Raw genomic sequence first — 72,089 nt, 5'->3', positions numbered from 1 at the left:
TTCATCACTTGGAGTAGTGCTACCTATCTCATAATCATCCTGATACACTAGGTTAGCACTTAGGGTTTCATCAATTAACCAAAACCAAACTAGAGCTTTCAATCTCTCCCCTTTTTGGTAATTGATGACAACCCTTATACAAAGATATGAATTAAAGTACATTTGAATCCATGTTGTTTGCCCAAGCATATTTACCATGTGTAAAGGATATGGACAAGTTTCATGAACTCCATATGATAGTAATTGCTTCCCCCTACATATGTGCTAAGAGTTTGGATTGAAGCTTTGCACATAGGATTAGATAGGAAATATATGAGACAATTTCTACCAAATGATGCTAAGGTATAAGAGATGGACCTTTGAAGCGTGATACCAATCAGAGTGCACCAATATACCATCCTTAGCACCATTAGTAACTAGACATACACAAAAACTAGAATACCCCGTGAGATCAACATTACATGCAAGGGTCTAGTTTCCATAGAACGAACATAAGTCTAGTTACTTTAGCCTATACATGCTAGTTTTTCATTTCATCATGCAAACCTATAACTAGCATACACCACACAAGCATGTATATTTGAAATTAAAACTTATGCCATGCAAGCAAACATATGGAATGCATATACAAATTTACCATACAAGTTCATGAGCTTGCTCCCCCCTATTTGTATGCTCCAAATTTTAATTGATCCCCTTCCTTTGTCATATATTATTTCTCCCCCTTTGTTTCACTATCTTTGTACACTATTTCTCCCCCTTTGTCATCAATGACCACAAAGGCTTAAAGTATAAATAGGGTAGGATTATTAATGTCAACAATTTGCCCAAAAGGTGGCCTCAAATTATGGATATGTTGGGGTGAAACCATGTGAAATGAGGATCATTTTCCCAATTTGGTTCAATCTAGATTACTTGCAAAAGATATTTAACTCGATTTGATCCAAGGACAAGCTTCTTCACACCTCCAAATAAGGGTTATCTTGTACCATGTTGAGTTAAACACTTATAGCTCATTTTCTAAATCAAACACTAGGTTTACAAGCTCACAAATATGTCATATGCTACCACTAGATCATTTCAAACATTCAAGCAATAGTGGTACCATACAAGCATCAAATTTATTTGATTTTCATGAATGAGCCTATTCAAATGTGAAATATGTCTAGATGCACTAATCGTGTCCTTAGCGATGGATGGATGACATGTCAATCAACTTTACCTTGCTTGGCTCGAAGGAGAGGCATGTCCATATAGTGGGGGTGCATCAACACATATTGGAGAAGTCAAGTATGTCCAATTCATTCCTTAGCTTGCAAAATCTCTTCTCATCAAGTGGTTTGGTGAAAATGTCAGCAAGTTGATCTTTGGTGCCTACACTCTCTATGCAAATGTCCCCTTTTTGTTGGTGATCTCTTATGAAATGATATAGGACATCAATATGTTTTGTTCTTGAGTGTTGAACCGGGTTGTTGGTGAGCTTTACTGGCACTTTCATTGTCACATAGCAATGGCACTTGCTTGAATCTAATTCCAAAGTCACTCAAGGTAGCCTTCATCCAAAGTAATTGAGCACAACAACTATCGGCCGAAATGTACTCCAGCTTCGGCGGTTGATAGTGCTACACTATTTTGCTTCTTTGATGACCAAGATACAAGTGATCTTCCCAATAGTTGACATGTGCCCTGATGTGCTCTTTCTCTCAACTTTGCATCCCGTATAATCGGAATCCGAATATCCAACCAACTCAAATCTTGCTCCTTTGGGATACCATAATCCAACATGTTGTGTATACTTCAAGTACCTCAATATTCTCTTTATTGCCTTCAAATGACTTCCTCTTGGTGAGGCTTGAAATCTAGCACACATGCATACACTAAACATCACATCCGGTCTTGATGCGGTCACATAGAGTAGGCTTCCAATCATAGACCGATACATCTTTTGATCCACCATATTGCCACTAGCATCACTATCTAAGCTTCCACTTGTCCTCATTGGTGTACTAATAGCTTTACTCTCATCCATTTCAAACTTCTTGAGCATGTCCTTGATATACTTGCGTTGACTCACAAATGTGCCATTCTTCATTTGCTTGATTTGAAGACCAAGGAAGTAACTAAGCTTTCCAATCATAGACATCTCAAACTCACTTGCCATCATCTTGCCAAAGTCCTCACAAAATTCTTGATTTGTTGATCCAAAGATGATATCATCAACATAGATTTGCATTACAAACAAGTCATTTCCAAGCTTCTTGGTGAAGAGAGTGGTGTTAACCTTTCCCATCTTGAATGCCTTAGAGAGTAGGAAATCCCTCAATCTCTCATACAATGCTCTAGGTGCTTGCTTCAATCCATACAAAGCCTTTCTCAACTTGTAAACATGGTTGGGTTTCTTTTCATCTTCAAAACCTGAGAGGTTGCTCAACATACACAAGCTCATTGATGTACTCATTGAGAAATGCACTTTCACATCCATTTGGTACAACTTGATGTTGTGGGCACAAGCATAGGCTAACAAGTTCCTAATTGCTTCCAATCTTGCAACCGGGGCATATGTTTCTCCAAAGTCAAGACCTTCAACTTGAGTGTAACCTTGAGCCACTAATCTTGCTTTGTTCCTTATTACTATCCCTTCTTGATCTTGCTTGTTCCGAAAGACCCATTTAGTTCCAATCACATTATGATCCTTAGGCCTCTCAACTAAATCTCATACTTGGTTTCTTGTGAAGTTGTTTAGCTCTTCATGCATAGCATTTATCCAATCAATATCCCTCAAAGCTTCATCTATCTTCTTAGGTTCAATGGATGACACAAATGAGAAATACTCACAAAATGAGGCTAATCTTGATCTTGTTTGCACACCTCTTGAGATATCACCAATGATAGTGTCCAATGGATGATCTCTTGAAACATTGGTTGGTTGAAGCACTTGCACTTGATTGCTAGCATTTGATTGATCACTTGGTTGAGATGATGAACTAGCCATTTGTTGATCTTGCACATTGCCATCACTAGTGATTGCTTGGATTTGATCATGAGAACCACTAGCTTGCACATTTTAGAGAGCACTTGATTCTTGTCATCTTCAACATCAATCACCTCTCTAGGCCTTAACTCATCAATGTCCATGTTCTTCATTGCATTGAATCAATTGAGTACCTCTTACATCATCTAGATTCTCATCTTCCTCTTGGGAAACCATTTGTTTCATCAAACTCCATATCATGAACCTCCTCAAGAGTACCACTAGCCAAATTCTAAACTCGATAAGCTTTGCTAGTAGTGGAGTAACCAAGCAAGAAACCTTCATCACATTTCTTTTCAAACTTGCTCAATCTAGTGCATTTCTTCAATATATAGCATTTACAACCAAAGACCCGAAAGTATGCTATGTTAGGCTTTCTTCCATTCAATAGTTCATAAGGTGTCTTTTCCATCATGGGGAGACAATAGAGTCGGTTGCTATAGTAGCAAGCCGTGTTGATTGCTTCGGCCCAAAATGAATCACTCACATTGTACTCACTCAACATTGATCTTGCCATATCAATCAAGGTTCTATTCTTTCTTTCAACTAGCCTATTTGATTAAGGAGTATACTTAGCCGAGAATTGATGTCTAATTCCAAATTCATCACATAACTCATCAATTCTAGTGTTCTTGAATTCACTACCATTGTCACTTCTAACTTTCTTGATGGTTGTTTCAAACTCATTATGAATGCCCTTGACAAATGATTTGAATATTGCAAACATATCACTCTTGTCAATAAGAAAGAATACCCATGTGTATCTAGTGAAATCATCCACAATCACAAATCCATATTTGTTTCCACCAATGCTAGTGTATGTGGTTGGTCCAAACAAGTCCATGTGTATCAACTCAAATGCCTTAGATGTGCTCATCATGCTCTTCTTAGGATGTGTATTACCAACTTGCTTTCCGGCTTGACATGCACTACATAGTTTGTCTTTCTCAAATATGACATCTTTCAAGCCTCTAACTAAGTCATGCTTAATCAACTTGTTCAATTGTTTCATTCCAACATGACCAAGCCTTCTATGCCATAACCAACCCATGCTAGACTTAGTGATCAAACATGTTGACAATTGAGCTTCTCTAGCATTGAAATCAACTAAGTATAGATTCTCAAATCTAAATCCTTTGAATATCAAGTTAGAGCCATCTACACTTATGATCTCTACATCATCCACACCAAATATGCACTTGAAACCAAGACCACACAATTGAGCTACCGACAATAGGTTAAAGTTCAAGCTCTCTACTAGTAGCACATTGGAAATGCTCAAATCATTGGATATTGCAATCTTACCAAGCCTTTTGACCTTACCTTTGCCATGTCACCAAATGTGATACTATCAATCTCATTGCTCTTGCTTTCATTGATTGAATTGAACATTCCTGAATCACCGGTCATGTGTTGTGTGCACCCACTATCAAGCACCCAATGCCTTCCTCCAGCTTTATAATTGACCTACAAAAGAAAATTAATTCTTTTTAGGTACCCAAACTTGCTAGGGTCCTTGTAGGTTAGTTACCAAGGTCTTTGGTACCCAAATGGCCTTCTTCTTTGAGCCCACAATTGGTGTACCAATGAACTTAGCCTTCACACCATTGGCACCCTTATAAAGCATGTAACAAGAATCAAATTTGATTGAGGATACATTAGGTAGCTTGTTCTTGTTAGTCTTGCAATTTTGCTCTATATGCCCAACTTGCTTGCATCTATTGCAAAACCGACCCTTACCCTTCACAAAGCTAGCTTTGGGAGTGACAAAGGCCGCCTTGCCCTTCTTGGGGGTATAGCCTAATCCCTCTTTATTGAGAGAAAAATCTTTGGCTACCCAAGCACTTTAGCAAGTGGGCTTCTCCACCATAGGCATTTCCTAAGGCACGAGTGAGCTCGTTCACCTCCTTCTTGAGGGTTTCATTTTCCACCATAAGTGAGGCATTACAAGTGAGGCCATCACTCAAGGGTGAAGTGGAAGTAGTAGTGCTACAAGAAGTGTTAGTGGGAGCAACAAAAATAGATTCATCAATAAGATCACATGTTAGTCCCACATCACATGATATGATCACTTGCTCCTTCTTGGCTTCCTCCACTTTGACTTGCTCAATGAGAGAGGAGTGAGCCTTTTCAAGCTTAGAGTGAGCTTTGCCAAGCTTCTCATGAGCTTTCATTAGCCTCTCATGAGTGGCATTGAGCTCATCAAGGGATTGCTCAAGAAATTTGACTTTCTTGTTCAATTCGTTGCACTCCTTTCTCTTCATCTCAAAGCAAGTATGCACTTGCTCACACATGTCCATGAGCTCCTCCTTGGAGTACTCCTCATCATCATAATCACTCCTACAAGCATCACTTTCACATTCATCATCATCACTCACATCGTATTTTACCTTGGTAGGTTTTGCCATGAGGCATGTCGATGGAGTGTCAAAGATGGAGGGCTTGTTGTTGATGGCGATGCTTGCTAGTGCTCTCTTGATAGATTTCTTGTCATCATCACTAGAGCTATCACTATCCAAAGAGCCATCACTATCCCATGTGACCACATAGCCTCCACCCTTCTTCTTATTTTGTAAGGTCATTCTCTTCTCCTTCTTCTCCTTCTTTTCTTTCTTATCCTCCTTGTGCTTCTTCTTCTCATCCTCATCATTGTCACTATTGTATGGACAATTTGCTACTACATGATCGGGGCTTTTGCAATTGTAGCATCTTCCCACATACTCTTTCTTCTTGGTGTGATCCCTTCTCTTTCTTGCACCATAGCCCTTCTTCTTGATGAATTTTCCCATCTTCTTCATGAATTTTCTCGGTCCCTTCCCATACTTGATCATTGATTGAACCAAGATACATCCTCATCTTTCTCTTCCAATAATCATAGCATGTGCCATCAAAGAATGGTGGTTTGCCCCCCACATGGCTGAACACAACTTGAGCCATAATTTGACACCGAGGTTGTTAAGCCTTCAATCAAACGGTGACCACGGCTCGAATACCACTTGAAAGGTCCTAATATGGCTAGAGGGGGGTGAATAGCCTATTTAAAAATCTACAAATCAACTAGAGCAATTTGATTAGTATGACAAATAGCGTAATGTAAACTTGCTCTAGCTCTACAAGGGTTGCAAGCCACCTATCCAACAATTCTAGTTGCAATGATTACTTAGGCACCCAAACTTGCTATGTAACTACTCACTAAGAGCTCTCAAACTCACTACTCTAAAGAGCTCAACTAGATGAATATAAATAATAAAGCAAGCTCTCAATTCTAATTACACTAAAGAGCTTGTATTAACTAGTTTGCAAGAATGTAAATAGGTGAGTAGGGTGATTATACCGCCGTGTAGGGGATGAGCCAATCATAAGATGAAGATTAAGCCAATCACCGGGAGAATGCAAATGATAAGAGACAACCGATTTTTCTCCCGAGGTTCACGTGCTTGCCAACACGCTAGTCCCCGTTGTGTTGACCAACACTTGGTGGTTCGGCGGCTAAGAGGTGTTTCACAAACCTCGTCCACATGATAGGACACCGCAAGAACTGACCCACAAGTGAGGTAACTCAATGACAAGGGCAATTTACTAGAGTTACCTTTTGGCACTCCGCCAGGGAAGGTACAAATCCCCTCACAATCATCGGAGATGGCCACGAACAATCATCAACTCATGCCAATCCTCCACCGCTGCTCCAACCGTCTAGGTGGTGGCAACCACCAATAGTAACAAGCAAAATCCATAGCGCAACACGAATACCAAGTGCCTCTAGATGCAATCACTCAAGCAATGCAATTGGATTCTCTCCCAATCTCACAAGATGATGAATCAATGATGGAGATGAGTGGGAGGGCTTTGGCTAAGCTCACAAGGTTGCTATGTCAATGAAAATGTGCAAGAGTTGGAGCTATAACCGGCCATGGGGCTTAAATAGAAGCCCCCATGGAATAGAGCCATTATACCCCTACACTGGGCAAAACATGCTCTGACCGGATGCTCCGGTCATACTGACCGGACCTTGGACACAGCATCCGGTCCACTGATTTATGCCACATGTCACTTTGAGATAAAACTGAACTGTCAGATCACAATGGCTAAGTGCTGACCGAACGCTTCGGCTAAACTGACCGGATGCTGGAGCCTCAGCGTCCGGTCGAGTACAGTAAGGGTCCAAATCCGTTTTTCCTCGATCGGACACGTCTAGTCCACCTCAACCGGACACAGCCCAGTGTCCGGTGGTATACCCTAGCTACTGTACCGCCAAGTCAATGTGACTGGACATAGGCAGACAATGTCCGATGCATTCAGATCCAGCGTCCAGTCACTTGATCGACGCTGGCATCTCCTCTGTCTTCTTCACCCTTGCTCAAATGTGCTAACCACCAAGTGTATCACCTTGTGCACATGTGTTAGCATATTTTCACAAATGTTTTACAAGGGTGTTAGCACTCCACTAGATTCTAAATGCATATGAAATGAATTAGAGCATCTAGTGGCACTTTGATAACCGCATTTCGATACGAGTTTCACTCCTCTTAATAGTACAGCTATCTATCTTAAATGTGATCACACTCACTAAGTGTCTTGATCACTAAAACAAAATGGATCCTACATTTTATACCTTTGCCTTGAGCCTTTTGTTTTTCTCATTCTTCTTTTCCAAGTTTAAGCATTTGACCATCACCATGCCATCACCATTGTCATGATCTTCACCATTGCTTCATCACTTAGAGTAGTGCTACCTATCTCATAATCATCTTGATACACTAGGTTAGCACTTAGGGTTTCATCAATTAACCAAAACCAAACTAGAGCTTTCACTCACCAAGGGACATGACGTACATTAGGTAGATGGGGAAGGAGACCCCCGGGAGCCATTGGCCGTGTTTTGCCTCGCCAGAGTGCGCGCCTCCCATGCTGCTGTCGTGATCTCTCCGATTCTGGCCGCCTCATGACACGAGGAAGGGCCGATGAGGTTTGTCATCACCCCACACACCTCACCATGTAGCTAGATGAACGAAAAGCTCCTGCCTTGCCCTAGTCCACCATAGCCATGAGCTCACTGGAGTTTCACCGTGAGCCTTTGTCGCAGTGCGGACTTCGCCGTGCTGTATGGTCACCGTCGTCGAGTCGATTGGCCTCCCCGTGATCCCAATTGAGGGAATAGGGCCACTTTTGGCCCCTATTGCCATCATCGAGTCAACCAGCCTCCCCATGATCCCTCGCCATCATCTACCACCATCACCGTGCCGCTTCCGCCATGGCTCATCTCGGTCAAGCCCCCGCCATCATGTTTAGAGCTGCTAACGTGTTCGCCAGAGCCCGGGGAAGCCAACAAAGCTCACTAGAGCTATCCCAACGCACTGTAGGACCACACCATCGAAGCCATGTTGTCGCCGTCCGCTGTCGAGCCTACGCCAGGCGCTAGAGCCAGCAAGGCACCGCCTTTGGCCCACCAGCAAGCTCACCATGAGCTCACAAAGCCATAGAGCCTCCTAGCGACCCTGTTGAGCCACCCTAGAGCGAGAATGGCCGAGCTCACCACCAATGAGAGCACCACCGTGAGAAATAGAGAAGAGGGGGAGGCAGCCATGCCCCTTCGCCTAGACCTACGTGCACCCGGCGCACCATGAGCCAAAGGGAGAAGAGGGAAAGGTTGACACGGTCCACCGCGGCCCGTGCCTATGGTCCATGGACATGCACAGTGCCGTCCACCATGGACTAGCCCCCATGGACCAAGCCTAGTAGCAGCCCGCTTGCGCCACGTGGCCGCCTGTGCGTCTGACACGTGTTCGGGCTGGCTCGGCCCAACCCGACCCATGACCCGACCCACTAAGCCCAGTCAAGGCCCAGTCAAACATTGATCGTTGACCTAGCCCCACCTGTCAGCGACTGGATCCACCTTGCCTAATCGGAAGCCGCCACGTGTCAGCACCAGGTTTTTTCATTTCTTTTTCTTTTTTCAGAAAATGATTTAAAGTTTGAAAATTCATAGAAAATTCATACAACCTCAAAAAAATATGAAACTAGTGCCCAAATTTTTCTAAAAATGAGCTCTACATCATAGGCTTATGTTTGAGTGCATTTGGATCTTTTGAATTTTTGTTGGTTCTTTGTGATCATCTATAGGAGTCGCTTATCGTGGATATATATCTTGTTTGACAGACCCGGAGGAGCCACAGACTGAGGAGCACGACCCCAACTACACTGAGGAGCTTGGAGATGACCTACCAGGTGCCACATCCCACCCAACCTTGTAGAATCCTATTAGACATGCTACAATGTAGATGCTAGTGCTTTACTTTTATGCAAATGATCTGTGATAGGTTGCATAGGTAGAATTGCTTGTGAGCCATTACCTTGTCGCAACCTATACACCTACACACCCGCTGTTAGGTTAGACGCTCACCTACTTACTTGCCACTACTTCTACTATGCATTATATCTATGATGTGATGCTTGGTGGAGGATTGTATGTGAGTGGTTAAGGCACTAGGTGCCGGTAATGTGGTAACAACCGAGGAGATCTTGGCGTGCGTTTTGGGTGTGTGGTGAGGGTAGAGTCGATTAGGCAGGATCTTATGACAAGTCGTTGGATGAGTCTTGCCAGGGGGTGTGACCTGGGCATCCCCTACGAGGGGTACCTATGGTAGGTGCATGTGAGATGAGGAGATCCTAGGGTGGAGTGTCTTTGTGGGATGAAGCCTCGGGATCAAGGTGTCGTCGAGGCATGGGGTGTTGGTTATCCCCTTTGAGAAGATATCTTGTCCGGTCTCCCTAAGGACTGGTATGTCGAGAGAACCGGATCATAGGACCCTACTTGCATGCCACTCGTCCCTGAATGGGTGGGGGATGGATGCTAACCAGTGAAGGATGGTGCCACTACTACTAGGTTGGAAGTGGATAGTGTAGGGAGATACGGGCAGTTTGGCCCACATCCTCCTAAGACAGCATAGTGACCTGCTAGGACCTGGTAGTACGTCTCATAGTCTCAACATTTCGGTGGACTCTAGGGTGGTCCAGGGCTGAGTGGTAGGGTGGCATCACACCGGTTGGAAGGTATCCCGGTATCAGCCTAGGTAGGGCACCGCCGACGATGGTGATCTTGTGGTTCTAGGAGTACACGCTCTACAGAGTTGATCAATCTATATGTATAGCTACGTCCTCAGATATGGACATTCCTATGACCTACACTTCCCTTGATTAGTGAATGGAGTCCTTTCTTCTCTCCCCCTAGGTTCTTGTGCTGGTTTTCGTCTTTGGCCGATGAGGCAAGATACGAGCGGGAGTCATCCATATCGCCTAGAGAGTGTGAGAGTGGTGAGATGTGTGTGATGGGATAGGATAACATGTGGATGAGACAGGTTAAAACTTGATAAATCATTATTATTAAAACTTGACATACTTGCATAGGAAACTACAGCCACAAATAGGTCTATTGCTCTACCCTTGCATTCCACTACTACAAAGTAAACGCAAAGCATAGGGTGGGAGCTAGTGGCCAGTATAAATCGTACTAATAATTGTTTGATAAGTTTTGAGCCCAAGTATGACTACCAGGGAGATGATTGGGAGGATTAGAGGTCTTGTTCCTGCGCTCAAGTTTGGTTGAGAAGATGGAGTCGATGTCCGCTGCCTTTTTACTTGATGCTATTCTAGATGCTGCATGCTCTGAGTGATTCCGTCAAGTGGCGAATGTAATAATGAGTAAGCCTTGCTATTTGTACTCTCTTTAAAATAGGTATTCGATGTATGACTGTGATATCAACTATTATTTGATAATGTGGTGGGATGATCACCTTGGACTATCACGTTATACTTTGAATATGTGGATTTCTCTTCGAGGAAATCAGGATCGTTTTAGGTCTCTAGCCCATCTCCCTCGATGCATCATCTATCATATTGCATGATAGTCCCTTTGTAAACTGATATGCTAGATTCTTAGATGTATGGACATAGTCCAACGCTATTACTCCGAAGTTTCTCAGTTTTCTGATAGATTTTAACTGCCTCTTCACATGCCTTGTAGACTTCATGTTATCCTTAGAACTGTTCACTTTGATTATCATAGTCTGATTATCACAGTTCATGGATATAGCTAGTATTGGTTTTTCAACCACCAGTAAATCCATAAGGAGTTCATGAAGCCACTCAGCTTCAACTGTGGCGGTATCTAATGCTGTGAGTTCCACGTCCATTGTTGACCTCGTTAAGATGGTCTGCTTACAAGACTTCCATGAAACAGCGCCACCTCCAAGTGAGAACACATATTGTCACAGAACCGACCAATTTATAAGAGTACAAGTACAATGGCAGCCCGCAAGCGGTCGCACTATCATACTTGAACCCCTATAAACCCGGTAGTCCGTCGAGTACGTACCACGACGGGTCTCGATAAACGATTTACAACAACCAAGATCATACAGGATTCAACATACAAGCCACATATTACATAAAGTTCATAGATATATTTCATCATCAGAGTACGAATAAAAGTTATTACAAACCGAGTTTGATAGATAAAGCGGAAGTAAATCAGTTCGAAAATAAAATTTCCAACATAGTTTAATACAGTGCCAAGGTAGGATCACGGTCCACAAAAGCAAGGATAGGGAATTAATAAAGAAGCCTGCCCAAGGCTTACTCCTCATCCACAGCGGGATAGAAGCAACTCTTGCAATAACCATGATACACAGTGCCATCTGCAACAATGGGAAAATAAACCCTGAGTACGAGAATGGTACTCAGCTAGACTTACCCATCATGAACCAGAAATAAATGACTCCAAGGATTATGCAAGGCTGTATAAGTGGACGTAACTTGAAAACATTTTGCATAAAGGCAATTACGTCAGTTGTATCATTATGATTCCTTTATCAAGTTAATTATAACTATCCATTTCTAGATTAGCAACTATCCTGTGCCAAACATGTGGTATATCATTTAGAAGCATACAATAGTAACCATAGCAGGTATTGTAATTCCATATTCATTCGAACCATCATGTTTCATAACACAGTTACTACGATGTTGGGACTAGCCAAGTTTCTCACTATCCGGGAGAGACGGCGATTCGAATCGATTTCAACCAGCTGGGAATTTATTCCTAACACAAACCCAGGTCTACCAGCCACAATAGCCTTAGGTCACCTTTGGTACAACTCAGGTACACATTTCATGGGTGCGTACCACTGCCACACAATCTGGAACACTAGATGCCTAGGATGCTTCAGGCCAAGCCTGCCCTTGGGCTCAGTCTGATCATTCCCCAGAAGGAGCGCACAACAGAACGGTTCCCGGCCTGAGTTGAATTACTCGGCTTCGCGGTCGGAACGAGTTATCCGGCCAGCTAAGTGAGAGGCATGCATTCAATCTTGTCAGAAGCGCCAACAACGGTACGGTCCTTAATCGACACAGACGGGGATAGATCCACACCCAAGACCTCCATGTCTTGTTGCTTCTCTATCGACTTCCCGTCCGGTCTCGATTTTCTTTTACCCCATGGTTCTGTTCCATGATAGCAAATATAGCCAACCGTGCTTCGGTATCCACCTATATCTCGCAGGTGACTAGGACATCACCCGACTTCTACCGGTCTAAGCATGGCTAAGCATATTATTCGATCCTGGACCTATACCGGTTAAAGGTTTAATATCTGGACAAGGAATTTATATGCATCAAGTGGTTCCATTCAACTCATATAACCTAATGCATCAATCATAAGTACTTAAGTAAACATTTGTAAATTACTAGGAGACTTAGAATGCTCCGGGGCTTGCCTCATAGAAAGGAAGTAGGGCGGTGGTCAGGACACTCGGAAGCTCTTTAGGGTTCTGCTCCACGCCTTCGGGAGCTGCGGCTTGCGGATTCTCCTGCTGGTCCCCTTCCTCTGCTTCTTCGAATTCCAGCAACGTGATCTCTTCCTCCGATCCTAGATGCATGAATATGGCATAAGTATTACGAATGCATATATGTTAACAAGTGCATCATGTTTATTGAGTAGGTGCATATCTCTTCTCGATTATTTAATTAACTACTTCCACAATGCATCGACTATACCACAAAACAACAGCTACTTGTTTCGCTCATAACTGGAGTTCTACTAATCCAAATATAGTGATCCTAGACTTTCTAGAAAGCTTATCAAATTCTCTACAACTTTGTTATTAACCATTTTTACAGTACACATCATTTTCAACATGCAACTCATCAAACTCCCGAATCTGTCCGGAAACTATTCAATATGCAATACAAAGTAACAATACTTCTACTTCATGTAATCAGTCAAAATTTGACAACATAAAATCTACCAACAGTTTAAGCATACCAAATACATTTAAGATAATATAATGGTGAAGCCCAAACTATTTATTTAAATGCCTTTATTATTTTACCTGAGATATTTAGGTTAAATAATAAACATATACCAGATGTACTTCATAAATTCTCAAAAATTTACTAGTGCCTTACTAATGCTATCAAAGGACTACTATAAAAATTTCATGTCATTTTGCCAAGTAGAACATCCTATACAAAAATGACAAGGCAGCAATGCTTGAAATAGCATAATTAGAAAACCCTATTGAAAAGTGTCAAGCAATAGATTTCCTATTTTTCTTAGCATCCATATACTACTAGTATACCCTCCAACAAATTTCATGAGTATTGGATTCCTAAATAATTTATAAAAATTTACACAAGGATCTCCTAATTATAAAAGAAAAATCTATAACTACAAATCTACACATGCACTCATCTTCAAATTTTTACCAGAGCTCATATATGCTAAGACTAGCTTACCACAAAAATTTCATAATTTTTGCAGCACAGGAACTCTAGATATAAAATAAACAAATTTGAATGCATTCAAAAGCACATTTCAAATCTCTATTTAAATATCCAAAAATTTCTACTGTAAATGTCAAGAACATATTTTTTCCTAAATACTACACTTCCTAAGGAACACTACACAATTTATTGCACAATTTTTGAAGCTACCAAACTGGAGATCTAAAATTCACAAAACAGTGCAAAACCTAGAATCAAATGAACTATCTTATTCTACTTCTGTCACTGACCGGTGGGACCTGCCTGACAGAGGACCCCACACGTCATTGAGACACAAATAGAGCCGGCGGCGCTACGCGACTGGCGCGGCCGAAGCTCGCCGACGACGAACTTGCCGGCGGTAACATCTTCACGGCGTGACCTACGTGACTTAGCGCATCTATTGCACCACTTAGCCGGCCTTATCATCGACGCTAGTGACGACGGCGGCGGCCATGGCGGCTCGGCGAGGTGGGACAACGGCGGTACGCTGGTGAGGGCTATGGTGGCTCGATCGAATGCTACGCCGAGCATCACCGAGCTGCGGCGGAGCTAGTGAGCGCCCTATTGCGGCCTAGGGTGGACGGTGACGACGTGGCCACGGAGACGGAACACGACAGCGAAGCTCCGGCAAGAGCGTGTGCGTTGCTGTGGCTTACCAAGCGCTCTCAGCGAGCTAGTGCGGGCGTGGTGAGTCGCTGAGATGAGGGTGGAGAGGTTGCGGTGGCGACCGAGTGGCTAGGCGCGGGTTTGTGCCATCGACGGTGACGGTGGCGCTGCGGAAGCTCGGCTGCTGCGGCTGCTACGGCTGGGTGAAGAAAGAGGCTGAGGAAAAACAAAATGAGGCGCGAGATGGCTTGGGCAGTCGCTGGTGGTGAAGTAGTGCGCGTTGTCCTGGCTTGGCCGCACGGGGCAGGGCGCTGGCGACGCGTGGCCGTCGCGGTCACCACGCGGCATGCAGGGTTCTGCCGATGTCGGCCACTGAATCGGCCAGTTCAGTTCGTTCGGCGCAGTAACAGACCGACTGACGATGCGATTTCAACACAATCAAACTGCTAAACTGGTTGCTCTATCGTGCCAACAATCTAAATGGAACTTGTAGACCTATGTACCATCTTCATTTCTTATTAAAGAATCATGTGATAATTCGCAACCATTACTGAGAAAAATCAATCAAAAGTTGAGCTGACAGCACTGTCAGGGCATGACTTAGAACAAAAAATGGCTAAGTGTTGAAAACAGTTATTTGGTGATTTTTGTGAGCTCCAAAAGACTAACCTATGCACCTTATTACCTCATGACCCAAACATAACAGTTGTTCCCTATTACAAATACTACAACTTTGTTTTAGTGATCACATACATGCATAGTCTCTAGCATATGATTCAAACTTGGTCAAACATGTTACATTTAAATGAAGACTTGTTCATGAACTATGACTTAGTGATCTATTTAGCCCTAGCCATGAATACCATAGTTGTTCATAATGATACTCTAAACATGTTTAGGCTAATTGCAAGGTCATACAATCATTTCATGTATGAGGCACTCATAGAGCTATTTAGTGTAATCACAGGAAACATGACTTAAGGCTTGATCATGGGAAGTAACATTCATGAACCATGTTCCATTGGCTAACCTAAGTATTGCCAATATATTTTTGTGACTTATACCAACCATCTACATGTATACTCTTATGATCATATGCATATACACATGGAGACATGAAATAATGAGAAAAGTTGCATACGTTCAAGGAAACATGCGATAACAAGCAAATGTTGCAGATGTTTCAATCCAATGTTTCAATTGTAAATGCTTGTTTATGAATGATTGATGCTCATGCTCATGTTATGCAAGTCAAGTTATGCAAGGCTAACACCCGAGGTGTTACAGCCCCTCCCCCTTATAAAAATCTCGTCCCGAGATTTGCAAGACCTACCATTCTTGGAAAAAGGCGGGATAAACTTCTCGTAGATAATCTTCTCTTTCCCACGATAGCATCTTGTTCACTATGATTGTTCCACACCACCTTATAGAACTTAATAATCTTACTCCGTGTTACCCTCTCCATCTCCTCTAATACTCGAATTGGCTTTTCTTCATAGGTCAAATCCGATTGAAGCTGCACGTTGGTGGGTGCAATTGCTTCTTCAGGTACTCGAAGACATTTCTTCAACTGAGAAACATGGAACACATCAAATATTGTACTCATTTCTGGTGGAAGTTGTAACTTATACGCAACATTTCCTTTTCGTTCCAAAATTTTGTATGGCCCTACATATCTTGGTGAAAGCTTCTTTTTCATCCCAAACTCTTTCACACCTTTCATGGGTGATACTCTCAAGTATACATAGTCACCCACTTCAAAAGTCAGTGGTCTTCTTCTTTGTCGATGTAACTCTTTTGTCTTGATTGAGCTGCCTTCATATGTTGTTGGATGATACGTACTTGCTCTTTGGCTTCATTAACAAAGTCAATACCAAAGTATCTCCTTTCACCGGGCTCAATCCAATTCAATGGAGTCCTGCATTTTCTGCCATACAAGGCTTCAAATGGAGCCATCTTGATACTGGCTTGATAACTATTGTTATAGGAGAACTCAGCTAAAGGTAACCATTTCTCCCATGACCCTTTTGAAGATATAACACAAGCTCTAAGTAAATCTTCTAGGATTTGGTTCACTCGCTCTGTCTGTCCTGAAGTTTGCGGATGATATGCTAAACTTCTGATTAGCTTGGTTCCCAAAGCCTAGTGTAAGTGCTCCTAGAAACGAGCTATGAATTGTGGTCCTCAATCTGAGATTATAGTCCTAGGTACTCCATGCAGTCTCACGATTTGGGAAACATATATCTCAGCGTATTTTCCAACTATATACCGTGTGTTCACAGGTATAAAGTGTGCTGACTTGGTGAGACGATCAACAATAACCCATATTGAATCATGACCTTGTGGCATCATTGGAAGGCCTGTGATAAAGTCCATGCTGATTTCCTCCCATTTCCATCCTAGAATAGGCAATGGCTCAAGTAATCCAGTAGTTTTCATATGGACAGCTTTTACTCTACTGCAGTTATCACACCTAGCAACATAGGCTGCGATCTCTTTCTTCATCTTAGTCCACCAAAAACGGGTTTTTAAATCTTGATACATCTTACTACTACCGGATGGATAGACAATTTGGACGAGTGAGCTTCATCTAAAATTTGATTCCTCAGCTCACGGTCTTTTGGTACCACAAGTCGGTCCTCAAACCATAATACACCTCTTTCGTCCAATCTAAAATGTTTGGTTTCTTGCTCTCGCATTTTTCTCTTGATGTGACTTATCCCTACATCGGTCTGCTGTAGTTCTATGATTTTGCTCTCAAGTGAACAACTGATCGTGATATTGTGTAGTACAGCAGGATGTAACAAGTTGAATCCATCTTCCAACAATGCTTCCACAGTGTTGCAATGGGACTTTCGACTAAGTGCATCTGCTACTACATTAGCTTTACCCGGATGGTAATGCACTTCTAAATTATAGTCCTTAATCAATTCTAACCACCTTCGTTGTCTCATGTTCAGCTCTGGCTGGGTAAAGATATACTTGAGACTCTTGTGGTCAGTATAGATATGACATACATTGCCCAACAAGTAATGTCTCCATATCTTTAATGCATGAACAACGGCTGCAAGTTCCAAATCATGTGTAGGGTAGTTGACTTCATGTTTTCTCAATTGCCGAGAAGCATATGCAATAACTCTCCCTTCTTGCATAAGCACACATCCCAAACCTATTCCCGATGCATCACAAAATACATCAAAAGGCTTTTCAATGTCTGGTTGTGCTAGCACAGGTGCTGTAGTCAACAAAGTTCTAAGGGTGTGAAAAGCTGCTTCACATTCTGGTGTCCAATTGTACTTCTCATCTTTCTGAAGTAGTCTGGTCATAGGCTTAGCTATCTTTGAGAAATCTAGAATGAAACGATGATAATATCCTGCTAACCCTAGAAAACTCTAACTTCATGAACCGAAGTTGGGGCTTTCCAATCCATTACCTCTTGTACTTTTGATGGGTCTACAGAGATTCCATCTCTTGATAAATGTGACCTAAGAAAGGTACTTTGCTCAACCAAAATTCACATTTGCTAAACTTGGCATATAGCTTATGCTCCCTCAATCTGGATAGGACAATCCTCAGATGCTCTTCATGATCTGACTCATTTTCTGAATAAATCAATATATCATCGATAAACACGACCACGAACTTGTCGAGTTCAGGCATGAATACCGAGTTCATCAGGTACATGAAGTAGGCTGGAGCATTTGTTAGTCCGAAAGACATAACCAAATACTCGTATAAGCCGTACCTAGTAGAGAAAGTAGTTTTAGGTATATCCTCCGGTCTGATCTTTATCTGATGGTAACCTGATCTCAAGTCAATTTTGGAGAATACCTTTGCCTTCGCTAGCTGATCGAACAAGATGTCGATGCGGGGCAACGGATATTTGTTCTTGATGGTCACAGCATTGAGTGGTCTAGTAATCTACACACATTCTCAGTGACTTGTCCTTCTTTTTCACAAACAAGGCTGGACATCCCCATGGAGATGAGCTAGGTTGGATAAGACCCTTGTCCAATAGATCTTGCAATTGAACCTTAAGTTCCGCTAACTCATTGGGTGACATTCTATAGGGTCTTCTTGATATGGGTGCCGTACCTGGCACTAACTCGATCTTAAATTCCACGTCCCTATCCGGTGGTAGACTTGGTAACTCCTCATGAAATACATCCGGAAACTCACAAACCACTAGGATATCACATAGTGTGGTGGTTTGGATAGCACAAGCTAAATGTTGGGGTTCGAAATCGCAGGAGAGTGGTACTAGAAAAGCATTCCCTCCCGTGGGTTCTCTCAACATAATAGTATGGGTGCTAGTGTCAATAAGAACACCATGATCCTTCATCCAATTCATGCCTAAGATTACACTTATCGATAACCCGGGCAATATTATCAAATCCGTTGTGTACTCCCTCCCTTGTATAGAGATGAGTACATTTTTTACTATCTTTTTGGTAGTAACAGTACCCCCTGCTGAACTTATGTTATAACCCCCTTTGCTTACTTCAATTATTTCTTGATCATGTCTAGATGCAAATGCTTGACTCATAAATGAATGAGAAGCTCCTGAATCAAATAAAACAACAGCGGGATGCTTGTTGACGAGAAACATACCAGCCGTGACAACTTCTCCGGTGGGCACTTCTTCAACAGCGGTATAATGCACTGTGTCCCTGACGTGCCCTGGCATTCACCTGCCTCTGATTGTTCTGATTCTGGTTGCCATTCTTCTTGGGGTGGGGGCATTCCTTGGACCAATGACCCAGTTGGTTGCAGTTGAAACATGGTTGATTACTTCTGAATCCGATGGAGCTATCCTGACTGCCATTTCCTTTTGGTAAGGCAATAGTGAACGCCTTACGGAATGGTTTCTGTGGCCTATTATTCTGAGCTTTAGGTGGTGGAGGCCTAAACTTGGGTGCAGGTGGACGGAATTGTGGCCTAGCTAGTGATAGGCGCTTTTGACTGGGAAGATCCGGAGGCACCGGCCTCATATGCCCTCTTGCGACCCTTGGCAACTGCATGCATGTTGTTGTGGTTTTCTTGGGTCAAGGCATCACTAATAAACTCATTGTACGTGGCACACCTAGAATTTGCCATAGTCTTCATCAGTTTAGTACCCAGACCCTGTTTGAAACTCTCTATCTTTTTCTCTTCGGTATCCACAAAACCTGGAGCATATCTGGACAAGTTGTTGAATGCGTGCATATATTCTGTGAGAGTCTTTGTCCCTTGAGTGAGCCTCATAAATTCGGCCGCTTTCATGCGCATTAGGCCCGGGGGAATATGATGTCCCCTAAAAGCCAGCTTGAACTAGTTCCTAGGTAACTTGCGCATTAGCAGGCAAGGACGACAGGAAATGTGTCCACCAGATCCCTGCTGGTCCTTGCAATTGATGAGAAGCATATTCAGCCTTTAGATGCTCTGTGACCCTTAGCAGACGAAATTTCTGCTCAATGGTATTTAGCCACTCGTCAGCCTGCAGTGGTTCCTCAGCTACCTTGAAGATTGAAGGCTTTGTGTCCAGAAACTCCTTGAATATACTGTGCTAATTTGGCTCGGCCCCTGGTTGATGTGGGTGGCCACGAGTAGTGTTTTGTGCGATGAGGCGCAAGGCTTCCTCCATTGTCCTTTAGCTCCCTAGGAACTGGGTAAAGAACTCCTGAGCAGACAGGCGGCGGTGGGGGTGGCAAGTCATCATGGTTGCCATCCTGGCTGCCACCAGCTCCAGCACGGGTGCGCGTCATCTGCGAAGTTGCAACAATAAGTGATTATTGGTTGATGTCAAGAGATTGCAGATGAATTATGTACTCATGCCAAACTGAAATTACTGGAGAAAATTCTCAAAATCACAATAAAAATAGAGGCATAACAATTCATTCTCGCAACATGACATCCCCAATTTGACCACTTATCGCGCTCATAACGCATGCAAATTTAAATCGTGATTACCAACAAAGGACTGGAATTGCATTGATGTTCAACCAAACGTGCGATAGTCGTACGATTAACAACCTTACATGATAGTCGAATTACTATTACCAAATTCGAGCTACAGGTCCATTACATGAATAAAGGTGATACATTGGCCCTTCCACTAAGTACTAAGTGATCTAATCCTCATCATGATCACTATCGAGGTCAGACGTAGGATCATCTCCTTCCTCAGGCTCCACTTCTTCTTAAGGCTCCACTTCTTCTTCTTCCTCGTCCTCTTCTAGATCCATCTCTGTGGCTCTAGGTGGGACATAAGGGTGGAGCTAATTATTCAGCAGATGAACCTCCTCATGTAGGTTATCGTTGTATTCTTCCACATTGGCCAGCTGCTGCCCCAGCTCAAACTATCGGGCTCTCAGAACATCTTCCCTGGACTAGGCTGCATTCCTTTGGTGAGTTAACCGAGCCATCTCTATAGTGAGCCTCTCAATCTCGACGTCGTGCTCCCTCTGAAGCTGACGTCGGTCCTTGCGGGCATGACCAAGAGCACCAGACACACATCTGAGGCTACCTTCTACTCCAGTCTAACAGCTCTCATCACTGCGAACATGGCGCTCATGGCAGGGTTATCACTGTTCTGCCCTTCTGCTACACCAATCTCCAAGGGTCTTCCTCTTGCCTGCTGCCATGAGTCAGTGGAGGGGTTGCCCCTCGGAAAGACTCCAACCAAAGTGGCTACCAGCTCTTGAGGAAAATGATCCATGATATCCCTCAGGATCCCAAAGGCTGCCCTGCCAGCTGCTTCTTCCAGCAGTCCTGCCAGTTGACTCATAACACCAGCCTGTCCACTCAGAATCGTCACCTTGGGGATGAACAACGGCCTCCACAGTAACCAAGAGACCTTCCCCCAACTGCTCATTCGCCCAGAAGTAGCGGGGTTCCATTCCATCAGGATAGCCTACATAGCTGAGCACTCTCCACAAGAGTGTAGGCATCCCAAACTCTCCAAGAAACGTGTGACATTGACGGGTACATGGAGCAAGCTGACGGCTGGGAGCTCTGCCTCCGGTGGACTTGCGAGCGGTCTGCTTTGTGCGTGCCATCTGCACCATTAACATGTACCACTTGGTGAGACAATGCCATAATGGATAAGAGTTACTTAATCGAGTAAGAATTTTATAAGGGGAGGAACAATGTAGTTATGTGAATGGTAATTATCATGATGCATGCTCGTTCCGTACGTCCTCACAAACTTAGGAAAAATTTGTTTCTAACGGTAGACACGGTGGCATACATACGTTCTCTCATATATAGCGTAACTAGTCGAGCTACACGTTTCGTTGTTAGTGTACCTGCACAAAATTCCATTTCAGCCCTAAACCCATAATGAAATATGCAGAATGTAATTGTAAATACTTCCATATATGTATACCCATACATATACTTCCGTATCAATCTACCCGACAATAATTTAAACCCATAATTAAATACGTACCATATACACATGCAAGCATGCATACATAGCCATACCAAAGCTAACTCTTCCCGACCGCACGCTCACATCTTGCGGTCATACACTCATCATCTTACCTTGGCGTAGAGGCATTTGATCCATACATTACCACTCAAGTGAATGGCATCCATACTATAGCACGCCAGTATGGACAACGAAGTAAAAACCCCCATGTTAGTACTTAAATAGCCACCTAATAGTCCTTAATTTGGGCATAAGGAAAGTGATCATTGGCACACTTTAGATTTCAAATACCTATTATATAACTATTAGTTGCTAGAGAAGGGTTTTTGGAAAACAAAAACTTTTGTTTTAAATACACTTGTGACAATTAACGTTGAATCTTGCTCTGATGCCAGCTGTCGCAGAACTGACCAATTTATAAGAGTACAAGTACAATGGCAAGCCCGCAAGCGGTCACACTGTCATACTTAAACCCCTATAAACCCGGTAGTCCGTCGAGTACCACGACGGGTCTCGATAAATGATTTACAACAACCAAGATCGTACAGGATTCAACATACAGGCCACATATTACATAAAGTTCACAGATACATTTCATCATCAGAGTACGAATAAAAGTTATTACAAACAGAGTTTGATAGATAAAGCGGAAGCAAATCAAGTTCGAAAATAAAATTTCCAACATAGTTTAATACAGTACCAGGTAGGATCACGGTCCACAAAAGCAAGGATAGGGAATTAATAAAGAAGCCTGCCCAAGGCTTACTCCTCATCCACAGTGGGATAGAAGCAACTCTTGCAATAACCATGATACACAGTGCCATCTGCAACAATGGGAAAATAAACCCTGAGTACGAGAAGGTACTCAGCTAGACTTACCCGTCATGAACCAGAAATAAATGACTCCAAGGATTATGCAAGGCTGTATAAGTGGACGTAACTTGACAACATTTTGCATAAAAGCAATTAACGCAGTTGAACCATTACGATGCCTTTATCAAGTTAATTATAACTATCCATTTCTAGATTAGCAACTATCCTGTGCCAAACATGTGGTATATCATTTAGAAGCATACAATAGTAACCATAGCAGGTATTGTAATTCCATATTCATTCGAACCATCATGTTTCATAACACAGTTACTACGATGTTGGGACTAGCCAAGTTTCTCACTATCTGGGAGAGACGGCGATTCGAATCGATTTCAACCAGCTGGGAATTTATTCCTAACACAAACCCAGGTCTACCAGCCATGATAGCCTTAGGTCACCTTTGGTACAACTCAGGTACACATTTCACGGGTCCGTACCGTGCCGCATAATCTGGAACACCAGATGCCAGGATGCTCAGGCCAAGCCTGCCCTTGGGCTCAGTCTGATCGTTCCCCGAAGGAGCGCACAACAGAACGGTTCCCGGCCTGAGTTGAATTACTCGGCTTCACGGTCGGAACGAGTTATCCGGCCAGCTAAGTGAGAGGCATGCGTTCAATCTTGTCAGAAGCGCCAACAACGGTACGGTCCTTAATCGACATAGATGGGGATAGATCCACACCCAAGACCTCCATGTCTTGTTGCTTCTCTATCGACTTCCTGTCCGGTCTCGATTTTCTTTTACCCCATGGTTCTGTTCCACGATAGCAAATATAGCCAACCGTGCTCCGGTATCCACCTATATCTCACAGGTGACAGGACATCACCCGACTTCTACCGGTCTAAGCATGGCTAAGCATTTATTCGATCCTGGACCTATACCGGTTAAAGGTTTAATATCTGGACAAGGAATTTATATGCATCAAGTGGTTCCATTCAACTCATATAACCTAATGCATCAATCATAAGTACTTAAGTAAACATTTGTAAATTACTGGCAGACTTATAATGCTTCGGGGCTTGCCTCACAGAAAGGAAGTAGGGCGGTGGTCAGGACACTCCGGAAGCTCTTCAGGGTTCTGCTCCACGCCTTCGGGAGCTACGGCTTGTGGATTCTCCTGCTGGTCCCCTTCCTCTGCTTCTTCGAATTCCAGCAACGTGATCTCTTCCTCCGATCCTAGATGCATGAATATGGCATAAGTATTACGAATGCATATATGTTAACAAGTGCATCATGTTTATTGAGTAGGTGCATATCTCTTCTCGATTATTTAATTAACTACTTCCACAATGCATCGACTATACCATAAAACAACAGCTACTTGTTTCGCTCATAACTAGAGTTCTACTAATCCAAATATAGTGATCCTAGACTTTCTGGAAAGCTTATCAAATTCTCTACAACTTTGTTATTAACCATTTTTACAGTACACATCATTTTCAACATGCAACTCATCAAACTCCCAAATCTGTTCGGAAACTATTCAATATGCAATACAAAGTAACAATACTTCTACTTCATGTAATCAGCCAAAATTTGACAACATAAAATCTACCAACAGTTTAAGCATACCAAATACATTTAAGATAATATAATGGTGAAGCCCAAACTATTTATTTAAATGCCTTTATTATTTTACTGAGATATTTAGGTTAAATAATAAACATATACCAGATGTACTTCATAAATTCTCAAAAATTTACAGTGCCTTACTAATGCTATCAAAGGACTACTATAAAAATTTCATGTCATTTTTCCAAGTAGAACATCCTATACAAAATGACAAGGCAGCAATGCTTGAAATAGCATAATTAGAAAACCCTATTGAAAAGTGTCAAGCAACAGATTTCCTATTTTTCTTAGCATCCATATACTACTAGTATACCCTCCAACAAATTTCATGAGTATTGGATTCCTAAATAATTTATAAAAATTTACACAAGGATCTCCTAATTATAAAAGAAAAAATCTATAACTACAAATCTACACATTCACTCATCTTCAAATTTTTACCAGAGCTCATATATGCTAAGACTAGCTTACCACAAAAATTTCATAATTTTTGGAGCACAGGAACTCTAGATATAAAATAAACAAATTTGAATGCATTCAAAAGCACATTTCAAATCTCTATTTAAATATCCAAAATTTTCTACTGTAAATGTCAAGAACATATTTTTCCTAAATACTACACTTCCTAAGGAACACTACACAATTTATTGCACAATTTTTGAAGCTACCAAACTGGAGATCTAAAATTCACAAAATAGTGCAAAACCTGGAATCAAATGAACTATCCTATTCTACTTCTGTCACTGACCGGTGGGACCTGCCTGACAGAGGACCCCACACGTCATTGAGACACGAACAGAGCCAGCGACGCTACGCGACTGGCGCGGCCGAAGCTCACCGACGGTGAACTTGCTGGCGGTAACATCTTCACGGCGTGACCTACGTGACTTAGCGCATCTATTGCACTATTTGGCTGGCCTTATTGTTGATGCTAGTGACAACGGCGGCGGCCATGGCGGCTCGGTGAGGCGGGACAACGGTGGTATGCCGGTGGGGGCTACGGTGGCTCGATCGAACGCTACACCGAGCATCACCGAGCTTCGGCGAAGCTAGCGAGCGCTCTATTGCGGCCTGGGGTGGACGGTGGCGACGTGGCCACAGAGATGGAACACGGCGGCGAAGCTCCGGCGAGAGCGTGTGCGTTGCTGTGGCTTACCAAGCGCTCTCAGCGAGCTAGTGCGGGTGCGATGAGTCGCTGAGACGAGGGTGGAGAGGTTGCGGTGGCGACCGAGTGGCTAGGCGCGGGTTTGTGCCGTCGACGGTGACGATGGCGCTGCGGAAGCTCGGCTGCTACGGCTACTACGGCGGGTGAAGAAAGAGGCTAAGGAAAAATGAAATGAGGCGCGGGATGGCTTGGGCAGTCGCTGGCAGTGAAGTAGTGCGTGTTGGCCTGGCTTGGCCGCACGGGGCAAGGCGCTGGCGACGCGCGACCGTCGCGGCCACCACGCGGCGCACGGGTTCTGCCGATGTCGGCCACTGAACCGGCCAGTTCAATTTGTTCGGTGCAGTAACAGACCGACTGACGACGCGATTTCAACACAATCAAATTGCTAAACGGTTGCTCTATCGTGCCGACAATCTAAATGGAACTTGTAGACCTAGTACCATCTTCGTTTCTTATTAAAGAATCATGTGATAATTCGCAACCATTACTGAGAAAAATCAATCCAAAGTCAAGCTGACAGCACTGTCAGGGCATGACTTAGAACAAAAAATGGCTAAGTGTTGAAAACAGTTATTTGGTGATTTTCGTGAGCTCCAAAAGACTAACCTATGCACCTTATTACCTCATGACCCAAACATAACAGTTGTTCCCTATTACAATACTACAACTTTGTTTTAGTGATCACATACATGCATAGTCTCTAGCATATGATTCAAACTTGGTCAAACATGTTACATTTAAATGAAGACTTGTTCATGAACTATGACTTAGTGATCTATTTAGCCCTAGCCATGAATACCATAGTTGTTCATAATGATATTCTAAACATGTTTAGGCTAATTGTAAGGTCATACAATCATTTCATGTATGAGGCACTCATAGAGCTATTTAGTGTAATCACAGGAAACATGACTTAAGGCTTGATCATGGGAAGTAACATTCATGAACCATGTTCCATTGGCTAACCTAAGTATTGCCAATATATTTTTGTGACTTATACCAACCATCTACATGTATACTCTTATGATCATATGCATATACACATGGAGACATGAAATAATGAGAAAAGTTGCATACGTTCAAGGAAACATGCGATAACAAGCAAATGTTGCAGATGTTTCAATCCAATGTTTCAATTGTAAATGCTTGTTTATGAATGATTGATGCTCATGCTCATGTTATGCAAGGCTAACACCCGAGGTGTTACACATATCCACTTGTGGCGTAAATCTCATCAGCATCAAATATCTAATTTGCATCACAATAACTCTCTAGTACCCTTAGATGCCTGGTATAGTGTATGCCATAGCTCATGGTCCCTTTTAGATAGCGCAATACTCTCTCAAGAGCATGCCAATGATCACCTCCTGGATTTAAAACAAACTGGCTAAGTTTGCACACAGCAAATGAGATGTCAGACCTCGTTGTGCTAGCTAAATACATAAGCGATCCAATTATTTGAGAGTATCTCAATTGATCTCGTGCTATTCTTTGATTTTTCCTTAATAGCACACTTGGATCATAAGGAGTTAGAGCAAGCGTGCAATCACTATATCCAAAGCGATTCAGCACCTTTTCCACGTAGTGGGATTGCACAAGTGTTACCCCACCATTTCCTTCTCTCAGTAGCTTTACATTAAGAATAACATCAGTCTCACCCAAGTTTTTCATTTTAAAGTTACTAGACAAAAAGTCTTTCACTTCCTTGATCACATTAACATTATTTCCAAAAATTATTATATCATCCACATATAAGCATAAGATCACACCTTCTCCTCCAACATACTGATAATATACATATTTATCAGCTTCGTTCACAACAAAGCCTGCTGATGTAAAAGTTCTGTCGAACTTCTCATACCACTGCTTAGGTGCTTGTTTTAGACCATACAAAGATTTCAATAACTTACACACCTTTCCCTCTTGACTCTTTGCTACAAATCCATTCGGCTGATCCATATAGATCTCTTCCTCAAGCTCTCCATTCAAGAAAGCTGTCTTAAAGTCCATCTAATGAACAAGAAGACCATGTGAGGCATCCAAAGAAAGTAGCACTCGTATAGTCGTTAAACGGGCAACTGGTGAATAAGTATCAAAATAATCTTCACCTTCTTTCTGCATATAGCCCTTTGCTACAAGCCTCGCCTTGTACTTCTCAATAGTACCATCCGCCCTAAGCTTTTTTCTTGAACACCCATTTACATCCCACAGGTTTGCATCCATAAGGACGATCAACCACCTCCCAAGTTCTATTAGACATAATAGAGTCTACCTCACTCTGAACAGCTTCCTTCCATAAGTCAGCATCAAGAGATGAATATGCCTCTTCTATGGTCTTAAGAGTATCATCCACGAGGTATATAATATAGTCTTCACCTAAGGACTTTATAGTCCTCCTTCTCTTACTCTTTTGAGTGACTATATTATTATCCTCCTCTAGATTTTCTTCACGGGTTTCAACATCAGTATGTATTACTGATTCATGTGTCTCAGGTAATAAAATAGATTCATGACTAAAAGTGCCAGGTGTATTCTTCATAGAAAACTCATTCTAAAAAATATAACATCTCTAGATTCCATGATAGTACCAACATTCACATCAGGCACCCTAGAATTTATTATTAAAAATCTATAACCCACGCTATGAATGGCATAACTAAGAATGACACAATCAATAGTTTTTTGTCCAAGCTTTCGCTTCTTGTTAATTGACACATTTACCTTTGCCAAACAACCCCATTTTTGCAGGTAAGAGAGATTTATTCTCTTCTTCTCTCATTCCTCGAATGGTGTAATTTCTTTGTTTTTAGTGGGCACTCTATTCAGGACATGACAAGCTATTAATATCACCTCACCCCACCATTCCTTAGATAGTCCCGCTGTCTCTAACATGGCGTTAACCAACTCAGTTAGAGTGCGGTTCTTTCTCTCTACAATCCCATTGGATTGTGATGAGTAAGGCGGTGTCCTCTCATGAATAATCCCATGCTCCGCACAAAACTCAAAAAAATCATTTGAGAAATATTCTCCCTCGTGACCAGTTCATAACCGTTTGATGTTCTTCTCAAGTTGGTTTTCTACTTCAGCTTTATAGATCTTAAAATAATGCAACGCTTCATCTTTTGATTTTAGTAAATACACATGACAAAATCTAGTGCAATCGTCTATAAACGTTATAAAATACCTTTTACCACCTTTGGTCAACTCGTCATTCATTTCGCATAGATCGAAATAAATTAGTTCTAATGGAGCCAAGTCTCTTACCGCAGCAGCCTTGTGAGGCTTGCGAGGTTGTTATACATGGCATTTAGAACCTTTGACCAAATCAAATTTCAGGATTAAATTTAAACCAGCTAAGCGAGTCATACAACCAAAATTAATATGACATAAACACAAATGCCAAACATTTATCTCATTATCCTGGCTCACATGGTTCACAGAATTAACACATGCATCAGTTAAAAACAAGCGGAATAAGCCTCCGCTCTCATAGCCTTTTCCAACAAAAGTTCCATACTTAAAAAGTACACACTTATTCGACTCAAGCACAAGTTTATAACCATCACGACATAACAGAGAACCACTAATCAAATTGTTAATTATTGAGGGGACATGCTGCACATTCTTCAGTTGCATGGTCTTTTCCGAAGTAAGCTTTAGATCGACCATACCAACACCACATACAACAGCACGCACCTCGTTTCCCATCAACAAGGAGGAAGTCCGCCCAACCTGATAAGAAGAAAACAAAGAAATATCAGCACATACATGAATATTAGCCCTTGTATCCACCCACCAATCAGGTGAATGAAAAACTGAAAGAATTATATGTAATAAATTATCATACCCTGATGTTCCTCCATCAGCCTTAATCATGTTTGCAGATTTCTTCTTGGGCTTCCACTTGCCATCTGGGCAATCCTTAGCATAACGCCCAGGCTTGCCACAAGTGAAACAATTCTCCTTTTCCTTGTTCTTCTTCTTCTTCTTAAAAGGTTTAGTGTTCTTTTGTTTGAGTTCTTGCTGGAATTTCTTCTTATGGGAGTGTTGAGGATTTTTCTGCACCACATGGGCACTAGAACCTCCCTCAACGGTTTTCTTGCCACGGATGTCCTTTTATCTCGCCTTCTCTTCAACATCCAAAGAGCCAATGAGATCGGCAGTGTTAAACTTCTGTCTCTTATGTTTTGGAGAAGTAGCAAAATCTGTCCAAGCCTGTGGCAGCTTTGCAATAATACAGCCCGCCACAAACTTATCTGGCAATACACAACAAAAATTTTTGAGCTCTTTTGCCAGTGTTTATATCTTATGAGCTTGTTCTACTATAAAACGGTCATCAACCATCCTGTAGTCATGAAGCTGCTCCATGACATACAACTCACTACTAGAATCAGAAACCCCATATTTGGCCTTAAGTGCATCCCACATCTCTTTACCAATTTGTAGCGGCACATATGCATCCACTATGGTGTCTCCTAGCATGCTCAGAATTGCAGCATTGAACGTAGTATCAGCATGTTTGAACGCACGCTCCTCATCAGGAGTATGCGGTCCAACAGCCCTAGGTTCAGCGACAAAATAGCAGTGCATAGCAGTCAACCATACAATGCACCTCTGCCGCCATCTCTTGTAATGAGTGCCCTCAAAAACATTTGGTTTCAGCGTACCCGCAAAGCCGACTACCGAGAATTGTCTCTCACATTTTTGGATTGTTAGAATTTTAGGCAATTTCAGTAATAATTTAATCTAGAAAATAACAATAATCGAAAGGTTTGTGACATCATGTATGTGCTTGTGTGATCTAAGCATGAATAGCATGTAGATGATACTAACCAGCAAGATATTGATCCAAAACTTTACTGGATAGCGAACAACGGAAATATACCCAACGGCAGAGCCGGATGCACTAGTTGACATAGTGCTTGTCGGTGTAGTCAAGAGGGAAGCAGAGAGCCTTCGCCATGCGTCGGGAAGAAGACCAACAAGACACCCGGAAAGAAGAAGACGTAGCGAGTAGTCGTGCCGTCAGCGACACTCCCTAAAAACGTGATTGTCGTCTTCCATCCGAGCAGGCGAATTCGTAGACGGCAGACGTTTCGGAGGCCTACTCTCCCAGAACTCGTGCGCACAAGTACCGAGACAGGGAGAACCAGAGAGCAGCTGAATATGTGGTTGTCTCACGAAGCGAAGAAGAATGACTAACGGAGGAGATGGGATTATATGCTCGTGGCTGGAAACCAAAGAGGCTCGAGACAGGAGATAGAGACGAGAGAGCTCTCGTCATGAAGGTTCAGCGGCAGTAATAGAGGAAACTCCCATCATCAAATTGCCACTAATTAAAAATGGAAGTTCCATAACTATGTGACTTGATTGGCAAAACCCGGCCCCGTCCATCCACCTGCCTGCCACAACCTCGGCCCGGCCGCCGGCGGCGGCAGCGCGCGCACGTGTGGCATATCAGCGTCTTTTTCTCAGCTTCTCAACCATATAAATTGAGTCAACATTTACTCAAAATCTCGTATAGTATTAAACCATATATCGTGTATTAATACGGGTCATAGAGTTTATTTGATTTATTAAATATTATATAGGACAAGCCTATAATATATCCAACACACGAGATGTTCAAGGACCGCTAATGTACTCGTTTTCCCCACATGTCAGGCTGACATCATTGCACGCTCAGCGTTCCACATGGGTGGTTTAGCACAAATGTTGAAAAATTTTAGAGCACCAAGATCTGGATGATAAATGCGGGACAAGTTTAATAAGGACCGTCGATAAAATTTACTCTCCAAATTATATCGAGACCGATTGCACAGAAGGTAGAAATAATAAAAAAGATAAGTAGAAAAATATGCATGACAGCAATAGTGCAAATACAGGAAACTATTTGGTCTACAAACACCCAAGTTTTTTTTCCCCTTTTGTCGTGGCCTCCTCCCGTATACATCACCCTAGGGCTTCTCCAAGAGACCAAGACTCCAACACCACCTCCATAGCCCCCCTCCTTCCCATATGACGGTCTCATTGGCCGTGAGGAGGACCTAGGACACTTTGTCATCCAGTCTAGTCATAATAGTTTTTTTTTTTTTTTTGCGAATAAGTCTAGTCATAATAGTTAAGGTTTAGATTAAATAAATTGTGTGTTGTGGCCCCTAACCATTCTCTCCTTTTTTGCAATTGCATAATTGAATACCTGTTACTCATATATCTGCTCTAAGAAGTGCTGCCAAACAACCCCTCAATTCCCACCAGAATCATTTGTCACTTGCTTTCCACCCTGCCCTCTCATCAGGGTGTGGAGCTCTGTGGATCATACGGCAGGTATATTCTGCGTGCTTCAAAGCTAGCAAGAAGATTGACACTCCATGTATGTAGTACCCGTACCTGCAAAACTAACCTGTTTTACGTTGCGGTCTGAGAACTCAGAAGTCAGTGTAGGATGTAGCCCACCTCTCTTTGTTCTAATTTCTTCTAAATTATGCCATTTTGATTACAGGATTTTTGCATCGTTTCTGGACAACTACAGGGATCTTTTGAAGAGTTGCAAAGAGCTTGGGCATAGTTGATGGCACAGGTCGCTTCAAGGTTTTTGCATGAGATCAGGTTTTTTGTTCCTTGTGCCCAGTTTTAGAATTCTGTACAAAGAAACATTACCACATCTTTCAATCCTATTTGTAGCATGCTTTCAGACACCGTACTGCGAAAACGATGACCATAAATTACCAATTATAAGCTGGACTGAGTGATTTGATTCGACCGAGAATACATGATAGCCACTACTCTACCCTGGGAATTCAGTGAAGCTCTTGATTTTTATAGATGTCAATTGATTCGAGAGCGAAAAGAGCAGCAAGAAAGAAGACAGGTAGATCAATCTTTTCTCCACTAAGCTAACATCTATCTGATGGGAGTGGCACTCAATGGTGAGCTAAACTTAACTAGTGGCATTGGCATTAGAGGAAACTCTAAATTCTTGATGGAATACAAGGATTCGTATAATTTTCGATGACATACAAGGAATTCTCTCAAAACTCAACTCTGACCTTTATTCCGCAGATGTGCCTTTTTCACAATGTCATATTCAGTTTGATACACGGATCCATTCTGTATGGCACCCAAGATATATTTATTCTAATGAAAAAGACAAGTTTTCGTGCCAGTTTACAGCTTGGAGGGGGATTGGTACCATCCCCATGGCTCATCAGAGATGTACTCCGTGACTTGCTTGACGCTCAGGTAGTTATCAATGCCCCTACAGTTAAACAGACAGTGTCAGTCAGATCCCATAACAATATCTGTTAGACGTCTTAGAAATGTTGCCGTTCCATGTTACCCACCCTTCTCCAAGCTCACGTCCAAATCCACTGCGCTTGTTCCCGCCCCAGGGAGCTTGGCAGAAGCAGGGTTGCGAGCAGTTTACCCAGATAGATCCAGCGTTGATCTCCTGTTGCACAAGTTTTCATTAGAGATGTGCAGTAGAAATACCCAAAAACAGTTCTGAGAGCAATTGTACGAATTGCACGTTGCACAAGTGGAAATCGAATTAAGGGCCATGGTATCAAGAATATCAACTTCAACTCTTCAAATGACTGAATGAGTGATAACATGGACAGAGGTATATGATAAGCCAAAAAAAAAAAAAAAAACTCTGCGTATCAGTCTGATGCAATCATCAAAGTTGCCAGCCAAATACTGTGAACCTCTTCACTTATACATACCTCAGATAATCTCTGGCAGCGCTCACGATCACCAGAAATTACAGCACCAGCCAAACCATACCTATCAAAAAAAGGATAGTGGCGTTAATTCATAAGCTATAGACTACGCATGAGCTGCAAAGCCTGCAAAAGGATGTTGAAACTTGAAACTGTGCTAAAAAGAAGTAGCTCACTGTGTATCGTTGGCCAGTTCAATGGCTTCATCTTCAGTGCTAAATTCTTTAACACACAGGACTGGACCAAAGACTTCCTCCCTCCAAATTTCCATTGATGTGGTGATATCAGTAATAATTGTTGGTTCAATAAAGAACCCCTTCTCAAGATGCTGTAAAACATAAAAACATTAGTTCTATCTCACTATATCATGTGGACCCTTGTAAATCCAAATGCAAGCCTTACCGCCGGTCTAACACCTCCAGTCAGAATAGTAGCACCTTCGCTTTTGGCATTCGATATGAACTTCTTAATCTTCTCATACTGAGAATGCAAAAACATGAATACGACTCCTATGAACAACTATACAGCAACAAGTTAATCTGAAACTATGTATATGGTTGCCAAGATGGTGGTGATTTAGGGTATCATTTTCTCATAGTCCAGTGTCATATATGTGACCATAAACATTAATCAATGGCTCTTGCTGTAACAGAGTAAAACTAAAAAAGGTGGTGCCAATCAGTACATCTGAACACAGATCCTCTCAAAATCGGAGGAAGCTACATCCTGTAGAAACTAGCAAGAACAAGAGTGTACAGCAACTAAGTCGGAAGTACCAAACTGTCAAATCAGAAAGAAGCCACAAATCATAGCATTGTCAATGGTGAGTTGTTAAATTTAGACGAAGTTAACATGTAGTACCTGTCCTTCACTAACAACTGGCCCAAGCCTGCAACCCTCTTCAAGTGGATTCGAAACCTTAATATTTTTGGCCCATGCAACCATCCTCTCATTAAATTCTTTAGCAATTTTTGTCTGCAACAGTTTCATTGGAGGCAGAACTTGATTAGTATGTTACTGACAACAATACCAGAAGTACATAACTGAGATGTGATTTGAAAGAGGCACTATCGGTGCCGGTTCGTTCAAAAAAAGGTGTGATTTGAAAGAGTAATATAGAGTGGTAAATAGCCATTGTTAACCTACTCCTTCTGATCCCAATTGTAGGTCGTTTTTGGATTCATTCAAGTTGGTCAAACTTCTTTCTTGACTCATCAATATATGTCAAGTTACATAGATTAGCAAGACATGGTTGATGTTACTAGTTCATCATGACAAAATCTTTCATGATATATAGTTTTGTCCAATTTAAATAGTATATACTTTTTCAAAAAAAAAAAAAAAACTAAAGTCAAAGTGTCACATTGGAGACTGTGACAATGTCCTAAACAACTTACATTTGGTATCAGAGGGAGTAAAAAACAATCAAGTCATTGAGAATACACATTTGGTACCAGATCAAAGCACACAGTCCACAGAGAATTGAAGAGTTCAAACCTAGACCTTAAGCAATAGGACACATATATTGTTCAAAACAGGTGTAAAACACATACTATACTGTTATTTATTCAGTGGAGCGTTTTTGAAATTGTACAATTTTCTCGAATCAGAAGTTAACGGCAGGGCGAGGAAAAGTTAGCAACACCACTCAAGGAAATATATTATGGTTGACAGCTATTAAGTGTAAAAAGTATTCCAAGTCAGAGTACCAGCAACAACATGTGACACTTACATGGATAAGAAGACGAGATGTTGCACTGCAAATCTGACCATTGGTCCAAAAGCACCCAAACAGAGTCCACTCAACAGCTGTTTATATTTAAAAGGAAGGATCAATGATGGAAGTATAACAGAATCCATGATTCCACATTGAGCAGCATAACTAAGTCAGTCAGAGTCAGCGAATCTATAGAAGTTCCCTTTCTTGAAACTAAAGCTTATGTTCTCCACAGAAATTCAGCCCTATATTTCTCAAGATCAATGATGAAATATGAAATCATGTATCATATACATAGTGCGTCAAATACTTTTCATTTCATCTTTTTATTCAACTGGCATGCCACATCTCTAAATTTTGTGCCAGATACACAACCAATGCAAAGTCTGGTACTCTGGTCAAAACAATAGCAAGCATGTGGGGTTTTTTTCCCACAACTTTATGGACTGTATTTTACAAATCCTAAGCACCAATTTTCAGTACCAAAGTAACTCTTGTTGTAGTAGCCTGCTCAGCTGAGTATTTCTATCAAAATCCCAGATACCAATGAAGCGCTTTAAGGGGTTTAGGTGTTTAGCATTCTGATAAGTTAAATTCTTTGCAAACTGCAACAATCCACAAATACCAATGAAATTTAGGAATTTAGTAAGGCTTAGAATATACACGTACCTTTGTCGATGTCAACATCATCAAATACTACTATAGGACTTTTTCCACCAAGTTCCAGTGTAACAGGCTGTCAAGAAAATGCAATGTTAAGGAATGCAATAGAATTTCCTCTTAAAAATAGGGTATTCAAATCATACTTCTGATAATTTATAAAAGAGAGCAAAAACAACACGGCACAGCGCATTATTACTAGAAATAAAACATAAATTCACAGACGAACCTTGACCATAGGAGCAGCAGCCGCCATAATCTTCTTACCAGTTTCAAAACTCCCAGTAAAAGCGACCTAAATACACAGAAAACCGATGCTATGAGGAATAATGTTTTCATTTATGTGTCATGCTCATGCATGATTGTGTCATTATACGCAGAACAGTTTACCTTGTCAACATCTGGGTGCGCTGACAAAGGAGCACCAGCATCAGGACCTAATCCTGTCACAATGTTCAAGACACCGGAAGGAAGACCGACTTCTTTACAGATATCAGCAAGCTCTAAGCAAGTCCTGGTAATTCAAAAGGTAGGCATTTCAAATGCCGTTGCTTATAGCATGAACTCATCATAACATGCTAATACTTACACAGAAGCCAATTCAGATGGCTTTAGCACAGCTGTACAACCAGCAGCCAGAGCAGGAGCTACCTTCCATGTAGCCATCAGGAGAGGATAGTTCCTGCAACACAAATACAAGTACAAAGAATAATGCTTTAGAGTCAGAATCAGAATAAGTAAAGCAAGAACACATGAAGAAACATAAATATAAGTAAATCAGTTACTTAGTCAACATCTTATACATAGACAGTTAGACACAATAAACTGAAATGGCCCACCCAACAAATACATGAACAGGGATAGTAGCAGAATAATGGGCTATGGAGCAGAAGCAACACTTGTAGTAGGACAAAGCCCACTGTTTTATCAACATAGCAACAGTACTTATTGACATTGGCCAAACATTGACACAAGCAAACAATAAATTAGACATTAACTTGGATATATAGGTGAGGTTGTTCAACACTGGATAGGAATTACAAATATGAACACTGGAAATATTTCAGAACGATGATGAGGAAAGTTATCTAAAATTAGGTTTAAAAGACTGGTTAGAGAATATGCAGTTTTTTTGCTATATAACTCCGAGATCTTATGGGAAATGAAGTATTACTGAATACAGGCCACTCGCCTGTGTGTTTTGATCATAAATGCGAATAACAGCGAGGTGAGTGAGAAATGAAAATACCAAGGAGTTATCAGCCCAACTACCCCAATAGGCTCTCTTCGGAGATGGCATTTAAAAGTTTCCATTGGAAGAGAAACTGGGGAATTTTGCCTTTTGTCCAAGGCTTCTGCCTGATCCGCAAAGTACTCAAAGCACCCAGCAACATCATCCTGATAAATGGTATACCGCACATATTGTCATTGCAAACTAAGGAAAAAAAAATTGCACACTTCCATAAGGTGTGTCACATACCATGTCCCATGCGGCTTCATCATAAGGCTTCCCACAATCAAGTGTCTCTAGCTTAGCTAGCTCAGGTTTCCTCTCAATTACCTGAATAAAAAAGACATTTTACATGCAAAATGTGATATATGTGAATATATTTCGACGAAACTTTGATGACCCAACCAAATTTTACAAGGATTTCACAACGATCTTTTGAGATGCTTTGGAACTGGAGTTGATACTAAAGCTAACACACCCTGTATTGATGGAAAGCGCAATAGTTTGTTCACACCAAAAGCAGAACATAAGGATTTCCCCTGAATAGATTGGTTTAGAATTGGAGGAGTTTAATTTGTACTTTATCTGTCTATGTTCATGTAACTCAGGAACAGTGATCGAGTGTATGGAAACCAACATATATAGCACAAGTACTGAGAAGTTCACGCATACCATTAGTGTACAGATCCAGTCACCGTACCATACCCCATCAAAGCAAGTGAGTTGTCACACACTCAATCAAAGCACACAAATAACTTAGCTAGTAGGTACCAATGCTTGGAAGCAGTGACACAGCACTGGAGTGGTTTTTGGCCCAATTAAATTAGCGTAGAGCAAAGAGGACCAGCGTACCTTGGCGGCGATGGCGCGGAGGTACTTGGCCCGGACGGCCCCCGGCGCGCGCGCCCAGTCGCGGCCGCGGTTCCTCTTGAGCGCCGCCCGCGCCGCCGCCACCGCGGCGTCCACGTCCTCCGCTGTGCCCGCCGGGATCTCGCCTGCGGAGCGCGCGAAACCCAGAATCAGCGCCACGCCAAGCAACAAACTAGTACTACTACGGAGTACAATAGAAGAAAACAGAGAGGGGTGCGATGGGCGATGGGGGGGGGGGGGGGGGGCGGTCACTCACCGATGTGGGCCTCGGTGGTGGGATTGACGACGGGGAGGCGGCGGCCCTGCGCGGGCGGGCGCCACTCGCCGTCGACGAAGAGCTGCCGCAGCGGGACCATCGCTGGCGAGGCCATCGGTGAGGACTGGAACTGGACTCTGGAGAGTGGAGATGCGTCTCTGCGAGATTGCGAATTGCGAGGTGAGTCGGCAACTCGCGGCTTTGGTTGGTGGGATCGGCACGCTGCGGCCCTGCCAGGTGGAAAGCGACCCCGTGGGCCGTGCCGGTTTTGTTGTGACGTCCGTTTCCTACGTGTACGTCAAATTATAGGGCATGTGTGAACTGTGGTTCCCCTTAAAAAAATGTGTGGACTGTGGTTGTATAGAGCTAAAAAAATAATTAGTTCATTTTCTAACCCTAATTGATTTAAACAAGTTCTAAATTGTGGCCGAGGAAGCCAGGCCCATCATAAAGTATGATGTTTGTTTTCGTCAAGAATTATGAAGAGTGATCTACTAGTAGTAGTAATATAGGTTGGCAAAGCAAATCATCAGCTCCATGATACGATTGATGATGCTCCCTCCATTCTACGCTTCTAGGGCATCCACAATGTGAGGAAAAAAAGTTGCTTTAGGCCTTATTTGGATGCGTATGTATTTATCTCAATCCACATGTGTTGAAGTGGATTAAAGTGGAATTAAATTAAATTTTATTCCATTCCACTCCAACACATGTAGGTTGAAATAAATACACATGCATCCAAACAAGGCATCCAAATAAAAACCCTAGGTCTTGCCATCCCCCGCTCAAAGATGTTTGTGCATGGCCATGAACCCTAGCTCCTACCGCGAAGATAGACCCACCTCTCGTCGCCGGTCAGCCGAAACGGAGAGCCCCGCCGTGTGCGCTGGGCGCCGCCGTGCCGCCATGCACGTGGTCAGGCTCCCCCATTGCCCCACCGTAGCCAGTCTTGCTCTAGAACTGTGCTAGGTCACCGTAGAGGTAGGGCCGTCCTCGCGTGGAGCCTGTCGTGGCCGAAGACGGCTAGCGCGCCACCGCGCGACCACCGTCGTCCGCCATGCTCGCTAGTGAGCTTGCTCCGGTGAGCCACCGACCCAACCTGGGGTACCCCTGGGTGCGGGTTGACGAGAGGAACATGATGGTGCCTGCGGTTTCGTCGAAAGACCTCGCCGTCAAATGTCGTGCCTTGCGCTGGTCTCACTGACGAGCGGGCCCCGTTGACTACAGTCCCCATCTGTCGGTATGTGTGTTCTTTGATTTTTCTTATTTATTTCACAGATTCGAATACATATTTCAAAAATTCATATATGGAGATAGGGTTATCCAATTTGAGTGATTCCAATTTTGTTAGCTTCCTTAGGAAGTGTAGTATTTAGTAAAAATATAAAATACATAGTTTCTGGTATGTTTCTTGGGGAAATTAAATTGGGCAAATAAAGTGCTTTTCACTTAGTTTAAATCTTGTAAAATGCATATCTTGAGATTGGGAAGTGATAAAAATATGATTCTAATTTTATTGTGTTTATATTAACATGTTCTAGCTAGAAAAAATGATAAACCCATAGTAAATCTATTTTAAACAGGGTCTTTCCATTTAACCCTAAATAAATGGCGATTTTTGGTGAAATTCATTAGAATAAAACTATGTAACATATGGTCATGCAAAAAATTTTTGTACAGTGTTATTGTGCTAAGATGAGGTTAAGAAAAATATGAAATCTGTTGTTTGACACTTCTCACTAGGTCAAACCATTTTCACTAAAATAAGTCTATGTACCTTGTCATTTTTACAGAGGACGATATACTTGTTCAGTTGGCGTGAAATTTATATAGTAGTCTATTGAGAGCATATATGAGCTAATGCAATTTTCTCAGAATTTACTGTGCACTTTTGATATATGTTCCTTATTTTACCTTATTTTCCAAATAAATTAATAAATGCATTTAAATAATTTATTTGGGCTTCACCATTATGTTTTTAAAGTGTATATGATGTCTATGAACTGTTGGTACCATTGGATGTGCCCAGATTTGATTGTCTATATACAGTGAAATATTAATTGCTCTATGATTCAATTATAGTGACTGTTTTGGACAGTTTCTGTTGTTAAGTAAATTGTATGGGTAAAATGATGTTTGCTGTGAATCTTATCAATAGCAAAGTTTTGGATAACTTACTTATCTTGCTTGTGTCGAATTTCATGGCAATAGGCTAAATGGTTTGAGAGTTATAGCTGTTGGAAGTTGGTCTCCAGAAATTCTTATTCTCTGGAATTTCATGACAGATCTGGGAAAATTGCTTTGTTTGACCTTGATAGCCATTGAATAATCTTGAGATGACTGTAAGAAAGTTGTAGGCAGTTTTATAAGCTTTTCAGAAAGTCCAAGATCATAGTATTTGGTTGAGTATAACTCCAGATGTGGCCAAAATAAGTAGCTGTTGTTTACAGTCTAGGAAATGACTAAGTCAAATTATAATCGTTTGTCTTATGTGATGCTTGTGTAGATGCTTAGGCTAATTGAGATCAGTTGTTAGCTGTAGGTTCTAAGCCTCTTACTGATAATGAACAACTTTACCTTAGGTTACTAGAACTTGGTGAGTGTATGTTTCTTGTACTATAGAAGATATATGCACCTACTCAGTAAAGATCAACTAGAAGAAAGTTATACATCTACTTGGTCAATGAATGTTAAACTTACCATACATATTGCAGTTAACCATGCTCATGTGTATACACTTCATCATGTCATCTCATCTCTTATGCATTCATGATACTCATTTGTGCATATGCATGCAATAGGTTCTCTAGAAGGAGTGACACTACTCGAGTTCGAACCTGAGCATCAGGAGGAGCCACAGATAGCCCAAGAGTAGGAGGTTTAGGCGGAAGGAGGAGTCAACATGGAAGATCTTCCTAAGTGTCCTGATCACCAACCTTTCTTGTTTCTAAAAGACAAGCCCTAGAGCATTCTAAGCCTCCTATATTTTCTAAATATCAACTTGAGTCCTTTTATGTTGATGCATTAAGTACTAAGGGTTGATTGGAACCACTTACTACATATACTTTCCTTGTCCAGACAAATATATCTTGAATTCTATGTAGGTCCAGGATTGAATATATGCTTAGCCATGCTTAGTCCGGTTGAAGTCAGGTGATTTTCTGTCACCTGCAAGATATAGGTAGATATCTGGTCATGGTTGGCTATAATTGTTATCATGGAAATAACCATGTGTTGATGAATAAAAGAAGACCGGGCGAGATTGTGATAGAGAAGCAACAAGGCATAGAGATCTTGGTGCCTATTTATCTCCGTCTGTGTCGGTTAAGGACTGATTCATTGTACGTCCTCATGTCATGTTGAACACATGTCTAGCACTTAGTTGGTCGGATAAGCCGTTTCAACCGCGAAGCCGAATAGCTCAACTCAGGGCAGGACCTAGTAAGTGAAAGTGCGCACACTAGAGAGTAAGGGTCTATGGGGAGCTAGTGGCATGAGTCCAAGGGCAGGCTAGGCCTGAACTTCTTGGCAGACTAGTAGTATCCCTGAGGGTGCAGCATTGATCGACCCACGACTGTACCTGAGTTGTACCAAAGGTTACCCGATGGGAGAAGTATGGGTTTGTACTAAGAATAACTCCCTAGCTGGTTGGAATCAATTTGAGTGGCTGTCTCTCCTGGATAGTGAGAACTTGACTGAGTAGCGATAACATAGTATTAATTGATGGAAATTGATGGTTACGATGATGCTCCAATTAATACACCAGATATGGTTACTAATGCTTGTTAGCTTAATCAAGTGATTGCTCTAGTACATGTGCTAATCTAGAGATGCTTAATTGAATAGGTATTCAATTTGATGCTAAAGATATTAAATCTCCAAGTTATGTTACTTAAGCTTTTATGAAAAATATTGTCAAGCTAACTACACCGATAAAGTCTTGCATACTCCTTGGTGCCATATTATTCTAGTTTACGATGGGTAAGTCTAGCTGAGTATATTATCATACTTAGGGTTTATTCCCTCTTGTTACAGATGATATGATATATCATGGGTACTATAAGAACTGCCTTCATCCTGCCATGGATGAGGATTAAACCATGGGACATGGTACTCCTATGTTATCCTCTCTGTTATGCTTTTGCTGGAAATGACCGTGGTACTAGCACGTATTTGAACTAAGTGTGATATTGATGTCAAACTACTTTGCCTGTAATAACTATGTGAACTCCAATGTATGTGATATACTTTTGAACCATTTATGAACTGTGATGTAACATGTGACTTATTATGTTGAATCATGTATGATCTTGGCTTGTATATTGGTTGATCTGAGATCCTTCGTGATTTTATCGGACTACTGGGTTTATATGGGCTCAAGTATGATAGTTTGATCATTTTGGTGATTACTATTGTACTTGTGCTCTTATAAATTGAACGGTTCTATTACAGCTGGCATCGGAGCAAGGTTCAACACTAAACTTGTCATATGTGTATTTAAAATAAAGGTTTTGTTTTATAAAATTAGATTAACAACTTATAGCTATATATATAGGTGTGTTAAAATCTGAATTTTAAATTTAGAGTGTGCCAGTGGTCATATCCTTTATGCCCAGTTAAGGACTATCAGGTGGCTAAATAAGTACTAATATGGGGGGTTTTACTTTCGTCGTCTATATGGCGTGCTATTGTATGGATGTCATTCACTTGAGTGGTAATGTATAGATCAATTGCTTCTACGCCCAAGGTAACAGTGGCAAGACTGCAAGGGTGAGCGTGCGGTCTAAGGGGAGAGGTAGCTTTAGTACTGCAGTATATATATGTCCCATATATATATACTAAAGTATTTAATTATGGGTTAACTTTGATATGGCTGTAGATGCATATTTATATGTATGAATGGCACATATTTACTTTTGGGTAGCTTGGATATGGAAGTATATGTATGGGTATATATATGAAAGTATTTAGTTGCAACCTAGAGCCTAGATTTATATTTTGGCATATATAATTGTTGGGTTGGGCTAAAATGAAATTCTTATGCAGGTACACTAACAGCAAAATGTGTAGCCTGATTAGTTACGTATATTGAGAGAACGTATGTATGCCACCGTGTATGTCGTTAGAATTTTAAAATTTTCCTAAGATTCATGAGGACGTACGGAACATGCATGCATCATGTTCACTCATGCATTTATATTTTTGCATTCCTCCCTCCCTTATAATTGCTTACCACATTCATTAAATTTCTTCTCGTGTATGATATCCTCTCACAAGAGTTGCACACTTTACTACAGATGGTAACACCAGGAGCCCCGCCTCACAGTGACACGTTTCTAGCTATGTTTGGCACTCCTACGTTGTTGTGGAGGGTGCTAAACTTAGTTGGGTATGCTGAGCCACCCCGCTACTTCTGGAGGGAAGTGGCAGCTAAGGGGCAGCCATGGTATGATGTGCGGGTGACCATTCTAGCCCATGCAGACAATCCATAGTGGCAAGATTGGAGTATTGAGTCAGATGGGCAGTCTCCTTGGGAAGGTGCCCAAGTGGTAGCTTTGGAGGCACTAAGTGAGATCTGTCAAGAGTTTGGTGATGAGCTCATCAATGGTCCAGGCTGAACCTTTCCCTGGGTGGATCCGTCGGTGACTGCTTGGATGCAGTCGGGCGGCAATGCACTGGTGAGAGATCGTGATGAGCGAGTAGAGAGCTCTAGTGCTGCTTTAAGCGCTATGTTTGCCATCCTAAAGATGTTCTACTCCCGCCAAGACAGCTACGTCAGCTGCATGCTAGAGCTCCAGCAAGCACATGCCACGCAACACCAGCTACAAGGGCATGTGTGCAGGCATCGAAGGGTAGCTAGAGAGGCTCAGCGGGAAATCGATAATGCTATTACAGCTTTGGAAGCTCATCGGGTTTAGTTTGTGAATGCTATTGTAGAAAGAGATGTAGGTAGGGCAGAGATACAGTACGTCTGTGCTGAGAGGGACAAGGTCATTCACCTTGCTGAGGCTAGGGAGGCAGCTAGAATCCTGACTGTGTTTTAGACTGCTAGGCAGGCAATGGAGTTTGATCATAGAGACCAGGAACTCATATGCCAGATTGAGGAGCTTCAGTTGGATGTTCATTGTCTCAACAACATAGTGAACCCAATTCTTCCTCCAGCTCCAGCGGTGGAAGAAGATCCAAATGTGTTGATTGCTGAGGACGATGACATAGAGGTAGATGCCAAGGCTGAGCCTAAGGAGGAGGAGGAGGTCGAGCCTTTTGAGGACGACCATGGTGATGATGTGTCTGACATCGATAGCAACCACTCCAAGGTGTAGCTTAGCTATAGTACCTAGCTAGATGCGCTAGCTCTCTATCTTCGATCCTTTATGTAATGAACTTGTAATTTAGGTTTTGATCTCATGATGTACTCCTTTGATGTAATCTTAGAACCTTGAATGTTTAATCCATGTCATTGTTGAACCTTAATAAATGTCCAGTTTGTGTGCTGGCAAGTATTTGACATGTACGGGAATGCATTGTGTGATCGCTAAGTAATATAATTGGTGATGTTGTGTTGTGGAAATGAATTATTATGCCTCTATTTTATTGTATGAATGTAAATTCTCTCCACTAAATTTAGTTTGGCATAATTATATAATTCCTCTATAATTTTTTGACATCATAAATAATTACTTATGGTTGCAATTCTACAGATGATGCGCACTCGTAGGGGAGCTAGTGGAGATGATGTAGGTGGTAGTGGTTCCTGTGGCAATGATACTGAGGACCTCCCACCACCACCGCATCCCACGCCAGCGGAGATGATGGCCTAGCTCATGGAAACCCAACGTTCCATGGGAGAACCGCTGCGCGGTCTTGCATAGAATGCCGGCCATGGACGGGGAAGGGACCATTGCCAAGGGCCTGAACCTAACTAGTTTAGCGATTTTAAAGACTTTCTTGACACCAAACATCCTATCTTTAAGGAAGTAGAGGAGCCATTGCAGGTAGATGAATGGTTGAATACAATTGAATAGAAGTTTCATCTCTTAAGGGTCACATAGCACATGAAGGTAGAGTACGCATCACACTAGCTATAGGGCCTGCAGTCATGTGGTGGAGTCATCATCGATCCACTTTGCACAAGAATGCTCAAATTACCTAGAACCAGTTTAAGGCTACAGTTAGGGGACATTATATTCCCTCAGGTCTTATGAACATGAAGCATACATAATTCATGAAGCTGACATAGGGTACCAAGAGCCTAACTGAGTATCTACATGCCTTTAACAATCTATCAAGGTATGCCATAGAGTTTGTTGACACTAATGCAAAGAAGATTGCTAGTTTCAAGAGGGGGCTTAGTCTGAAGCTAATGAAGAGTCTAGCTAACAGCAAGTGTACCACTTTCAACGAGTTTGTTAGTAATGCTTTAACTCAGGAGAATCAGAACAACATCTATTCAACATCTAAGAGTCATAAGAGAGCTTATGAAGTAGGTGCATCTCAGTCAAAAGCTCCTATTGATGCGAGACCTCAATTTCACCCACCTGCTCCAAAGTATAGACCACCTCAGAAGAAGGTACAAACCAGTCAGATCCAAAAAGTGTATCGCAGGGACTTTTTCTTGCTCTACCAAAGGGCAGCACAGGACAAGGAAGCTCTAGCAATCCACCTAGCAACATGCCATGCTAGAACTGCAACAAGCCTGGCCATTGGGCAATAAAATGCCCCTATCTCAAGAAGAACAACAACCAAAAGTAGGGTAATCCAAATGCATGTCAGGGACACGTGCACTATACCACCCTAGAAGAGATCCCTTTAGGTGAAGTTGTTACTACGAGTACGTTTCTTGTGAACCAACACCCCGCAGTTGTTTTATTTGATTCTAGAGCTTCACAATCATTTATGAGTCAAACATTTGCATACACTCATGATTAGAGGGTAGTTATTGTAGATAAGGGTGGTTATTGCATAAGTGCAGCCAGAAATAATATCTCTACCAACCAAGTAGTCAGAGATGTGCGCATCTCAATAAGCAACTGAGAGTATACCTTAGATCTTGTAGTATTGCCAGGGTTGGGGATAGATGTAATCTTGGGTATGAAATGGATGAGTGGCCATGGAGTTCTCATTGACACTTCGACTAGAACCATCATGTTGAGAGAACCCTAGAGTAACAATGCTTTCCTAGTGCTATTCAGACCATGACCCTCCTTCCTATGAGTTTTGATCTCCAAAACTTAGCCTATGCTATTCAGACCATGACCCTCCTTGATATTCTGGTGGTATGTTAGTGTTCGGATGTGTTTCTAGATGAATTTCCCGGGTTGCCACCCGACAGGGATGTAGAGTTTAAGATTGAGTTATTATCGGGTACAGCACCCATCTCTCGGAGGCCGTATAGAATGCCACCAAATGAGCTAGCTAAGCTTTAGGTTCAATTGCAAGAGCTTTTAGAGAAAGGTCTCATTCAACCTCGCTCATCTCTGTGGGGTTGTCCTGCCTTATTTGTGAAGAAGAAAGACACATCCTTGCGGATGTGTGTGGACTACCGACCACTTAATACCATAACGGTCAAGAAAAGTATCCTTTGCCTCAAAATGATATCTTGTTTGATCAGCTGTCAAGGGCTAAGGTGTTCTCCAAGATTGATTTGAGATCTGGTTACCATTAGGTTAAAATCAGGCCAAAAGATATACCTAAGACTACTTTCTCTACTAGGTATGGCCTGTATGAGTATTTGGTAATGTCCTTTGGGCTGACAAATGCTTCTGCATATTTCATGTATCTGATGAATTCGATGTTCATGCCCGAGCTAGATAAGTTCATGGTTGTGTTCATTGATGACATTCTGGTCTATTTAGAAAATGAGGACGATCACGCAGAGCACCTAAGAGTTGTTCTAACCAGCCTAAGAGAACATAAGTTGTATGCTAAGTTTAGCAAGTGTGAGTTTTGGCTTTGGAAGGTACCTTTTCTAGGGCACGTGCTGTTAAAAAATAGGATCTCTGTAGACACCTTTAAGGTGCAAGAAGTTATGGATTGGAAGGCTCCGACTTTAGTTCATGAAGTTTAGAGTTTTCTTGGTTTAGTAGGTTACTACCGTCGGTTCATTCTGGACTTCTCCAAAATCACCAAGCCAATGACAAGATTGCTTCAGAAAGATGAGAAGTTTGTGTGGACTCTGAAGTGTGAAGCTGCTTTTCACACTTTACGAACTTTATTGATTTTAGCTCCTGTTTTGGCATAACCTGATATCGAGAAACCTTTTGATATGTTTTGTGATGCATCAGGTACCGATTTGGGATGTGTTCTTATGCAGGAAGGTCGGGTCATTGCTTATGCCTCACGTCAGCTGAGGAAGCATGAAGTCAATTACCCAACCCATGACTTAGAATTAGTAGCGGTTGTCCATGCATTGAAGATTGGGAGACACTATTTGCTTAGCAATGTGTGTCATATTTACACAGATCATAAGAGTCTTAAGCTATATCTTCACTCAACCCAAATTGAATATGAGATAGAGAAGATGGCTAGAATTGATCAAAGATTACAATTTAGAACTACATTATCATCCTGGCAAAGCGAATGTTGTTGCAAGACGCTTAGAGCAGAAAGTCTCATTGCAATTCTTTGCTAGAAGATGGCTTCAAGTTGTTACATCCTACTGTGCTGCTCAATATTATGATCAGTTGTTCTCTTGAGAGCAAGATCATCGAGCTTCAGAAGACCAATCTTGGTGTGTTTCCACATCAAAAGAAAGATGAAAGAGCAAGAGACTAAGCATTTCAGGATTGATGAGAACGATGTTCTATGGTTTAAAGATAGACTGGTAGTGTCGAAGGATAAGGAACTTAGAAACCAGATCTTAGGTGAGGCTCACTCTTCTAAACTGTCCATTCATCTAGGTAGTAGTAAAATATATCAGGGACTTGAAGTACCCATTTTTGGTGGACCAAAATGAAGAAGGAAAATTACAGCTTATGTTGCTAGATGTGATAATTGTTGCTGAGTCAAGGCTATTCATTTGAAACCTACTGGACTGCTTCAACCACTGTCTGTTCTAGGTAGGAAGTGGGAAGAAGTTAGCATGGATTTTATTGTTAGACTTCCACCTACTCATAAGAATTTTGATTCGATATGGGTGATTGTGGACCGCCTAACCAAGTCTGCACATTTCATTCCAGTCAGAACCTGACTACTGACCGCATGAGTATACTTGAGTTGTATTTCTCCCATATAGTACGTCTACATGATGTGCCAAGAACCATTATGTCTGACAGAGGGCCTTCAGTTCACTGCTCATTTTTAGGAACATTTAACAAGATGTTAGGCACCAACTTAGTTAAGAAGTTCTGCCTATCACCTCTCAGACCTCCGGGCAAACAGAACGTGTAAATCAAATATTGAAGACATGTTGAGAGCTTGTGTTATCTCTTCAAAGGGTTCATGAGAAAAGTGGCTACCTTTAGCTGAGTTTTCCTACAACAATAGTTATCAAGAGAGTATTAAGATGGCTCCTTTTGAAGCTTTGTATGACCATAAATGTAGAACTCCTTTGAATTGGGTTGAACCCAGAGAAAGAAGATACTATGGTATTGATTTTGTCAAAGAGGTTGAAGAGCAGGTGCATATCATTCAATAACATATTGAAGCTGCTCAATCAAGGCATAAGAGTTATGAGGACAAGAGAAGAAGACCGATTGAATTTGAAGTAGGTGATTATGTATACCTAAAAGTGTCACCAATGAAAAAGGTACAACGGTTTGGTGTGAAAAGAAAGCTTGCACCTAGATATGTAGGTCCATATCCAATCATTGAGAAAAGTGGAAGAGTAGCCTACAAGATCCATTTACCTCTAGAAATGAGGGCTATCTTCAATGTTTTTCATGTATCCCAATTAAAAAAATGCTTACGTGTTCCAGAAGAAAAAGTGGAGGTTAGAGATGTCAAGTTAAAATTGGATCTAGCCTATGAAGAGAAGCCAGTGCAAATTATAGATATGAGGGATAGAGTAACTCGAAAACATGTGATCAAGTTTCACAAAGTGATGTGTAATAATCATAGTGAGCAAGATGCTACGTGGAAACGGGGAGATTATCTATGTGAGGTCTATCCCGCTTTCTACGAAAAATGATAGGTCTTTCAAATCTTAGGACAAGATTCCTATAAGGGGGAGGCGCTGTAACACCCTAGTGTTAAGCATGCATTGGGCACTTGCATTCATGAGCATGAGCATCATTGAGCATCCATGAGCTTAAGCATATGAAGTGTTATCTCAATCACCTTACTTTTGTTATATATGATGGTAGCTATATGCATGTATATGCTTGCCATTGTGTGTGACCAATGCATGAAATGCTTGTGGGGCCATAGAAACACCTTAACATGTTTAGGATGGTACATGGAACAAGTTTGGTATTCATGACATGGACCAAAACAACCCCCAAGTCATAGTTATGCTAGAAACTCTAATTTTCAAGTTACTAGTTTGACCAAAGTTGAACTATGCTTTAGAGTGCTTGCATGGCAGTGCACCCTTAAGTAAAGTTGTAGTACTTGACTAGAGTAACAACTTTCATTTTTGGGAGAAGACCTAATTCAGTGCATAACATCCTCAAAAACAGCTCACAAGTAGCAAGAAAATACTATTTTGAACTTTGAAAAAAATTTCTAGTGTTGGAGCTGATTACAGTTTCAACGTACCTGACTTTGAGGTGATGTAACTTCCAAACCATTGCAAATTAGAAGATTTCTAAAGCAATCTTGTAGCCCTTACATAGTTCTACAGGATTTGTTCACACACCTTGCACTGACTCGCCACAGATTAGGAGTTACATGGTCACAAGTTGCTCTGTTAGACGTGCACGTCAGGCTCAGATGACCACGAACGCGTGCGCACATCAGTGGCTGACCATGCCAGGCCACGGCTACCATGTGGTGGTCGTACACCGGTGATGTCTGGGCCGGTCAGGCCAGTGCACGGACAAGAGGATCATGCCCCTGCTGCTCCCTCCCACTCTGCTCTCACTTGCTCTCTCTCTTTCTCACCGCGCCTAGCTAGAGCAGAGCCAAGCTAGCTCACCGCCATTGTAGCTCCATCAGTCAATTCCTCTCAGCCATAGCTGCTCCACCATCACCCCCATCTCATCAAGCCACTAGCGCCACCCTTTGAACTAAGGTAAAGCGGCTTTCCGCTTTGTTATCACCGCAGTTGCCAATGGAGCGCCACCGCGCTCTCAGCTCACCATGGCTAGGCTGCTCCACTGCATCTCCTGTCTTCCTATCTTCTAGTCCGTAGTTGCCTTAGGTCACTATTGCTCAAGCCGGAGCTAGGGTAGATGCTACCATATCGTTACGTGGGAACGCACCACCGCTCCCGCCGTGCTCGCCATGGCCGTGAGCTCGAGCTCACCGCTGCAAGCAACCCCTAGGTCTCACCATCCCCCGCTCGAAGATGTTTGTGCATGGCCATGAACCCTAGCTCCTACCACAAAGATGGAGACCCACCTCTCACCGCTGGTTAGCTAGAATGGAGAGCCCCGCCGTGTGCGCTAGGCGATGTCATGCCGCCATGCATGCGATCAGGCTCCCCCACTGCTCTACCGTGGCCAGATCTTGCTCTAGAACTGTGCTAGGTCACCATAGAGGTATGGCCATCCTCGCTGGAGCCTGCCATGGCTGAAGACGGCCGGCGCACCACCACACGACCACCGCCGTACGCCATGCTCGCCGGTGAGCTTGCTCCGGTTAGCCGCGGACCTAGCCTAGGGTATCCCTAGGTGCGGGTTAATGAGAAGAACACGATGGTGCCGGGGTTTCACCAGAGACCTCGCCGTCGGTGAGTTCTCATCGATCAAATGCCATGCCCTGTGCTGGTCTCACTAACAAGCGGGCCCCGTTGATCGCGGGCCCTAGCTATCAATTTGTGTGTTCTTTTATTTTTCTTATTTATTTCACAGATTTGGTTCAAAAATTCATATCTGGAGATAGGGTTATCCAATTTGAGTGATTCCAATTTTGTTAGCTTCCTTAGGAAGTGTAGTATTTATTAAAAATATAAAATACATAGTTTCTAGGCATGTTTCTTGGGGAAATTAAATTGGCCAAATAAAGTGCTTTTCACTTAATTTAAATCTTATAAAATGCATATCTTGAGCTAGGGAAGTGATAAAAATATGATTCTAATTTTGTTGCAGTTTGTATAACATGCTCTAGCTAGGAAAAAATGATAAACCCACAGTAAATCTATTTTGAATAGGGTCTTTCTATTTAACCCTAAATAAATGGTGATTTCTAGTGAAATTCATTAGAATAAAAATAGGTAACATATGGTCATGCAATTTTTTTTGTACAGTGTTATTGTGCTAAGATGAGGTTAAGAAAAATATAAAATCTGTTGTTTGACACTTCTCACTAGGTCAAACCATTTTCACTAAAATAAGTCTATGTACCTTGTCATTTTTATAGAGGATGATATACTTGTTCAGTTGGCATGAAATTTATATAGCAGTCTATTGGGAGCATATATGAGCTAATGTAATTTTCTCAGAATTTTTACTGTGCACTTTTGATATATGTTCCTTATTTCACCTTATTTTCCAAATAAATTAATAAAGACATTTAAATAATTTATTTGGGCTTGACCATTATATTTTCTAAAGTGTATATGATGTCTATGAACTGTTGGTACCATTGGTTGTACCCAGATTTCATTGTCTATATGCAATGAAATATTTATTGCTCTATAATTCAATTATAGTGACTGTTTTGGATAGTTTCTGTTGTTAAGTAAATTGCAAGGGTAAAATAATGTTTGCTGTGAATCTTGTCAATAACAAAGTTGTAGATAACTTACATATCTTGCTTGTGTCGAATTTCATGGCAATAGGCTAAATGGTTTGAGAGTTATAGCTATTGAAAGTTGGTCTCTAAAAATGCTTATTCTCTAGAAGTTCTGGATAGATCTGGAAAATTACTTTGTTTGACTTTGATAGCCGTTGAATCATCTTGAGATGACTATAAGAAAGTTGTAGGAAGTTTTATATGTTTCCAGAAAGTCTAAGATCATAGTATTTGGTTGAGTAGAACTCCATATATGGCCAAAATAAGTAGTTGTTGTTTACAGTCCAGGAAATGACTAAGTCAAATTGTAATTGTTTGTCTTATGTGATGCTTGTAGATGCTTAGGCTATTGAGATTAGTTGTTAGCTGTAGGTTCTAAGCCTCTTACTGATGATGAACAACTTTACCTTAGGTTACTAGAACTTGGTGAGTGTATGTTTCTTGTACTATAGAAGAGATATGCACCTACTCAGTAAAGATCAACTAGAAGAAAGTTATACATCTACTTGAGTCAATGAATGTTAAACTTATCATACATCTTGCGATAACCATGCTCATGCGTATACACTTCATTATGTCATCTCATCTCTTATGCATTCATGATACTCATTTGTGCATATGCATGCAATAGGTTCCCTAGAAGGAGTGACGCTACTCGAGTTCGAACTCGAGCATCAGGAGGAGCAGTAGGCAGCCCAGGAGTAGGAGGTTCAGGCGGAAGGAGGAGTCAACATGGAAGATCTTCCTGAGTGTCCTGATCACCAACCTTCCTCATTTCTAAAAGGCAAGCCCTAGAGCATTCTAAGCCTCCTATATTTTCTAAATATCAACTTGAGTCCTTTTATGTTGATGCATTTAGTACTAAGGGTTGATTGGAACCACTTGCTGCATATACTTTCCTTATCCAAACAAATATATCTTGAATCCTATGTAGGTCTAGGATCGAATATATGCTTAGCCATGCTTAGTCCTGTAGAAGTCAGGTGATTTCCTGTCACCTGCAAGATATAGGTAGATATCTAGTCATGGTTGGCTATAATTGCTATCGTGGAAATAACCATGTGTTGACGAATAAAAGAAGGCCGGACGGGATTGTAATAGAGAAACAACAAGGCATGTAGGTCTTGGTGCCTATTTATCCCTGTCTGTGTAGGTTAAAGACCGATTCATTATACGTCCTCATGTCATGTTGAACGCATGCCTATCACTTAGTTGGTCGGATAAGCCATTCTGACCACGAAGCCGAGTACCTCAACTCAGGCCAGGACCCGATAAGTGAAAGTGCGCACACTGGAGGGTGTGCAGAGAGCCAGTGGCGTGAGTCCAAGGGTAAGCCGGGCCTGGACTTCCTGGAAGACTAGTAGTATCCATAAGGGTGCGGTGCTGATCGGACCTGTGACTGTACCTGAGTTGTACCAAAGGTGACCTGACGCAACCCGATCGGGGAAGTATAGGTTTGTGTTAAGAATAACTCCCTAGCTGGTTGGAATCGATTCGAGTCATCGTCTCTCCCGGATAGTGAGAGCTTGACTAAGCAGCTGCAACGTAGCATTAATTGATGGAAATTGATGGTTATGATGATGCTCAAATTAATACATCAGATATGGTTACTAATGCTTGTTAGCTTAATCAAGTGATTGCTCTAGTACATGTGCTAATCTAGGGATGCTTAATTGAATAGGTATTCAATTTGATGCTAAAGATATTAAATCTCTAAGTTATGTTACTTAAACTTTTATACAAAATGTTGTCAAGCTAACTCCACCGATAAAGCTTTGCATACTCTTTGGTGTCATATTATTCTGGTTTACAATGGGTAAGTCTAGTTGAGTACATTCTCATACTTAAGGTTTATTCCCTCTTGTTGCAGATGATATGATGTATCATAGGTATTATAAGAATTGCCTTCATCCTATCGTGGATGAGGATTAAACCATGGGGCATGGTACTTCTAAGTTATCCTCTCTATTATGCTTTTACTGAAAATGACCGTGGTACTGGCATGTATTTGAAGTAAGTGTGATATTGATGTCAAACTACTTTGCTTCTGCTATTTGAACTTGGTTTGTAATAACTATGTGAACTCTGATGTATGTGAGATACTTGTGAACTATTTGTGAACTATGATGTAACATGTGACTTGTTATGTTGAATGATATACGATCTTGGCTTGTATGTTGGTTGGTTTAAAATCCTTCATGATTTCATCGGACTACCGGGTTTATATGGGCTCAAGTATGATAGTTTGATCGCTTCAGTAATTGCTATTATACTTGTGCTCTTATAAATTGGACGGTTCTGTTACAAGGGTCCCATCTTAAGGTGCATTTTGACCTACAAACATTTTGTGTGTAGGATACTAACTGTGGTCACTTTTTATGGGCCCTAGCTTATAGAGAATTTTCACCTGCAACATTGCACATGCCCTTAGGGTATGTTTGTTGAGCAATAGCTTTTGAAATTTTAGCTCAAAAGCTTGTTTTCTCATTTCTGGCTATTGGCTTTTGGCTATTGACTTTTATATTGCTTCTGAGGTTTTGATGAAAGCTTTCTTTATGAAAAAAATACTATATATACATAAATGGGTAAGCCACGTCTCTTGAAAATTGTCCCCTTGCCCCACTTTTGATGTTTGTTGCATCATTAGTAACTTTTGCAAGGTACCAGAATTTTAATGATATCTGTTATATATATACTACTTAAAAAACAAGTACAGCTTTCGTCCAAAATAGTTTGGTGTGCATGCCTCCGAGTAACCGTGACTCAGACTCAATACGACTCCGACTCCAGTCCGGCCAACAGACAACACGTACAGCTTCCGTGACTCCCGTCCGGCCAATAGAAAACACGTACAGCTTGCGTGCCTCCGAGTAGCCGTGACTCAATACGACTCCGACTCCATACGAAATACGGATCAGACTCGTTGCCCGTCCGGCCAACAGATAAAAGAATACGAATGCATAAGAATACGCCTGACTCCTTGTCGTCGTGCAATCTTCTTATACACCTAAAAACATTCTATGATTATCGTCTGCTGCCCCGCTCGTAATCTCCAGAGTTTAACTAGCGACGCATCGTACGTACGTGCTCCGCTCGGCCACGTTACGGACTTCACGCCCTGCCCCGGCCGGCTCGCAAGATACGGCCACGTTCGGATCGCCCATGTCCATGGCGCTCCTTTCCGACACCGTTATGCCCTCTGAGGGAAGCAAATAAAGTCGGTCATCTCTGGGATTCGTGGCTGTTCATCCTCCCGAGTCGTGCACTCCTACAGGCGACTCCCTCCCTATAACCTAAGATTGAGGCGCTCCTACGAGTTGCCCAACGTCGTCGACGTCGACATCATTGGGGCCTTTCTGTCCGGGGCCACCTGCGAGTCCCTGATCCACAAACTAGGACACAGAGGCCTCCGGACCATCAAGGAGCTCCTCGATATCACAACTAGCCACGTCTCAGACGAGGAGGTGGTCAGGGCGATTTTCGAACGCTCCAAGGGCAAGACAAAGTGGGACAAGAGTGCCGTCGAAGGCACCTCCAGCCGTCCCGACAAGAAGAAGAACAAGCAGCGACATGAGGCTCGCTCGTGGCCGCTACTGAGCGGAAAGGTGGTCAAGCACCCGCCGAGTGCTCCCGACCACTTTGAAAAACTGCTCGAGGGGCCATGCCCGAACCACGTCTTCCCCGTCAAGCACTTGTACAAGGACTGCGCTCTCATGAAGCGTTTCTTGTCCGAGGGTACCAAGAAGGAGAGCCAAAGGAAGAAGCCCAACCTAGCGGTGGATGACACCAAGGGAAAGGATGGCGGCTTCCCGACTCCCGACGGCTGCCTCATGATCTTCGACGAGTCGGCAACTTATGACTCCAAGCGTCGCCAAAAGATCGCACGCCGCGAGGTCTACGCGGCTGAGCCAGCCACGCCGTTTTTCCTCCGGTGGTCGGAGTCCGCCATCACCTTCGACCGATCCGACCATCCAGATAGCATCCCACAGCGGCAAAGATACCCGCTCGTGGTCGATCCGATCGTCGGCACAAAGTGCCTCACCAAGGTGCTGATGGATTGAGGCAGTGGCCTCAACATCATATACGCCGAGACACTTGATGTCATGGGCATCGACCGGTCACGCGTCCGACCAACCGGGGTGCCTTTCCACGGTGTCGTTCCAGGGAAGCAAGCCATACCGCTCAGGCAGATCGACCTACACATCACCTTCGAAGATTCGACCAACTACAGGACGGAGACCCTTACCTTCGAGGTGGTCGAGTTCCACGGGACCTATCACGCCATCCTAGGACGACCATGCTACGCGAAGTTCATGGCCGTCCCCAACTACACCTACCTAAAGCTCAAGATGTTGGGCCCGCATGGGGTCATCACCATCGACACCTCCTTCCAGCGCGTTTACAAGTACGAGGTTGAGTGTTGTGACCGTGCCTCAGCAATCATCACCTCCGAGGAGCTCGTGGTCATCAAGGAAGGGACTGCCGAGGAGGCACCCGACTTCAAGCGGTCGGCCGGATCCTTTGAGCCCACGGAGGGCATCAAGGAGGTCCTCGTTGGCCTAGTAGCTCCGAGGGCAAAGTGGTGCGCATCGACACCACGCTTTCCTCCAAATAGGAAAGCGCTCGTCGACTTCCTCCGCACCAATAGAGATATCTTCGTGTGGAAACCCTCAGACATGCCGGGCATCCCGAGGGAGGTCGTCGAGCACGCCTTGAAGATCAAGCTGAGCTCCAAGCCGGTGAAGTAGCACCTGCGCCGCTTCGACAAGGAGAAGCACAGGGCCATCGGCGAAGAGATCACAAAACTTTTGGTGGCTGGATTCATTAAGGTACTGTATCATCCCAAGTACTTAGCCAATCCTGTCCTTGTACGAAAAAAGAATGGGAAATGGAGAATGTGTGTTGACTACACGAGTCTCAATAAGGCGTGTCCAAAGGATCAGTTTCCTTTGCCACGTATAGATCAAGTAGTTGACTCGATCTCGAGGTGCGAAACCCTCTGCTTCCTTGATGCGTACTCCGGGTACCATCAGATCGCCATGAAAGAGTCCGACCAGCTTGTGACTTCTTTTATCACCCCGTTCGGGTCATTCTGCTATGTCACGATGCCTTTCGGTCTGAAAAACGTGGGAGCTACAAACCAGCGATGTATGCTCAAGTGTTTTGGAGACCTCATCAGGCGAACCATTGGGGCCTACGTAGACGACATCGTGGTCAAGTCCAAACGGATCGACCAGCTTGTAGATGACCTTGAGCAGACCTTCGCAAAACTACGAGCAAACAACATCAAACTCAACCCTGAAAAATGCGTCTTCGAGGTCCCAAGGGGCATGCTACTTGGGTTTGTCATCTCCGAGCATGGCATCGAAGCCAACCTAGAGAAGATCACGGCCATCACAAGGATGGGCCGGTCCAAAACCTAAAGGGGGTGCAGTGAGTCATGGGGTGCCTCGCCATGCTTAGCTATTTCATCTCATGCCTCGGCGAACGAGGCCTCCCGCTGTATCGACTTTTGAAGAAGACCGATCAGTTTGCGTGGACTCCCGAGGGTCAGGAGGCAGTCGACAAAGTTAAGGAAATCCTGATGAAAGCCTCGATCCGGGTCTCACCGACGGATGGAGAGCCGCCCCCGCTCTACATTGCGGCCACCACAAAAGTGGTTAGCGCCCCGTATACTTCGTTAGTGAGGTCTTGTCTAATTCCAAGACTCGCTACCCGCAAATCCAAAAGCTTTTGTACGTCGTCCTGATCGCCAGGAGGAAGTTATGTCACTACTTTGAGTCACACCCGGTGAAGGTCATGACATCCTTTCCCCTCGACGAAGTAATCTAGAACCAGGACACCAAGCGGAGGATCATGAAGTGGGCACTCGAGCTGATGGGTTAGGGCATTTCGTATGCCCCCCGAACGGCGATCAAGTCCCAAGCGCTAGCTGACTTCATGGTAGAATGGACCGAGGTCCAGATGCCACCAACAGCTATCGACCAGGACTACTGGATCATGTACTTCAATGGATCCATGATGAGGAAAGGCATCGGCGTGGGGCTGGTCTTCATTTCGCCCCTTGGGGTATGCATGAAGTACACGGTCCATCTCCATTTCCCTGCCTCCAACAATGTGGCCAAATATGAGGCACTCATTAATGGCCTACGCATCGCCATTGAGTTGGGCATCCGACGACTTGATGTCTAAGGTGACTCCATAGCCTAGTCATGTCGGTCAAGTCATGCAGTAGTCAACAGCATTGCCAAGACGCCAAGATGGCTTCTTACTTCTGAGAAGTCCACCAGCTAGAGGACAAGTTCTATGGCCTCAAAACTCAATCACATCCCCAAGGTGGCATCAACGAGGCGGCCGGCATGATGGACGAAGTGGCGTCAGCAGGCTTAGAGCCGATGCGAACAGGTGTCTTTGCCAGCCGATTAGCACAAGCCTTTGGTCCGCTATGAGGAATGGGGATAGACCCAAGGATGGGCTGCCTGCCTTTGGGTCTGGGGGGCTAATCAACTGCCCACGGCGGATCCTTCTGACCTTGAAAGTCATGGAGATCCGTGAGGAACTAGCGGTGGAACCCGACCTTCTAGTGGACTAGAAGAACCCCATACCTTGATTTGGCTCCTCCATGGAAGTGCTTCCCCCGATGAACAAAACAAAAGGCTCAGCGGATCTGCACACCAGCCAAGTCTTTCATCATTATCGAGGGGGAGCTCTACAAGCGAAGCCACACCAGGATCCTACAGCGTTGCATTCCCATCAAACAAGGGAAGCAACTACTGAAGGACATTTACGATGGGGTCCATGGACATCATGCCACACCCAGAACCCTAGTCGGAAATGCCTTCCAATAGGGTTTCTACTGGCCGACCATGATGGCTAACGCCGAGCAAATTGTGCGCACCTACGAAGGGTGCCAGTACTACACTTATCAAACCCATCTGCCAGACCAAGCGCTTCAGACGGTCCCTATCACATGGCCATTCATAGTCCGGGGGCTTGATCTGGTCGGGCCTCTCAAAAGAGCGCCTGGGGGCTACACGCACTTGCTCGTCGCCGTGGACCAGTTCACCAAGTGGATAGAGGCTCGGCCGATCTCCATGATCAAGTCCGAGCAAGCCATGCAGTTCTTCCTCGACATCATCCACTGCTTTGGAGTCCCAAACTTGATCATCACGGACAATGGCACATAGTTTACCGAGAAGAAACTCCTCCAGTTCTGTGATGACTACCATATCCGCATCGACTGGGCCACCATGGCCCACCCCGCACGAATGGATAGGCTGAGTGTGCAAATGGCATGGTCCTACAAGGCCTCAAGCCTAGGATTTTCGATTGGCTAAACAAGTTTGGCAGACAATGGGTCATGGAGCTTCCCATAGTACTTTGGAGCTTGAGGATGACCCCCAGCCAGGCGACCAGCTACATGCCTTTCTTCATGGTCTATGGTTCTGAAGCAATCCTCCCAACCGACCTCGACTATGGAGCGCCAAGGGTCAGGGCATACGATGAGCAAGGGGCTGAGGCATCCCTCGAGGATGCCATGGACCAGCTCGATGAAGCATGCAATGACGCCCTCCTTCGCTCGGCCAAGTACCAGCAAGATCTATGTTGGCACCATGGGCATCTAGTGCAGGGTCAGGCATTCAACATTGGGGATTTGGTGCTCTGCCTCATTCAGGACAACAAGAACTGCCACAGGCTCTCTCTGCCATGGGAAGGAGCATACGTCATCACGGAGGTGCTCCGACCGAGAACCTACAAGCTCAAGACCATCGATGACAGAGTCTTCATCAACACTTGGAACATTGAATAGCTACATCATTTTTACCCCTAGCCTATGCATGTACTTGCAAAATTTAAGAACGAAGTTTCCAAAATGCAAGTACATTTTCTATTTGGTTTCACCATCATGTCTCCTTGATCTTCAGTGACACTCAATTCCAGCAATGGTAAGGAGTCGGGCCTTACTCGGGGGCTGATGAGGATATACCTAGCTAAAAACATTCTCTGCGCCTGACCCTCTCCTATGTTAAGACCTAAAAGCAAAGGCCATAGAAATAAGCCCTGATTAAAACTGGTCGGACTACAAGAAACCTATGCCCTAGTGGCTACGACTTTTTTGCTCACCAGCGTAATCAGAGATGTTTCGCCCACGCCCCGAGCTTTACAGCCTTAATCACATAAAGCGTCGTAACACATTAACCTTTTTCTTCATAAAAAGGGACAAAGAACCAAAAGATGGTTTGACAATAACAAAAGATAAAAATTTATTTACTTATTACAAATTTGCCGCCTAGACTATCTAACTACATAACCCCTTGGGGGGATGAACTCATCCACAATTTTGGTAGATAAGTCCTACGCTAGGGGAGCCACCGACCCCTCGATCTCCTCTAGCTCGGCCTCGGTGTAGCCGAGCACAAAGCCCTAGCTCATCGTCACTAGATTGATGTTCTCATAATGAGAATGAGCGATAACGAACGACTGATGCACGTCGAAGCGGAGTGCGTCCCTCGCCATCTCACGCGCCCGATCCATGATTCAGATGAGGCAGATAGCGAGCGAGCTCACCTCCTGCGCCGAGGCTAGCTCGAGGTCATCGTAGACAAGCTGACCGACATCTCGTAGGGTGTCATGCTCGTCGCTCTCCTTCAGGAGGGAGGCCTTCACTTTGCCAAGCTCCTTCTCTAGGACACGGTTCTTTGTCACCTCCACCCCGAGCCTGTTGCTGAGACCTACCCAAATCACATGCCCATCGTGTCAATAGGCTGACCCCAGGCTCTAGGAAGAAAGACAACAAAGGAAACTAGTGGCTTACCATCCACGTCCGCCTGGAGCTTGCGCACCTCATTGCGATGCCGGGTCACCTCGGCCTCTAAGCATCGGACCTCCTCCTAGCACTTGCTGACCTCAATGATGAGGCAGGCCGACATGCCCTCGGCCATGATCTTTAGGTCCTTCTCCCCCTAAAGCTTGCCCTCGAGGAGGACTATTGCTGCTAGGCATCGACGTGCTCTTGGTAGGCCAAGTCACACTCCATGTGGATATCCTCTATGGTCCGGAGCAGGTCCTCCCGCTCCTTCCATAGCCGCTCATCCTCCGCAACATCCATGCCCCCCCCTCTTGATCAAGGCCATAAGCTTCTCCTTGACCACACGGGCATCCTTCTCCCAGACTCAGAGGTCGGCCAGCTCCTAGGCAGTGGGAGCAAGCTCGGCCACCTCCTGGCTTGCGGTAGTGATCTGTGTGGCCAGCTCCTCATTCCGCCACGCTATCCCAGCGAGGCGGTCCCAAATGCCCCTCTCATGATGAAGGAATCAGGACTTCTCCTGGCTGCGAGCCATATGGACCTGCGTAGAGAAAAAGTCTTAGAAGTGCGGAAATGGAAAATGAGTGTTACAAGCAAGACCGTCTCATACTTGGCCAACTGGAGCGATGACATCACACAGTGAACCTAGCGCGGCGGTTAGGGTGCTAACTATGGTCCCAACCTCCACGTGGACACTTCCCCACTCCCTCACCTCCATGACATCATCGAGGGTGAGGAGCATCACCTCTAGGTTCTACAGGTCTACCCACTGGATTGGGGATCCTCCCCGCGCGTGCAGGTCACCACCCGCCTAGACCAGAGACTGGGATGGCTCCGCACCAACCCTGGCTGACTCCAAACCCTCTGGTAGGGGCAGCTCCTCCGAAGCGGCCCCTCTGATGGTAGAGGGGGCAGGTTGCATGCATGCAGAGACCTACCCCATTGCCGCTTCCACTGAGGGCGCCTCAGGTACGCCCTCTTCTGCCCCACCTCTAATGTCACGGCCATGCCCGGCCATGCCTCACCTACCACGGGTGCCCCGGATGCACCCTCCTCCATCCATTCCCCCATGGACGCACCTACCAGCTGCGCCCCTCCGGTCGATGCCACAACCACCCTAGCACCGCTTCCATTCACCTCCGACATAGAGCTAGCCGGCTCATGGCATGTTAGCTGGATGGCGAGGGTCTTCTTCGGCGTGAGCCTCAGGTGAGTCCTGCTTCCTCCAACGCTATAGAGGATACAACGGTTAGTTCAGTACAAAAATCAATCAGAACAAAAGAATGGAGATGTTCTTAAACTAACCTCGGTGCCACCAATCAATGATGTTTCAGGGTCGGTCTGCCCGACCCTGGCTACTCCTCATTGGTGTGTTGCCGCTTTGGGCCCTCTCTCTGCTAAGGAGGTTCGGTCAGAGCAGGATGGTCAGTCATCGCCGACTCTGGGGGCGTGCCTTCCTCCTCCCGCCGAGGCATGCCCTCTCCCTCCTACCCCATGGCATGCCACAGGAAGGGCCCGGCTAGCAAGGACGGGTCCTCATCCACTCCACCTAGGTCATCCCATTAGATAGGGGACCCGAAGCCTTCTTCTTCTTCTTCCTCTTCATCATTCGAGCCTTGCCACCACTTTCCTAGGTCCAGCTTCGCCCGCTCCTTCACCCGCCGCCTCTCCTTCTTGTCATTTTTGACCTTCTTCTTCTTCTTTTAGTTAGTGGCATGGTTCACAGCCCTCATGGCCGCATGCTCTGGTAGCGGCACAATGGAGGTCTGGAAGCCCAACCCTACCGGTAGCTCAATGAAGCCCGCATCTTGCCGCATTGTGGGGTTCCCCAGGATCGAGAACACGACATCGGACTCATCCATCACCTCTTTGATGCGCTCCACAACCTCGCTGTCATGGAGTAGACCTTGGGCGAGCATAGTCACATCAAGCTATGCGTCGGGCGTCATCCCATATAGTGGGAGGACACGCCCCATCAGTGGTGCCACCCTCCTCACATGGTACACCATGATGATGGAGACCCTACAAAGGCTGCGGTCCTTGAGGAATGCAATGGCATCAAGAAGGTCATGCAGTCTCCTCTTCTCCTTCTCAGGAGGTCCCCATGACCACACCAGTGGCGCCTCTTCGATGAGGCGCCCGGTGAAATCCAGCCAAGTGGTGGCGGCGCCGTTCTTCGCATAGAACCACAACGTGTGCCACCCCTTGTTGGATCTAGAGAGCTAATAGGGCATGTACTCTGCCGGTTGGTGCCCCCAAAGGTGGATGCTTGCGCATCCCATAGGCACCAGCATGTCCCTCTTCTTGTTCTTTTGTTGGGAGATGGAGAAGAAGTATCCCCACAACTTGAAGTGGGGCTTGATTCCTAGGTACCCTTCGCATAGCATGATGAAGGATGCGATGTGCTAGATCCCATTTAGGTTTAGGTGCTGTAGCCTGATCTAGTAGTGGTGCAGTAGCCCCCAAAAGAATGGGTGGGGAGGAATCATGAGTCCATGCTTGTGGAAGGGTGTGAAAGACACGATGTAGCTGTTGGGCGGCGCCAGCACCTCCTCATGACTGGGCACGAGCCACTCTGCCGTGTCGGTCCTCTCGCAAAGAAGGTCATGCTTGACAAGGCCCTCCATGCACGCGTGTGTGACGTCGGAGCAATACCATGACTCGATGGGAGACAAGTGTGGGGGAATGAAAGCTTCGCTGATGGTGGAAGATCAAGGGTGGAGGAACAAGGATTTCGCTAGCAGCGCAAGAGCGAGGGCGAAAGATTTAAAGCACCGGCGATGGAGAAGCAGAGAAGAAGAGGCTATATGTTACGCATATCGAAAGGTGAAGGGAAAGTGGAACGGGAGGCAAACTGTCCGCCTAGATATATTGGAGCACCTATCGTTCCTTGTCACATCACCTCTCTAGGGATCATGCGCATGCCACCTTCTGGCTACTCCTCGAAGGGTGAGTTGGGCAATGGCTCCCCCTCAATGGGCCAAGAACCACCACAGGTAAGAGGGGACAGAGCTAAAAATGCTCCCACATCCCATTAAGGCCTAGGAGTTTGAAGGTTGGCCCACTGATAGGTTCACAACCGCTTTGGGGCACCTTTAAAGTGAGGGGTGGTTAAGGATGGGCCTGCTAGTAGCTAGCACCTAGGTGCACGAGTGCCATAGGCTTCCCAACCCACGTTCGAGTCTTGGCTGGTGCACGGTCCATGGTTTTTCCATGAAGAAAGGCAACGAGCCCTCGGGACCGGTCGAATGGACCCAAGAACTATTTTTACTGGCCATCAGGAATCTAGAGTCGGTCACCAGCTGACCCATTAACAGCTCATCAAGCACCATGATTTGTCCATTGAGGAAAACATGGCATGGCTCAGCCCTTTGTTTTTTCAAAAAAATGCATGAGGGAGGACGATTACAAGATGAGTTGACCCCTTGATTGGACCCCTGCAATGAGTGGGGGCTTAGGAGAAATTGGACTCATAAGGAGATCGAGCGCGTGGTCGCATATCAATGACAGATCGATCGGATCCTAGGGAGGGATTGGAATCAAGAGAAATCCTTTCTAACCCCTGAGCCCATAGCTGCATGCTCCCGAGGAGTCCAATCACAACAGAGAGGAATCGCAACCCTACCAAGACATCCTGTGGGTCATGAAAGGAGATCAAAGCCCTTAGAATCCTTCCGTCTAAAAAAGCCTTCGAAGGAGTATCCTACTCCTCTGCAAGCTTGGGGGCTACTATCGGGTATTAGGATTAGGGATACCCAGGAGAAGGAAGATGATGGCCGCAAACGCTAACTCCCTCGGATGGTCAAGAGCGTATCTTGGTCTCGCCCGGCCCCAAGGGTGCAGGCTCCATCTTGTTTGACCTCAAGGGCATGGGATCTAGGTCACCTGACCTCGAGGACGTGGGCTCCATCTCGCCCACCTCGGGTGAGAGCCCTGTCACGTCCGACCCCTAGGGCGCAGGATTTGCTTTGCCCGACCCTGAGGGCATGGGCTACATCACGCCTGACCCTGAGGACATGGGCTCCATCTCACCTGACCCAAGGGCACATGCTACGATGTGCCCTGGCCCTGAGGATGCGGGTTTCACTCTATCAGGTCCCTCAGGTAGAGACTTCACTTCTCCAGACCCCTCGAAGGGGGACTCCGCCTCGCCCAATGGGGTCCGTACTACCCCCAACTAGTACGAGTCTTAGAATACAGACCCTAGGTCAAACTCCTAACTCTAGAAAGGGAGCAGGCATGTCCTAACATGACCCACAGCCACGATGGGCCATACCTAAGGACACACGTCGCTAACAGCATTGGGCGTGCCAGCACTGTGCTACCTAATCCCCGTACAACATCCAGCAGGGGTGTTTGTTAACTATGCCACCCACCATGCAGGATGGAGTGCCATGACTAGTTGATGACATTAGTGCACAACGCTAGTGATGAACAGAGTAACGACATGGAGCCATCCCCATCATGATCTATAGGGTCAGCGAGACCTGCATGAAGGAAATGAATGGCGCCATGATGCCGGAAGCCTTCTTCCCCCTTGCTTATCTCTCTCTCATGTAACATGTATCTTCCCCATTGTCTATAAAAGGGGAAGCAGGACACCCCCAGAAGGGGGCTTCTAGGAGACAATAGGAGATAACACCTAAACATCTCAGCATCAACCCCATTCGATTTTTCCACTAGAGACTTGGGATCCGCTCCATCTCTCGCCTGTTTGTAACCCCTACTGCAAACTAGTGCTGGTAACATGAGCAGCAATGAACTGGACTTAGGGACATTCAACCCGAACCAGTATAAATCATTATGTCCTCCGAGCATAGCCATCCGGGTTAGATGCACAAATAACAAAATTTACTAGCCGGTGATCCAAAACACCAAGAACCTGTGACTAGGGTCGATCCACAAGGAGGCATAGAACTCTCTGACCCAACAAGCAATGTACCTACTGGTCCACCCCAAGAGGTCTACCAAGCCAGGCAGGAAAGTGAGGTGGGGACAAACCTACTCTCCTCTAGCTACCACTATAGCCTCCAAGCGACACACTCTCTGGGATCTAAAAGCTACACCACTATTTAGATATGCATTATAGAAATCCTCCTATAGCACTGTATAGAAACCCTCTGATGCCCTCTCATCCTGCTAAGGTGGGAACCACTGCTCAACCTCCACAAAGTAAAGCTGCTGCACCTGCCGAGCTGTGGTAGCCCTCAAGCCCAAGTGCTCTACTACCGGTGGGCCTCATGGTCTAGGAGGTGGCCGAGAACCATGCCTCTACATCTCTGACCTAGGTGTCGCCTAAGCATGAGTACAACCTAAGCATCGTAGTGGTTGCTCCTACTGCTGCTCTGCCTCCTCCTAGTGCTATGTGGTCTCCTCCTAGGACTCAATCTCCTCCACACGAGTGCCCTCTGGTGCATCCTCTAGAGATACACGCTGACCTCCAAGCATGATAGTACCATGTGGACTACCATGACTAGCCTCAAACTCCTCCACTGCGGCCCTTTGAGCTGGTGACAATTGATCGCTAATGCGAACACCACTACCTCTACCACCTCTCTCAGCACGCTCTGCAGTGATGGCCACTGCTGCTGCTCTCTCGGCCTCTATGTCACCATGCTTGCGCTTCTTCTTTGTAACCGTCTTCTTTGGCCCCTTCCCCTTTTCCTACTTTGTCAAGTCAGGTGGACGCCTATTATCATCGCTAGGACCACCCCCGACATTCTTGCAACGAGCCATGACTGTCAATTGAGAGAACAACTGTCACTAAACAATACCAAGTAATCTAGAGCTCCCCCTGACTCAGAGAATCACTGCTACGGACAAGGTTGACTATAAGAACCACTACCACTAACTATGCAATTGCTTCCCACTGACACTTGCGAGGCTTGGCCTCAATCCATACTCGTGGGCTTGGCCCCGAGTTTATCTACCACTAAAACACTGACCAAGCACCTCACTGCCCAAACTCACTACATGATAGAATATAGAAGGGTATATAAGCATCACATATGCACTAGAGAAGCGATTAACTGAATTGAAGCAAGCATAGTAAGGGAAGAAGTGAGCGATGGCTTCCTTCCTTACACACCCCTGTGAATAGGTGACAACTAAGCATGATGAGGCACCACACAATCATGGCAAGGATCCAAGGTGGAAGGAATGTTGGCCAAGGAATTCACCTAGGTGCGGCGTTGGAGGTTGAGGCCAAGGATGCGATGTTGCCTAAGCCAAGAAGGAAGATGGCGCACTGATGAAGGATTGATGCCATGGTGGTGGTAGGGCACGGCCAGGCATGGTCCCAAGTAGGGTGAGAGAGCAGAGGGTACGGGTGCGCGGTAGTGGAGAGGCAGCGTGAGGGCGTGACACGTCGGCGGTCACAAGGAAGTGCGCATGCGGCAAGAGGCACAAGCGCGTCGACAATGGTGACGCGGTGGCCGGAGTGACGTAGGTGCGGTAATGGGAGCATGAGCATGGCATGGGAGTGCGCAGGTGAGGTGCAGCTATGATGCAGAGGCATGAAGGCAAGGGCATGTTGGCAGTGGTAGCACGGTGCCCGGAGAGGCACAGTCATGACGGTGGTTAGGGTTAGAGCAGTGGCAAGACAGCGTGCAGAAAGAGAGAGGCGGACATGGCCAAATGAGGAGAAGGTAAGTAGGCCCCACGCATCAGTCGGAGTTTGAAATAAATTGTGGGAACACTGTTGTGACCGGACGCACTGGTGGAAATGACCTAACACTGCTCCCCTGAGTCCGGTCGATAATAGAGAGGTCTAAAAGTGCCATTGTGGTGATTTGACATGTCCGTTGCATGTGACCTAACGCGGTGTAGAGTCTGGTCGATTCCTATGGACATCCTCGTGATGACCGGACGCTGAGACACAGCTACACCTAACGTTGCCGAGATCTTGTTGATGCGTCAGTTCAACCATGCATAGATCGAGCGGACGCTGCAAGCTATGGGTGTGGTCGATCGTCCGGTCACAATTCTACAGTTGATCTTCCTTCTGTCTTTGCGACACTTTCACCCAATCAAGTTCCAATACAAATAAACTCCAAAAGACCACCAATTAGAACTGATATGAGAGACCTCGCTCAAACCCTCAAGATTTTCAAAATATTTTGCCTTTGGCTAGAAATTTTTAGGAAAATAGGCAACAAGAAAGGCAAGGAGCAACATGTGGCCACATAATAGGGATCTCAACCCTTAGGAGCTTCGAATGCTCTCCCTATTTGTGGATGAACACATTAGATGCTCAAAATATAACCGAAAAGAAATGACAAAGTAACACACATGCATAGGTAATGCAATATGAGAAAGGTAAAGCTAATTGCTTGTTAAGTTTGATCCAAGGTAAAGCTTTTTCACACGCTTTTCAGTAGTTATCTTAACCATGTTAGACAAGCCCTAAGTGAATTACTAAAAATTAAACATGTTTTATATTACAATGCAATGCAAGGGACAACACGAGCTCATTTTTTAGTGAAGTTACTTAGGCCAGGCACATTGAGCTCATTCCTTAACCGACAAAATGTAGCCTCATCTAGAGGTTTTGTGAAGATATCTGCCAATTGATCCTCGGTCCTTACACCTTCTAGTGATATATCATTTTTACCAACATGATCTCTAAGAAAATAATGATGGATATCTATGTGCTTGGTGCGAGAGTGTTGAACTAGGTTATTAGCAAGTTTTACCGCGCTCTCATTGTCACACAAAAGAGGTACCTTTTCTAGAACTACACCGTAGTCTAGAAGAGTTTGTTTCATGTAAAGGATTTGTGCACAACAAGCACCCGTGGTAATATACTCTGCCTCGGCGGTGGACAAGGCCACACTATTTTGCTTCTTAGAGGTCCAAGCCACTAGTGATCTACCAAGCAAATAGCACCCTCTGGATGTGCTTTTTCTATCAATTTTGTAACCGGCATAATCTGAATCGAAATAGCCAACTAGATGGAATCTAGCTCCTTTGGGATACCAAAGGCCAATGCTTGGTGTGTGCTTAAGGCACCTAAGGATTCTTTTAATGGCAACTAAGTGAGCCTCCTTATGACTTGCTTGAAATCTAGCACACATACACACACTAAACATGATATCGGGCCTAGATGCGGTCCAATATAATAAGCTACCAATCATAGAATGGTAGAGAGTTTGATCAACCGATTTACCTTCCACATCTAGGTTGAGATGTCCATTAGATGGCATTGGTATCTTGATTGGCTTGCATTCATCCATTTTAAACCTCTTGAGAAGATCCTTGGTACATTTTTCTTGAGAGATGAAAATCCCTTCTCTCATTTGCTTGACTTGAAAACCAAGAAAGAATGTAAGCTCTCCAATCATAGACATCTCGAACTCATTCGACATCAATTCACCAAACTCTTTGCAATAGTCTTCATTTGATTAGCCAAATATGATATCATCAATATATACTTGACAAATGAAGATCTCTCCATCAAGATTCTTGGTAAATAGTGTGGTGTTGACCTTCCCAATGGTGAAGCCCTCCTCAATGAGGAAATCCCAAAGGCGTTCATACCAAGCTCTTGGGGCTTTCTTTAGCCCATATAGCGCCTTGGACAACCTATAAACATGATTAGGATATCTAGGGTCTTCAAACCTGGGAGGTTGATCAATATAGACTAGTTCATTTATGAAGCCATTTAAAAATGTACTTTTAACATCCATTTGATATAATTTCATTTCATGATAAGATGCATATGCAAGAAGGAATATGAATGACTTCAAGTCTTGCAACCGGTGCAAAAGTCTCTCCAAAATCCAACCCTTCAACTTGAGAGAACCCCTTTACAACTAGCCTTGCCTTGTTCCCCACAATAATGCCTTGATCATCTTGCTTGTTGTGGAACACCCACTTAGTTCCAATGACTCTTGTATCTTGTGGTCGCACTTCAAGTGTTCAAACTTCATTGCGGGTGAAGTTGTTTAATTCTTCATGCATGATATTTATCCAATCCGGATCTTGAAGAGCTTCTTTTACATTCTTAGTCTCAATGCAAGAAACAAATGAGTGATTTTCAATAAATGAAGTAAGTTTTTGAGAGTGAGTCATTACACCCTTTGAAGGACTCCCTATAATGAGATCTTGTGGATGTGCTTGAAGTAGAGGTGAATTTCTTCTATCAACCACTTGAGGAGGAGGTTATGGAGCATCAACATCTTGAGCTTGTGTCACCATTTGGTCATTAGAGACATGAGTATCTTCATTTTCTACTCTCCTATATTTTTCATCATCTTGTGGCATATTTGATGAAGAGGGTGGTTCAATCACTTGTACATCATCTTCATCATCTTTGGGCTTGATGTCTCCAACCAGAATGTTCTTTATGGCCTCCCTCAATGGTTCATCACCTACATCATCAAGATTCTCATGTGCTCCTTGGGAGCCATTAGATTCATCAAATTCCACATCATATATTTTTCAACCAAGCCGGTGGCATGATTAAATACTCGATATGCTTTGGACTTTGATGAGTAACCAACAAGAAAACCAATATCACAATGTCTTTGGAACTTCTCTAGGTGTTGCCGCTTCTTGTAGATGTAGCATTTACAACCAAACACCCTAAAGAATGAGATGTCCGGCTTCTTCCCATTGAGCAACTCATAAGGGGTCTTGCCAAGAAACTTTTGGAGAAATAGGTGGATGGATGCATAGCATGCAGTGTTGATGGCTTCCACCCATAGATCTTAAGGTGTATTGTACTCATCAAGCATTGTTCTTGTAAGGGTGATTAGTGTCAGGTTCTTTCTCTCTACTACACCATTTTGTTGTGGAGTGTAGGTTGTACAGACCTCATGCTTGATCCCAAGTTCATCGCAATATGCTTTAATGTTTGTGTTGTCAAATTCTTTCCCATTGTCACTTCTTATCTTCTTTAGCTTTACTTCAAATTCATTTTGTGCTCTCTTGGCAAACATCTTGAAACATGTGGTCACTTCGGTCTTGTCATGAAGGAAGAACACCTAAGTGTATCTAGAGTAGTCATCAACTATCACAAGACAATAGAGGTTGCCTCCCAAACTCTTGTAAGTTGTTGGTCCAAATAGATCCATATGTAGAAGCTCTAGCACTCTTGTTGTTGACATGTAAGCTTCAACTTGCTTACCGGCTTGACATGCACTACAAAGCTTGTCCTTCTCAAATTTCACATCCTTCAAACCTCTCACCAACTCATTTTTCATTAACTTCTTGAGTGAGCTCATCCCAATATGTGCAAGTCTTCTATGCCAAAGCCACCCAAGTGATGTTTTGGTGAATAAGCATGTCTTTAAGTTTGCATCTTCGGAGGTGAAATCCACTAGATATAGGTTGTTGTATCTAAAGCCCTTGAATATAACTTGATCATCATCTTTCTTTGACACAACCACTTTCTTCTCGGTAAACAAACATTGAAAGCCAAGATCACACAATTGACCAACGGATATCAAGTTGAAGCTCAATGAAGCAACATATAGCACATTTGATATTGAGTGATCATTTGATATTGCAACTTTACCCAACCCTTGTACTTTGCCCTTTGAGTTGTCACCAAATGTAATCCTTTCTTGACCATCTACTTCTTCATCTAGTGAGATGAACATATGAGGATCACCGATCATATGTTGAGTGCAACCACTATCAATAACCCAATGACTTTCCACCGGTCTTGTAGTTCACATACACACACAAGAGATCAAGCTTGTTATTTAGGGACCCAAACTTGGTGAGGGCCCTTGACTTTCTCAAGTAGTGACTTAGCAACCCAAATTTGCTTAGGCCTATTCTTGTTGGGTGGACCTAAGAACATGACTTTTATCTTTCCACTAGAATCTTTTCTAAGCATGTAGTGAGCATTGAAGGCAAAGGGTCTAGCATGCTTGGGAAAGGGTTGTGGTGGTGGAGTTTCACACTCATGAGCAAAGTGACCTTCTTGTCCACACTCAAAGCATCTCTTTGGCTTAGGCTTTGACTTGTATTATTGTTGATGTTGAGCTTAAGCTTTCTTCTCTTGATTTACCAATAACCCAATACCATAAGTAGCTCACTTTGGAGATATTGGCCTCTTATGAATTTGCTAAAACCGGTATTGAGATGTTCTTTCTCCAACTTGAGTTTCTTGTTTTCTTCTCTAAGTTCATCATGATTCTTCTCCATCTTGAGTCTCTTGTTCTCTTCTCTAAGCATCTCATTCTCAAGAGCCATATCATTATCATTATCAAGATTTTCTATCACAATTGTGTTGGTGGTTGATAGCTTTTCAAGATCCTTCTTGAGTTTTTCATTTTCATTCTTGAGATTGACATAATCATCATAGTTGTCAGATTTAACCACTTTCTTGCCTTTGCTACTAGAACCTTGCTCAATGCTCTCAACAATCAAGTCATCACATGATGTGGCTATATCAATATTAACAACATTGTTAGTAACATCATGCGGCTCAATGGACAATAACTCATGAGAAAGAACAAGATTGTCATGATTAATCTTGAGATTGGTGTACTCTTATTTTAGC

The 72,089-nt window shown here is 43.7% G+C and overlaps 3 protein-coding genes across 3 annotated transcripts; 2 read left to right on the top strand and 1 right to left on the bottom strand.

Annotated features, from left to right (window-relative positions):
* Window positions 1-32,503: 32,503 nt before the first annotated feature.
* Window positions 32,504-38,125, bottom strand: LOC136499087 (aminoaldehyde dehydrogenase 1a-like). The gene is made up of 15 exons (XM_066494785.1): window positions 37,933-38,125; window positions 37,659-37,801; window positions 37,056-37,136; window positions 36,825-36,973; window positions 36,165-36,257; window positions 35,966-36,089; window positions 35,805-35,870; window positions 35,585-35,651; window positions 34,931-35,007; window positions 34,060-34,173; window positions 33,601-33,678; window positions 33,375-33,526; window positions 33,202-33,262; window positions 32,821-32,927; window positions 32,504-32,735 (listed from the first exon to the last, which is right to left on the bottom strand). Exons 1-15 carry the CDS (start codon window positions 38,045-38,047, stop codon window positions 32,645-32,647), a joined length of 1,518 nt encoding a protein of 505 aa, XP_066350882.1. The 5' UTR covers window positions 38,048-38,125; the 3' UTR covers window positions 32,504-32,644.
* Window positions 38,126-55,871: 17,746 nt separating this feature from the next.
* On the top strand, window positions 55,872-56,516 carry LOC136499884 (uncharacterized). Its single transcript, XM_066495382.1, has one exon. The coding sequence runs from the start codon at window positions 55,872-55,874 to the stop codon at window positions 56,514-56,516; it is 645 nt and encodes a 214-aa protein (XP_066351479.1).
* Window positions 56,517-59,128: 2,612 nt separating this feature from the next.
* On the top strand, window positions 59,129-59,578 carry LOC136499883 (uncharacterized). Its single transcript, XM_066495380.1, has one exon. It carries the CDS (start codon window positions 59,129-59,131, stop codon window positions 59,576-59,578), a length of 450 nt encoding a protein of 149 aa, XP_066351477.1.
* Window positions 59,579-72,089: the final 12,511 nt, after the last annotated feature.

Source organism: Miscanthus floridulus, chromosome 13 (genome assembly GCF_019320115.1).
Source record: "Miscanthus floridulus cultivar M001 chromosome 13, ASM1932011v1, whole genome shotgun sequence".
In the NCBI taxonomy this organism is placed as follows: domain Eukaryota; kingdom Viridiplantae; phylum Streptophyta; class Magnoliopsida; order Poales; family Poaceae; genus Miscanthus; species Miscanthus floridulus.
This window is presented reverse-complemented; position numbering and strand designations above follow the sequence as displayed.

Bases quoted from the DNA above. Each gene is read 5' to 3' on its own strand.
- LOC136499884 (XM_066495382.1), top strand. From the start codon at position 55,872: ATGGGCATCGACCGGTCACGCGTCCGACCAACCGGGGTGCCTTTCCAC.
- LOC136499087 (XM_066494785.1), bottom strand. From the start codon at position 38,047: ATGGCCTCGCCAGCGATGGTCCCGCTGCGGCAGCTCTTCGTCGACGGC. The intron at 37,137-37,658 runs GTACGCTGGTCC...TTTTTTATTCAG, and splicing joins TCCGCGCCATCGCCGCCAAG to GTAATTGAGAGGAAACCTGA. The intron at 33,527-33,600 runs GTAAGGCTTGCA...TATGTTTTACAG, and splicing joins CTGGAGGTGTTAGACCGGCG to CATCTTGAGAAGGGGTTCTT.
- LOC136499883 (XM_066495380.1), top strand. From the start codon at position 59,129: ATGGAGCTTCCCATAGTACTTTGGAGCTTGAGGATGACCCCCAGCCAG.